The sequence below is a fragment of the Tasmannia lanceolata genome, unplaced genomic scaffold, assembly GCF_043159265.1.
Source record: "Tasmannia lanceolata isolate RefF3 unplaced genomic scaffold, GAP_Taslan_0.1 ptg000007l, whole genome shotgun sequence".
NCBI lineage: Eukaryota > Viridiplantae > Streptophyta > Magnoliopsida > Canellales > Winteraceae > Tasmannia > Tasmannia lanceolata.
In genome coordinates this window covers 20,668,881-20,729,597 of record NW_027518684.1, presented here as the reverse complement: position 1 = coordinate 20,729,597, position 60,717 = coordinate 20,668,881, and the positions used below count along the sequence as shown (strand labels likewise).

The 60,717-nt window shown below is 38.8% G+C and overlaps 4 protein-coding genes across 7 annotated transcripts; 2 read left to right on the top strand and 2 right to left on the bottom strand.

The window, feature by feature from the left end:
* Positions 1-5,917: 5,917 nt before the first annotated feature.
* Positions 5,918-10,016, bottom strand: LOC143881132 (large ribosomal subunit protein eL36x-like). The gene is made up of 4 exons (XM_077384128.1): positions 9,899-10,016; positions 7,170-7,274; positions 6,519-6,718; positions 5,918-6,120 (listed from the first exon to the last, which is right to left on the bottom strand). The coding sequence occupies exons 2-4, from the start codon at positions 7,269-7,271 to the stop codon at positions 6,081-6,083; spliced, it is 342 nt and encodes a 113-aa protein (XP_077240243.1). The 5' UTR covers positions 7,272-7,274; positions 9,899-10,016; the 3' UTR covers positions 5,918-6,080.
* A 2,116-nt stretch (positions 10,017-12,132) lies between these two features.
* Positions 12,133-21,932, top strand: LOC143882252 (uncharacterized). Its single transcript, XM_077385753.1, has 6 exons — positions 12,133-12,401; positions 13,602-14,491; positions 19,471-19,529; positions 19,870-19,998; positions 20,354-20,489; positions 21,423-21,932. Exons 2-6 carry the CDS (start codon positions 13,787-13,789, stop codon positions 21,744-21,746), a joined length of 1,353 nt encoding a protein of 450 aa, XP_077241868.1. The 5' UTR covers positions 12,133-12,401; positions 13,602-13,786; the 3' UTR covers positions 21,747-21,932.
* A 1,457-nt stretch (positions 21,933-23,389) lies between these two features.
* LOC143882251 (beta-amylase 2, chloroplastic-like) lies at positions 23,390-35,991 on the bottom strand. Of its 3 annotated transcripts, none has more exons than XM_077385749.1 (10): positions 34,597-35,990; positions 33,005-33,289; positions 30,723-30,800; positions 30,268-30,471; positions 29,693-29,887; positions 29,189-29,353; positions 28,482-28,742; positions 27,661-27,879; positions 24,774-24,993; positions 23,390-23,845 (listed from the first exon to the last, which is right to left on the bottom strand). In XM_077385749.1, the coding sequence occupies exons 1-10, from the start codon at positions 35,011-35,013 to the stop codon at positions 23,817-23,819; spliced, it is 2,073 nt and encodes a 690-aa protein (XP_077241864.1). In that variant the 5' UTR covers positions 35,014-35,990; the 3' UTR covers positions 23,390-23,816. The 3 variants fall into 3 exon arrangements, with proteins under 3 accessions (XP_077241864.1, XP_077241867.1, XP_077241866.1); XM_077385752.1 differs by lacking the exon at positions 34,597-35,990 and adding an exon at positions 33,540-33,720; XM_077385751.1 differs by lacking the exon at positions 30,723-30,800 and having other exon boundaries at positions 34,597-35,991.
* A 4,704-nt stretch (positions 35,992-40,695) lies between these two features.
* Positions 40,696-59,044, top strand: LOC143882250 (uncharacterized). Of its 2 annotated transcripts, XM_077385748.1 has the most exons (6): positions 40,696-41,007; positions 46,221-46,287; positions 50,985-51,033; positions 56,405-56,449; positions 58,585-58,678; positions 58,845-59,044. In XM_077385748.1, exons 1-5 carry the CDS (start codon positions 40,774-40,776, stop codon positions 58,649-58,651), a joined length of 462 nt encoding a protein of 153 aa, XP_077241863.1. In that variant the 5' UTR covers positions 40,696-40,773; the 3' UTR covers positions 58,652-58,678; positions 58,845-59,044. The 2 variants fall into 2 exon arrangements, with proteins under 2 accessions (XP_077241863.1, XP_077241862.1); XM_077385747.1 differs by lacking the exon at positions 58,845-59,044 and having other exon boundaries at positions 58,585-58,833.
* The last annotated feature ends 1,673 nt before the right edge of the window (positions 59,045-60,717 follow it).

Below are 60,717 nucleotides of genomic sequence, written 5' to 3'. Positions count from 1 at the left end.
TGTGATAGTTTTTTAGTGTGTATTTGAACTTATTCTAGCACTTCCTAAAATTTCATCTTAAATGTCAATCATTTGCAGATACCTCTATATTGTTATGTCATCATCCTCTTCATCCTTGGGCATATATTTACCCACATTGACTATATCTCACCCACATATAAGATCATTAAAGGGGATTTCAAGTGATCGCCACTGTTCTATTTCGAAGTGGAAGTGTGTTTGGCTGCAAAAACAATCATGTATTGCTTGGCGGTTTTGTTTGGCATTTGGTTGTCATGTCAACAAAACCCCTTGTTTAGCAATTTAGCAATGGCATCCCATGAGGGTGCAAAACCTTGTTTAGTAATATAGCATTGACGTACCATGAGACTACGCGCCATCCTTGTCCCCTCCCTCTGAAATCCAACCCAAAAAAGGTGGTGTCTTGATTGAATTTACTGGGAATGATACTTTTTCCCTCTCTCTCCTCTCTCTCTCTCTATATTGATAACGACACCCTCTGTTACGAATCCGAACGGTTCGTAACATGATTCGATCTTCTTAGAGGGAAGATCAGTCCTCCTTTGTGCAAAAAGACACAATTTCTAAGATGGTTTCTTCATTCCTTTCATTAACAATATCATGTGCTTATATAAAGCACTTATAGATAAAAATAGAACATGATAAGCATAGAAAGATCTTATGATAAGAATAGAAATAGCCAAATAAATATTATCATAATCTAAGTAGGTATCCTAATCTAGCATAACTAGATCTGGTAAGATCTGATATTATTCACTAAGATATCTAATTAATTTATTCCACCCTAAGTGGGACCCATCTAGGCACCTAACACCCCCATACCACTGCTCTGCAATGTTGACAACCAGACACTACTTACCTCTATTCTCAAGGTAGTTCGAAGCAATTCCTATGCTTGTCTCATCCCTGTTGACTACTTACACCTCTAATCTACGAGGTAAATACTTGCAACCAAACAGGTTTTGTTAATGAGTGGGCACTCTTTATGGTGATTGAAAATGTAAATCTACACATTGTTTGAGAAACAAAGACTCAAAGGCAATGTAAAACTCTTAATCCATATGTGAAGGGCGCTGATACCCCCCCCCCCCCGACGGCTAGCTAACATATTCCCACCATTTGAGCTCTCTCTCTCTCTCTCTCTCTCTCTCTCTCTCTCTCTCTCTCTCTCCACACACACACACAACAGGACAGTTGGTGGGCCCAACAGAAACCATTGGTGGAATGGTGGACCCATCTTTGAACAACGTAGGCCCCGCCCATACCACACCATAGGATAATCCAAACCGTCCATTTGATGGGCCATAAACGTAAATAGGTTGCGTCCCAAAATATTTTTCCATAGGCGGATCCTAGCCCTCCGATCTAAATAGAAACTACATCTTATGCAACCTCTATAGATTGTAGGGTTGTGATCATCCTACGGAAATGATTTTTGGAGCACAACCTATTTACATTGTGGCTCATCAAATGGACAGCTGGGATCATCCTATGGTATGGACAGTACACTTCATTTTCAAAAATAAGGGTGGGGCCTAAATTGGTACGAACCACACCATAGGATGATCCAAACCATGGACGGCTTGGATCATCCTATGTTGTGGACGGTATGCTTCAATTTGAAAAATATCGGTGGGGCCTACGATTGGGCCTTAATGTTAGTGTACGGCCAACTCCATAGATGTTAGTGTACGGCCAACTCCATAGGATTATCCAATTGGGCCTTAATGTTAGTGTACGGCCAACTCCATAGGATTATCCAAACCATGGACGGCTTGGATCGTCCTATGTTGTGGACGGGCCTTAATATTACTTTACGACCAACTCCATAGAATGATCCAAACCATTCATTTGATGGGCCACAATGTAAATAGGTTGTGCCCCAAAATCATATCCATAGGATGATCACAACCCTACAATCTATAGAGGTCGCATAAGATGTAGTTTCTATTTAGATCGGAGGGCTAGGATCAGACCCAAGTCATTTATGCTTAGCCCATCATAAAGACGGTCCAAATCATCAATGTCCAGGGATCTAAAGATCCAAACATCAGATTCAAATGTGAAAAAAAATAAATCAGATATGATTGATACTGCTCACAAATCCTTTGCATTTTAAAGAAAATCACATGGCCAATAAAGCCCAATCAGTGAGTTCCTTCTAAGGATTCATCATAGCAAACTCAGAACCCAAAAAAAAAAACCCTAAACCAAACCCTAAATTCAAAAGTCTATGTGTTTTCTGTTTAAAACCCCTGATAAATAAAACCCATAGATAAACTCCTAATACAGAGTAAACCCTAAAAAGAAATACCCTCAAAACCTAATAACCTCCTCGTTAAGGGCTCATTCATGAAAACGATTTGGGTGTTAACAAGCTTTAATATGCCACAAAGAAGAGAGAAAACCCCTAGTTCTTTAGTCTAACAAGAACAAGACAGATTATAACGAAGAAAGCTGAAGAACAACATAGAAACCCTAAAAAGTGAAGACTAGAGTGAGATGTGGAGATGAAATTAACCATGTGTTTGGTGGGCCCAAAATCATAGGGTTATAATAATGAATCATTTGGCGAGGGGAAGTGATATATTCGCCCCCTTTTCTTCTCCTGGCCAACCCCATCCATGGGTTGGGTACATAGTTAGCAAAACTCTGTTTTATTTTTTTTAGAACGCGTTTTATTGTCGTGCCGTTTAAAACTTTCACAACGAATAAAACTCCATTTTTTGAGGCAAACATTTTAAACACGGTTAAAATGCTTTTAAATGTTTTTTTTGGGCCAACTTTCCAATTTTACCCCGCAATATTTTGTAAATGACAAAAGTCTTAACTCATTTTCTTGTGTTTCCGTTTTTTTTACTACGTTTTTTTTTAGTAGTACCGTATTAATTAAACTCGAATATTTGTCGTCCCATTTTTTTTTGGCAAATCTCATTTTGCTAACTATGGTTGGGTAGGGGTGTTCATTATTCGGTTATAACCGAATAACCGAACCGAACCGAATTGGTTCGGTCGGTTCGGTTTCGGTTTTTTTTTTTTGGAAATTCGGTTATTCAGTTTCGGTTTCGGTTATCTCAACAACAAAAAAATCGGTTAACCGAAATTATGATAAAAACAATTATTTTTTTTAAAAAAAGTGCTATATGGGCACTCCGTAGGATGATCAAAACCGTCCATTTGATTGATCACAACTTAATTAGGGTGTGCTCAAAAAATCATTTCGATTGGATGATCCTAGCCCTCCGATCGAAACCGACATTTTGTTTTTTCCCTCTTTTTCTCACACTATTCGGTTAACCGAAATAACCGAATTTTTTATCGATTCGGTTTTGGTTCGGTTTTTAAAAATTTCAGTTCGGTTTCGGTTACTGAAATTTGATAACCGAAATTATTTCGGTTATCAAATTTCGGTTATTTCGGTTCGGTTATAACCGAATAACCACCCCTAGGTTGGGTGGACTGTGGAGGGAGTAAAAGTGGAGAAATGCTATATTCATTTTCACCCCTTTCTCATCCAAGTTACATTAACATGTCACGAAAGTGCATTTATAATCATATTTAATAGAGAATTAGGCTTGTTTGATTTGGATTTTGAGAACCGATTGTGAGTGCATAACTGATTATTGGACAGAATTATAATCGTTTGTAGGTTGTTGTACGTGTAGATCTCTTCGAACAGACAAGTGCCATGGGAAAACAGTTCAGGACACAACCGGTATTAAAATCCAAACTTACCTCGTCTCGTTACGTCTTGAGAAGTCGTATTTTTCAACACCTTTGGTTGCCACTGGTGGTTGAGGGGGTTGGTTGCCCAAACTCTATAGGGAGAGTTGGCCTTGTGACCTGTTGACTCCTCCCCCGATAGGCCCAGCAGGTGTGGGTAGGAACCTTGGCGCTTTGCTCATGGGTTGCAAGAGGACTTGCTTGTGCATAGACGCACACAACAGGAAATCATACTTCAACTTGTAGGTGTGCCCTAAGGGAGCTTTGGGTGCGGACTGCGAGCTATCCACAGGGATGCTCTAGTTTCTTTGGTCGAGGATGGGGGGCCAAAGACAGTGCATGTTGGGTTGGGTTCCCACATGCATTACGCGTACGGACCGATGGAATGGGCTAGCTATACTATTTGCCTCATGCACCGCGGTACGTCTTGTGGGCAGGCCAATCTCTGGGCCTTCCATGAGTTCGTGCCGAGGCAACCTTGGTTGCCCTCGCGAGGTATACACATTGCGGATCAGTCCATGGGGCATTTTGCTCCTTGGGTCACCAAGCCCCAGCGCTTGGCTTGTACTCCATGGACTTTGCATTGGGCCCCGAGGCCTTACATTCGATGTACTCGTGATGCAGGTTGATCATGAGTGTAGGTATCTAGAAGCGCATGTCAAGATCTGAGCTAAGTAGCCTGTTGAACAGCTTAGAGTTTGTGTGCACATTCGAAGCATCAAGGGGTGTTGGCGTGTAGGGCCTTTAAAGCCTTGCACGATTGAAGGCTTGCCCTAGCATTCGTGCATGTTGGGGCGCGGCACGGGTTATTCCGCTGGTCAAACATTTGTCCCGTGACACAAGGATCTATTACTCACAAGTCTTTCGCATAAGTAGCTAGGGTTGCAAGTTGGATCAGGCTCAACCTGAACCAGACCAGTTCAACCCAGTTTTTACTTGGGTTGGGTCGGGTTAGGGCTGAGGTCTTGCACAACGTAACCCGAACCCAACCTCCACCACCCCTGATTTTACAGTGATTTCTTAGGGTTATTTTTATTTTTATTTATTTATTTGTTTATTTATTTTGTAATTTTCTGTTCGGCCCTAGGTTAACATGAAACCAACCCGACTCAATCCGACCCAATTTGGAAAACCAACAGGTTAGATGGGCTGAGTTAGAGTTGATAAATTTGGAGGCAGGTTAGGTTAGAGATGAGCATCCTCGAACAAAGGCTCAGGTTGGGTCTGATTAGGGTCGAGGAAATGCTATCTCAGGTTGGGCTAGGGTTAAAAAATATTTCATGCACACAACGTACAGGCCTTGTGTAGTACAGTACTAGTACCAAACAATGGAGCACAACACAAGATGGATGACATGGCAACTCTCCGCCCCATTAAGGCCCTATTCCTCTGGGATTTTGAGAGTTGTTTTGGATCCATTAGTGCTTATTGGACTCAAAATAGGGCTTAGTTTCAGTCCAAATAATCAGTTTTGGACAAAATCAATTTTCAAAATCCAAAATGAAGAGTGGCTAAGGTCATCTTTAAGTGACACTTATTGCAATGATGCTGTTTAGGGCGTGTTTGGCAACCATCTAAAAATCGGGTTTTTCCCGATTTTGTAGGCATGTGAAAATGAGTAAAGCCATAAAAATCATTATAATCTTATTCAGAAGCCATGGCCGGTAGTGATCCGTTTCTAAAATTCTCATTTTTAAGTGAGATTTTGCGGCGATTCAGAGTCACTCCACAAATCTCATCAATCCGCTTCTACCCCGCTTCATTTAGCGAGAATGAGAAGCCTTCCCGAACACGCCCGTAGCCCATGTTTGGCTGCCATGGAATATAGGTTTATCCAGGGGGTTGGAGAGGATGAAAACTAAGGCATGAGTGAGGAGGGTAATATTACCGTTATAAAGGGATTTGCTAAGCAGCCTTGCAGAAAGCAATTCGAGGATAGACTGTTGCATGTGAGTAGCCCCCATGAATTAAATGAATAAGACAATCTGAGCCTGTGTGGCTGCTCTCACATGCAACAGTTCATCCCCATTATATACTAGATTTAAAATAGGCTACTGATGTTGGCATTACCAAGTTTTATTTTAATAATTTCAAAAAGTCATCTAGTCTTTTTCTATTTAATTGGCTTCCTATATCTTTTCCAACAATCTGGGTAGAACAAGATGAATCAAGGTAAGAGCAAAATGATGACGGATAATATCATCAATTTTTGTTATATGAAACGATGAAAGATAATAAGAGGTTGGGGGGGGGAATAATTCTAACACACACAGTTAAAAATGAAAAATCTCAACATCCTAGAGGGCATAGCAAGGTAAGAGTTCTGAGAGAATTAACTATAGCACTAACTTTTTCTTCTCTCCAACACCAGCAGACCTGAAAAAAGAAAAAGAAAAAAGAGCACCCAGTCAAAAACTCCATGACCAACAAATGAAAGCTCATACTTAATTTAATTTCTAATAAACAGTGAATGAGATGTTATCACATGAGCAGATCTCCATTAATTTTAGACTAAGTGATCATCTCCCATGATATTAGCACTCATTAAAACAAATTTTATGCCCATTTTTAAGTGGAAAATGGGCATAAAATTTGCAAAATATGGGCACAAAAAATGTTTTACGCCTACGTACATCATACACCATGCATACATAAGCCATGAAAAAAGTGAACTGTTCTGCGTGCATTTGAGTTATCAACTCAACTCAACAAAGCCTTTGTCCCAGATAAATTTGCGTTATCACTGTTAGAAAGAAAAAAAAAAGTTGAATTACCTCATCTTTCTGAGGACATTTGACATCTCCTCACGCTTCTTTTTGGCCCTCTTGTGGGTTCCCAGCTTTCGTTTTGCCACTTTCAATGCTCGCTTGTCTTTTCCGACTTTGAGAAGCTCAGTAATCCTCTTCTCATATGGAGCGAAACCAGCAACTTCTCTGATCAGGTTTCTAACAAAATGAGTCCTCTTACTGGTTTTCTGAATGAACAAAGAAAATCTTTATTAATATATTAACAATACAAATTAAGTATGGGAGTAAGAAACTGAGGTTAAGATCAAGTAATGTTGATATATTCACTAGTGCCCGAGTTTAAAGCTTAATTTATAGCAACACAACAAATTAAATATGTTCACAATCAATTTACCTATAAAAAAGTATGTTCACAATCAAATTACCTACACAGAAGTTGCTAATAAATATTTTACATAGTAATGCAATATTCTATAAGACTCTAAAGCTGATTGTTTAATTTAACCCGTCTGAATATATACACACACGCATGCATGCACACATTCACAGATAGATATCATAGTTACTGCGATAACAATCCTCTGCCATAGCCATCACACTCTTAAAATACATAGTAAAGACATAATAACAACATACGAAACAGAAATATAAGGGAATATCCATGCTACATGAACTTACCCCTTTCTTGTCAGAGGGGCGAGGAGCCAATTCTTTCTTTGTTACAATGTGGCCTTTGTTTAACCCCACAAAGAGGCCAGATTTTGGCTGTGATGGAGCCATTGCCTGCTCCAGTCAATTCAAATCAAATAAGTTGATGTGTGCATGAATACTAACAGAACTGTCAAAATTAATACTAACAGAAGTGTCAAAAGCATTGCTCTGAATATGTCACAGAAATATGTCTCTCTCAAACGCATCAGAAAACTAATAAGAATATAGCAAAAGATAACTTATATAACAAGCACTTACCAACCCTAAATTTCGTCTGATAGAACTAACTCCTAAAAGTCTCACAGCTTAACAAATAGAAGTCATCTAAATATTCTATTTTCAACTAACCCAAAAAACTGGAAAAGAAAAACCATGGAATTTGTCCATGCTCAATTGAAATAAAACTCCCAAGGAAAGGAAGATACATATATCAATTTGATAGATAAAGCTAAGGCCATTCTTTAACCTACACTGGTCGATGTGTATGCTCGGAACAGGCAGTGCACACTCAACTCAACTCAACAAAGCCTTTGTCCCAAACTAGTTGGGATCGGCTAATGAATCCTTTAGAAAATTTTCATGAAGAAGGTGAAAGGATCTACCAGGCTCAAATTCACTAAGTCTAATCCTGACACTAGTTGGGTTCGTCTACATGGATCATTTTCTTCCATTCTATCCTATCCAAGGTCATGTTCCTAGCCCTCAAGTCTTTCCTCACTGTTTCTACCCAAGTTGTATTCGGTCTGCCCCTACCTCTTTTTACTCCATCAACTTGGCACGAGTCACTTCTTCTCACTGGAGCATCCAAAGGCCTATGTTGGATATGCCCAAACCATCTTAAGCGGTGCACACTCAATTTTATCAATTTTTTAAAGGCCGGTGCATCTTATTGTGAAAGAGATCTCATCTGAAGTTCGTAAACATCTAAATATAGATATCACAATCTCTCATTCCAAACGAAAAACAGAAAACTAGATAATAAGAATACTAACATTTAAGCCTCAGGAAATATCAGAATCATGAAGAACTCAATAGATTATAAGAAAAACAAAGCCATTATGATCCAGGTGGATCGTGGCTAAGAGCAGGCCTTGATTGGAGGTGCCACACGCAGATAAAAAAAACGTAAGGACAGGTGCCTTTTTTGGCCACGGCTGACGTCGTGGGTTTTTGACACACTGAACGGTGACTAAGAAGTTGGCAAGCTGGGAGACTCAGCATGTTACCTGGACTAAGGTATAGCAGTCCCCACACGTGTGGGCTGTAGGAGGTGGTTCGATGCCAAGCAAAATCGTATTCAGGTGAGATTCCTAAATGGTAACTTCACATGAAGTTGAAAAGCACCGGAGAGAGGAAAAACAACCAAGTTGCTTTTGGTTCTTTGACTTCAATAATGGGGATTGTGTTCAATTAAAAGAAGGATCCTAAGGAATACTTCATTTGTGAATTTGCAATTCAGTTTGCAAGATTCATGTGTTAGTTTGCAATTCAGTTTGCAAGACTTCATGTGTGAATTTGCAATCGGTTTACAAAGATTTTGTTCGAAGGAAGACTTAATGTGTGAGCTTGCAAGAATCAAAAAGCAAAGACGTAATGAAATTCGGTTACCTGAAAATTAGGAGATAGGAAGAGTTTTATTTAGAATATGATTAGGAAATGTAGGATCTATTTTTCTATTCAAAGTTCAGATGTAGGATCGGTTTTGTTATTCTTGAAACCATGGGGTTTTTATAAATTGAAAGCCTTGTGCTGCTTTGGGATCTCCAACCGAAAGTTACCTCCAAAACTAAGATTGTAGGCTGTGTCGATTCAACAAAAGTGTTTGAAAATGCAAATGTGAGTTAAAAAGAGGTTAAAGCAAATCCTAGTCGACTCAGTGTGACACGGTCAAGTACTTAGTTGACACAGCTGAGTAATCTGTTGACGCAGCATAACTTAGGAGAATCAAAGGGAGCTTTGATTGATTTCATAGGGCAACACGGTCTCAGACAAGAACACGTCCAACGTAAAAAGGAGTCTACTCAGGGGAGTCCACGATGATGCTGGGAGTTTTAAAAGTATGCTACAAAAACCCAATATTGTTTGATTCCTATAAGCCATTGATGCGTAAGAAGGATCTGCTTCATTGAATCATGGATCAAGTGCTATCAAAGCCACTGGATTTTTCAGCACCTAAACGCAGTTTGGATTACATTACATCTCCGAGAACCTCACAAATAGAACAATAGCTTATATATAAAAAATCCATATAACATCTTAACATCTTAATAGAAAAAAGATCTAAAAACATAAGTACTCTAACACAAACCAGAGAAGTTCGTAAATCTCATGAAATTAGGAAAGAAAAGCAATAACAAATCAAAAAATTATGCCCAAATCAAAGTCATTACATCTCTAAGAGCTTTGCAAATAAAAAACACAGATAAAAAGTCTAATTACAACAGATCGAGCAATGAATCTATTATTTCAACATATTGAACGATAGATAACGATCTAAGAGGGGGGAAATTCCATATTAAATCTCAAACGAGTAAGAAAAATCACACAAAAATACGAAAACAGAACCAGATTTCACGCCGGTAGGGTAAAATCAATACATTCCGACAAGATTAGAAGCACCTCTATTAGAAAATGAACAAAAAATACAACGGGAATGGAAAATCAATGAGAATAAAGTTAGGGTTTTGGTTTTTTACCTTGCAAAGAGGAGACCAAACAGAGGCTGAAGAATAATGCTAGGGTTTTGGGCTTCCACTCAATTTATATGAAAACAATATGCGGAATATTAAAAAAAGAAGAAGGGTATTTTCGTCTTTTTTGCTTTGTCTTTAACGTGGAGGAAATACGAGCGGGCCTGTTTGATGATCCACACCGTTCATTTGTTGGGGAAGGAAGAATTCACAGATTGAGGGGTTAGGATCGTCTGATAAGGGAGATTTTTGGGACAAGAACCAATCTCTGATGGGGCCCACCAAATAACTGGCTTATATATTAACAAGTGGGCCCCTTCTCCTTTTGCCAACTAATATTTTCCAAAGGAAAACTAGGCCACTGTCCCACCACATGGCCTTAGAATAATATAGACCCTTGTATATGGTGAAGTCAAGTATTTTTTCAAAAAGTATGGTGGGACCCATTTCATTGGACGATCCAAACCGTTCATTGTTGGGCTACAATATGAATTGGTTGTACTCTGAAAATCATTTCCGTATGATTATCCTAACCTGTTAAAGGGGTAATCTTGCTAGATTAGGAAGCTAGATTAAATTAGTAATTATGTTAGATTAGAATATTCTACCAATATCTCTTTCCATGTTTACTATGATCTTCTTTCTATGTTTATCATCTAAGTGCTCAATATAAGCACTACTTGATTCTCTTGTAATCACATCCCTCCGATCTGTAGAGGTTTCTATAATGTGCAACCTAATGCGAGTTCAGAACTAATTATTGGACTCAAGATTAAATGCAAATTTAATCTTGAGTGGGTCTGGGTCACGCCCTGGTACCCGTGGGCATGGTTTTAAATTTCGACCGAAATCAGAAATTTCGGATTTCGGTGGAGACCGACACCGAAACCACTAAAAATCGAAATGGTCATTTATTTCGGTCGAAATTTAGGTTTTTCCGAAATTTGACCCAAAAAAATCTATTTTTTAAAAATTAATTTAATATTTCACTGAAATTTCGACCGAAATTTAATATTGAATAAAATATTGATTTCGACTTTTGTACCAGATTTCAACCGAAATCTTGAAATTTAAGGGTCCGAAACTGGTACCGAAACCGAAACTAGGGTTAGGTTTTTTTTTTTTTTTTTTTCTTTTTTTTGGGGGGGGAGGGGTTCAATGTTCATGTGATAACTGATGAAAATTTTGGCCACCCTGATAGCTTCAATCATGGCCTTTGTATTGTTGGACACCCTCAATTCAGTTTTGCTACATGCTGAATTTCAAGCTCTCATCTCTATTGTTCTGTGTATTTCTTACTCTAGCCGTGCTATTGGTCATTTTCTTTTAAGATGCTTCTATTTCTCTCAAAAAACGGTTGGGTAATAAGGTTGGACAAAGAATTTTGAATCCTTCAGTCACTCCGGAGGGGGAGGGACTGTTGCCAGGTCAGTTGGCACGTGATACTAGAATGTGTTTATGGAATTTTTAGCAAAACTGGTTTCTTTATAATCGCTGCCCTTGCCTGTAGTTCGTAGCACTGCCTGAAATTACTGAATTAATCGCTGCACTTGCCTGCATTTTCTATGGGATTATAATCCATAGAAAATGAAACGCCGTTGCCGCAAAAGTTTTTCTTTTTTAAATTAAAAATATATTTGTTGGGTTATCTTGGGTCTGGGTTAGTAAAAAGCCTACCCGAAGAACTGCGGGTATTTTTTTTACCCGTACCCGCTGGGTGCCTACGCTCGTGGGCGCCCTATCCGTTTGCTGGGTCTACTTTACGTCAGTCTTTACCTCGCTCATAAGTTCATAACAGAAAGAAAAGAAAAGAAACACCGTTACTAACTGAGAATTGTTAATACGCTCCTGATATTGGCACTACCAACTTTTGATAATTGCACTAACTTACCTTGTCCTTTTTTTAATTAATCGGCTACCTAGGGCTTTTTGTGAATTGCCCGGCAAATCCCTTGTAAGTAAACCTTTGACAGCTGGTTATGAGAAGACAAGACAAGTTAGTGCAATTATCAAAACAGGGTAGTGCGAATATCAAATCAATAACTTGAAATGACAGAATTACCCTTTAATGGCATGGAAATTACAGAAATAGGATTTTTTCCCTCTGTGGTAATAATGTTTGAAAGCGTCTAGAATCTAGGAATGTAGTCGATTTTGCAGGATGGATTTGTCTATTTACCCTCTGTTGAATTTTTGACTTGTAGGTTTGTCTTTGTTTCTTTCTTTTAGTTGAGAGTAAGAGGTTGAAAAAGCCAAAAATAAAAGAAAAAAAAGAAAATACTTTTCACAATCACACATACTATTCAAATTTCTATAAACAAATCCAACTAACTCGCAGTTTTATAAATTCTCAATTTGATAAGAAACCCAACACTCTCCATAGAAAGGGATTCACAATTTTCCTCAGTTTTGTTCAAACCCACAAAACCCTACTTGCTGGTTTGGATTTCTGAGCGTGTTGCCAAAGCATCAGTTGGGCAAACTGCAAATTTCCATTGATTTTTACTCAGTAAGATCTCTCACATACAAAACCCAATTTTTGTTTTTCAGTATAACCCTTTTTTTCTTTTTCAGTTCCAACTTCAAAACTCACACTCTTCTTCCATTTTAGAATCCCTTTACTTCATTCTTGAAATACCCTTATGTTCTGATCCCTAGTTGAATTCTTCTTCATAACTTCAATACCCATCTCATATATTGCAATACCCATCTCTCCTTTTTATCCCAAAACCATATCCCCACATTTTTCTATAGAAGAACCCTTTTCTGAAACTTAAAATTCTACCATTCCCCTCACCAAAAACCCACCTCCAATTTTCACCACCATGCACCCACATTTTCTATAGAGGAACCCTTTTTCTGAAGCTCCAAAATTTTACCATTCCACCAGCTCCCACCCCCCGTCCCTCTTCCCCAACAAACACCACCACACTCTCACACACGCGCCCGCGCACACACTATAGTTTCAAAACTCATTGTTGACTCCCCCACTACCACACTCTCACACATGCGGGTGCACGCACACTATAGTTTCAAAACTCATGGTTGACTCCTCCAAGTCAACTCCTCTTGGCCGCGTTCTCTCTGAATCCACATTTTACCCTACAAAGTCAATCAAAACTCCTTTGTATCAGCCCATTACTCGGACGTGTCGTACCGAGTCGACTAGGATTTGCTTTGGCCGCATTTTGACACACACACACACCAAAAATCCACCTCCAATTTCCACCACCATACCCCCACATTTTCTACAGAAGAAACCTTTCCTGAAACTCCAAAATTCTACCATTCCAAACTCAATGTTATGCGTCTCCTTCTAGCATAAATGCAGCAAACATTACCTTCTGCTCATCTGTACAACCCATGGCTTCAAAGATCTTCTTTTTTTTCTTTTGACAACATAGGGTACCCCACCCCAATTTTTAGGAAGGGACTATTCCCTACGGATGCGCGCGATGCGCGCAATCACCCGTAAACCACGCTCATCGGGTAAGCCCGGGGGGATTTGAACTCGCGTCAATGGGGAGCATACCCATGACTTTAAGCCAAAGAGCCAGACCCGTACTGGTTTGGCTTCAAAGATCTTCTCTACTTGCATAATCCACCTTTCTGCCTCTAGGGCTCTAGGCAGACCCTTAAAAGATGGTGGATTTAACTTCTTGAATTTCTCTATAGCTCTGATCATGTCTATCTTATTTTACATGTGCAGGAATATTTTGTTCTGCTTGTGGATGCATAATTTCAGCTCTATCACCCAAAGCTCAAAAGCCCCACACCCACACCCAAAACTCACCTTCAATTTCCACCACCATACCCCCATATTTTTATATGGAGGACATCCACCACCAAAGCCCACCTCCAATTTCCACCACCATGCTTGATTAGTATCCCCCCATGTCCCTCGCTTGTGGCATCCCTCTCCTTGAATGCTTCTACTGCCTGGCATGTACACGCTGGGCATGGAAGCGATGTCTCCACACGGCAGGCCATGAAAGTGAGAACTGGGGCCTTGCATCGGCCGAAGAATTCGAACCCGTCCCCCGACTCTGCCGCCTAATCCTCTCTGTCTATGAAGACGACCTCCGCAACCCCCTATGGGCTCCCCCTGGTGGATATGGCATCAATCCCGATTGGGTAATTCATCGAAAAACCTACGAAGACACCCAAGGCCGAGCCCCTCCTTACATAATCTACCTTGATCACAAAAATGCTGATATAGTCCTTGCCATAAGAGGCTTTAATATGGTGAAGGAAGGCGATTATGCGGTTTTATTGGATAACAAGCTTGGGCAGAGGAAATTCGATGGTGGATATGTTCATAACGGGCTCTTGAAGGCTGCGGGTTGTGTTTTGGATGCAGAGTGTGAGGTTTTAAGGGAATTGGTGGAGAATCATCTGAATTTTACTCTGACACTTACTGGGCATTCACTAGGGGCTGGGGTGGCAGCACTGTTGGCAATGGTGGTTTTGCAAAACCGCGACCGGTTGGGGAATATAAATAGGAAGAGGATAAGGTGTTTTGCTATTGCACCTGCAAGGTGTATGTCACTGAATTTGGCTGTGAGATATGCTGATGGGATCAATTCCGTTGTGCTCCAGGCAAGTTCATGTGGTTTGTAGTTTCTTTCATTGTAGGTTTTTTTTGTTACTCTAGGTGTCTGGATGGATTAGGAGGAAGCTTGCAATAAAACCAGGTTAGTTGTTGTGAAAAAACAAATTACTCGAAAAGCGTAAGTTGTTAGAGCTGGCACTATTGAATTACTTATACTTCAACACTCTCCCTCACATGTGGCCCCTCTTTTTTGGGCTGGCCTTACACGTGGCACCTCTTTTGGGTTGGCCGTACATGTGGATTTTTAATGTCATTGAGCTGTTGGGTTTTAAACCCAGGACCTTCCGTGAGGCAATAGCTCTGATACCATGGGAAAAAACCAATTATTCCAAAAGCTTAAGTTGTTAGAGTTGGCATTATTTAATCATTTATACTTCAACAATCCTAAAAATTATGATTGGACCTTGATCTCATTTTCATGTTCCATTGGAAGTTAAATTGTGTTTGCATTTGTTTGGCAATGAAACTAAGAAAGTTTCGATGCTTTGGTTTTCTTTGCTGTTATCCCATTAATGTTACTGGCACTTGTTATCCTGTTCATGTTACTAGTACAATGTACTATTATTGTGGTTGTTACTGAATTTTGAACTAATTTGAACAAATCCTACTCTTTATAGATTACTTAATGATAGCATTAAATTATGCTCTCTGAAATGATCTTCCTATATGTGTCTATAAACTTCAAACTGCTTGTATTCTACCTGAAATCCCAAGTGTATACTTTTGAACTTTAGTATACACCCCACATTTATCTTAGCCTAAGGGCATGTTTGGCAACCACGAAAAATATCCCACGGAATATTCTTGGGCTCAGTCATGAGAGATGGGCAGGAAAGGGAGAGACTTGAGAGGGTGGGAATGAGGGGAGGGCGAAAAGCCCTGAAAACAAGGGGAAAATCTCTGAAAACAAGGGGAAAATCTATTTTAAGTAGGGACTTTTTGCTCACTGTTTTTAGGGATTTCTTATGATCTCTCAATGCTTTCTCCACCACCGCTCTCAAGCCACCTCTCCCTCCTCCACTCATCTCTCACACCTGAGCCCTCGAATATTCCATGGAATAAATTTTCAATGTTGCTAAACACGCCCCCAAGTATTTATGAAATGTATTGAAGTGTTAATTTGATCCAATCCTACTCTCTCTAGGTCACTTATGGGTAAACAGTGCCTATTTAGCTAAGAGATCTTACTAGATATGAATGTAGACTTGTGCAATTTCTATTTTTCTTTTTAACTAAGAATTACTGTTGAATTAATTTACATCGGAAACTTATCTTAATCTAAGTATTTATTTAATTTTATACAAGTGATCATGTTTAATCTGAAATTATTGAAAGTGGTTTTGTAGCTCATCTCAATGTAAAATTCTTTGGCGTAACTAGAGTTTATTGAATTAGTCAACTTGTAGAGACCGTCTGCCTGAGATCTCTAAACCAAAGGGTATAAAGCTTTCTGTTGCTAATATAAGTGCACGTCTTTGTTAGAATGTTATTAGTTACTAAACTACTTGTTCATTTCATATACTGTATGAATCACCATTATCTGCCCCCGCCTTCCCCTACAATAATAGCAGTATCATTGTTATTAATTGATATTAAGGAGAAGCACCCTTCACCCCAAAGTGCTTCTATAATAAACTGATAATCTCTATGCTCCATCAAACTTGAGCAGTTGGATAACATATTCTTTCACCACAATTAGCTAGGAGGATCATGGTGGCTTATATAATACATATACTTGCTTGGTTCCAGCATTCCCTTGCAATGATCATGTGCAATAGAATCTCCTGTAAAGTAGAAAAAAACTATATTTCTAAAAAAATATATTACATGTGCATGTTCGCTTCAATTTTTTTTTTATCTGTGAGTTATTCTTGCTCAGTCTACTGATTAAAGAAGTCAGATTTTTTTCATTTTAAAAATTAACTATTTTATTTATTTTTCCTTTAAATTTCCATGATTATATTGTACTCCGTTATATTGTACATTCTTCATGAAATTAATGAATTCAGTGACTTTTGCCCTACATTTTGTGTTTATTTGAAGCATATGTATATGCGGCTGTATGTATTTTCAGTTTAAAATGGATCTTATTGTTCCAGACATGTGTGATAACACATGTTAAACCTTATTGATAGTCATCTTGCTTATGTGATGGTTTCTAAGCATACATTTGTGCTTATTGTACCATTTTCTAAAGTTTCATCTTAAATTTTCATCATTTGTATGCATTTCCATAAATTTCTGTTATTTAGACGATTTCTACCGAAACCGGTATGTTTCCATTTCTGTGGCGACCAAAATACATGCCGAAATCAACATTTAAAACCTTTGTTTCTATTGTTACATTTTGTTTAAAAAATTTATTAGTTGATATTAGCTCGGGTGTTTATAATGAAAGGTGAACTCCATAGTCATGCGATGTGTTCTGTGGGCTAACATAATTATACGATTCAATCAAAATGCCATTATGGGAGAATATATCATTACAGAAAAGAGTCATTGAAATCCTGTCATGTGCGCCCATCAATAAGCAGTCTACCAAGAATCAATATTACTTAGGCACCATTCACACGATAAAAAACTTGAGGTTAAATTATCAGTGCATCATTGTAACATGGTTTTAGTGCTTTTATTATTTTCATATGTTTAAAAATTCAGACTTAGCCATGGACTCACCAAGCAGCCTGGTTGAGGTGAACAAGTCTCTCTTGGGCCATGTGGAGTTTTCCAAGTTTTTTATTGACTCTGTAGGGATAAAAGCAACTCACCTGAATCAATAATTTACAAAGTGAATCTTAGAATCGAGCTTTCTTTGAAAAACCTAACCCGTCAATTATCATATGAATGTATTACATGTGTGTATTTTTCTATCTTGCAAATAATATTTAACAGATAACAGTTGTATATATTTCATATACATATCTTTTACTTCACAAGTCACATACTTTATGTTGTACGCATATTATCGGTTTATTATGTGCATGTACTTTATATAAAAAAAATTGTTATGACATTCTTATCTATGAATGCTATTGTGTTATAAAAATTATATTATCTACTAAATTAAATAACATTTTTTTGTGGTTAATTTGTAATTAGAGTTTCCTTTACTTTCCCTATGCTTTTGTAGCAAGGACATGCCAGCGTAGTCCCGATTGTTTTAACTCGGTGATTGCAACTCACCAAAACATGTCAAACGCTAACACCCATAGCTCTATCTGTTTAACACTCTCAAGAATGATGTGAAACACCAATTTTTGGCCTGATAAAAAGTTTAAGAAAAGTGAGTCTAGGTATACATCTGTAAGACAAACAGTACCATCAAATGATTCCATAGTCCATACTCATGAAATGGGTATTGATTATGACATGCTTTGTTTGTTCATAGATACTTGAGTTCTGAGCCATCTTAATCATTTATAGGGGAGTAGTCAGACGAAATTCAAGCTTAGAAAGTAATTAACAGCGGCAGATATCAACCGGTAAACATCGTTTGTTGTTAAATTGATTTTGGAATTGGGAAAATTTTCTGGTTTCTAACATTTCCTAGCTCCTTGAGACATGATTATTTTGTTGTTTTGTAACTTTTGTTGTGTATCAGTGGCATCATTGTGATGGGAGATGAATTTGGTTCCCTTATCGTGTAAAGTTCATTGCAGCAAATTTAAAAATGATCTTGGTCTATTCAAAATTCCAAATGCTTCTCTGAGCTGAATATAGCTTTCTCTGAAAGGGCATATGATTATGCCTGTGTGTATTATACGGATATCATCAAGCTTTCATCTGCATCTATAAATGCTAAGGAGGAATTCATTCTCCGTAGCACTCTTATTGGACCAGAGTCGAAAGCACGCGTGATGTGTTGTCGCCCAGTTTAGCTTCCAAAAGGCATAACTTGGGCTATGGTTGCCAGAATGGGTCTTATAATATACTCTTGGAAAGTGGACGGCGAGCCCCGCAGGAGTGCCAACATTGGCAGTTCAGAAGCCTCACAAAAGGAGATCGTTTTGAGGTTCAAATTTGAGTCTGAAGTCAACACTTACTAATTTTAGCAAGTTTTCATTTTGCGTGTTGGGTATCCCAATAGGTTGGATTTACTTTAATTGTTGATTTAAGTTTTAGATGGGGTTGAATTTTACTATTTTTAGAAAGTTGTGTGTTACTATTTTTGGAAAGTTAACTATTTTTAATTAGTGTGAAAATTGGATTAAGTTTGGAGTTGGTTGGATTAGGAGTCTTTTCTGCTTATGCAAGTCATGTGAACTACTTTGATTATTATCAATGAAATTTCATCTTTTTAGGGAATTTTGTTTCTCAGCTCCTTTTGGATTTAAAGATCTCTTTTCAAGGTTGGAGGCAGTGATCTTCACCTTCTTTTCTACTATGTCCACCTTTTCATATATGCAATGGCTATCAAAGTTCACTTAAATGCTGCATGTAACACCATTCTTGTGAGAGGATTGGGGATGACCTATACTGACGTGGACTGTGCTGTTAACACTTAACACTCCCTTAGATCGCTGTTCAATTGCAGCTAGATCGACATTATCTGAATTTCGAAGGGCTCATGCAAATAAGTGAAGTTGTTCAGCATAGCGAGTCTATATGCTTTCAATATTAGAAAGAATAAGTATGATAAAAATCTCATATTTCCATGCCTCTGTTTCTCTGGACAGGTTCATTTTTCTTATTGATACAATAAATGTTCAAAAACTTACTGATCCTCTTCGACCTTGTCTGATCCATTCAGGCTTCAAGTTCTTAGTCTCAACCTAGGATTAGTAAGACTGTCCTGGGTCCATCGTCAACTTGTCTGAGTTGGACTTTTCTAAAGACCAATTTCCGAGCGAGTCTGCATTTTTTAACATTGGATAGTCATGCTAAATGACATGTTAAATTGTTTATTATTCTGATTTCCTTGTTGCTATATGTGCTTTGAGTGCTGATCATAATTACTGTGACACAGGATGATTTCTTACCTCGGACCGCTACTCCCTTGGAAGACATGTTCAAGTCAGTTTTCTGGTAAATGGTGACCTGCAACTTATTTTACAGTTAGGGTGTCTTTGCAATTTCTCATTGATATAAGAACCCTCATTGATGTTAAGAATTAACAAGAGAAAAATGCAGCTAACATGACTAATCCGAATTCAACTCTTGCTGCCTAAAAATTACTCTAATATTGAATCCGATTTTTTTTGGAATGTGCTTGTTGGTAATTGTTCAGAGTGAGATTTTTGAAAATGATGCTTTGTTACAAAGAATTTAATTATGCTGCCTTAAACAATGGGTATTCCCTTATAGTTTGAAAATTTATCTTGAGTGTTTACATATGTGAGAGGTTGATGGGTTTTCTTTTGTACAGCTTACCATGCATATTATGCCTGAGATGTATGAAAGATACGTGCATACCAGATGAGATGATGCTCAAGGATCCAAGGAGGTTATACGCACCTGGTCGACTCTATCACATTGTCGAGAGAAAACCATTCAGGTAATCAATAATGAACATGCGCTTCTGCACCAGGGGAGGTGGTGTTTGGCTACTTAGAATTAGCAAGTTTCAAAAAGCTATTTCTTAAGTAAAGTCAATTGATAAATTCCCATCATTATCGTGAGAAAATAATGATTAAAAAGTTTATGTATTCTTGAGAGTTGAGGATCATTTATGGTTAGTAGGAGAATCTTGCATAATCCAAGATCTCAAAATTATGATTCAGATGTTTATTTATTCTTGAGCATCATTTATTATTCTCAATATGATTAGTGGGAGAATCTTGCTTAACCCCAAATCTCAAAATTATGATTCGGATGTTTATGTATTCTTGGCTTTCATTTATGGGTTGCAGGTGTGGAAGATTTCCCCCTGTCGTTAGAACGGCAGTGCCGGTGGATGGGAGGTTTGAGCACATTGTTCTTTCTTGCAATGCTACTGCTGACCATGCCATTATTTGGATAGAGAGAGAAGCCCAAAGGGCCCTAGATGTAAGTCTTGACTTTTTCCAATGAGCTCATAGTTATTCTTTCATTTCTATAATGGATGCTTCTCAAGTCTGGTGAGAAATTGATAAGAAACCATGGTGCAAACTTCCAAGGCAATATTTTATGGGCAATGATGCTGTGACACCTAAATGAGACACAACCATGTGACATGACATGATCTGGGCTGCTTATCCAGTGGGCCGCACTGGAGATTCCATTGACTAAAAGCCCCGTCTTGGTGGACAATCCTAACCATCCGATCAAATCCAGTCACAGGACTTGAATGTGCACTGTTTTTGAACTTGTTAACCATCCATTTGCAAGTCACCTATCTTGACTCTTGCTCGTCCCATGAGTGCGGTTTCTAGGCTATATCATATCCACATTTGGATCCATTGGATGAATGTTCCAAATCATGTGGACGGAGTGAACGGGCACATCTCATGAGTTATCTTATATAGGTGCATCTTATAGTATCATTCCCAATTTTGGATTGCAGGGCAACATACCAAAACCTTCATTTTTCATCTATTTGACCACTGCCCACCCTATTTTCCTCCAGTTGGATGAGGTTTTATAGCTTGAAATTCTAGGATGACCCAAGTCTGATATGACAAACAACTTGGTCAAGTTCTCTATCACATCTTTTGAGTTTTAAAATTCCATGATTTAGTCTGATTTTTCAAGTACTCAAAGAGAGGCTTTTTTGGGCTATGAGTAAACTGAGTTACTCCAACTCAACCCAAGTCAATTAAGTTGAGGCAGCTCAATGAACTTTTTAATTACATGACAGGGATCCTTAACCATATTTCCATGGCACCCTCAAAATTACCATGTTTAGTGAAATACAGAAGGCAGCTGTGTTACACACTTCTTATAGCTCTCAAAACTCAAGTAATTTCGTCTTCTGATGAAACTGAAATGTTCTTAACTTAGTTGATGATGGAGAAGGAGCGTATTATGGAGATTCCAGCAAAGCAAAGAGTGGAACTACAGGAGTATCTTGCAAGAGAACACAGCAAGGAATACAAAGAAGCACTCCGGCGAGCAGTGACATTGTCCGTCCCACATGCTTACTCGCCTTCGTATGGGACTTTCGATGAAACCGGCAGCGAGAAATCCAGTAGCATGGGAGAGGGCTCAATGGGTTCATCTTTGAAGGGCCCACAAAGGGAGAGCTGGGATGAATTGATCGAGCGTCTATTCGAGAAGGACGAATCGGGACACATGGTGTTCAAGCAATCCCCATCAGAAAGATGATGTAAGAAATACATACATTCATTTATTATTTTTGATTTGATTGTGTTTAAATAAAAATGATAAAAGGTGATTGTGTATGAAAATCTTCCTATTCCTTGTCCAATTCAAAATTGTCTTGGAATTGACCATTGGGATTTCAAATCTCTGCTAGTTTGGGAAGATTTTGGATATGGTTACTGTGGCTAATATTTTCTGTTGCTGAGGTCAAATGGGGTCCATTTTGCCTATTGAATGCTGGTCTTTCAGTTGATTTTTGCCATCCATTTGAAGGCCATTGATCAGAGGATCTGTGGCTCCTTGGTCAATCTAGAGCCACCAGATGGATGGTCAGGATCATCTGAGAACCAAGATTGCTTAAATCATAAGACCCTGAGGTTTCACATTGAGCAAATAGAAGACCGGTTTCAAGTACCATACACATGCTTCATGTAAGGCAATAGTTTCTGCTAGACTACCTGAATTGATTATGTGAGGACAATCCTCCTTTTCCTATCCATGATATTTGCTTAGAGAGGAACCTAACTCCCATGATATTTTAGCCTGAGTTATTCAATCGCTTCTCATTCATTCTTTTTTGAAAAGATTCGCTTCTCATTCATCTTTTTCTGGAAGGGGCTGAAACAGGTGGAACGGAATCACACGGACTCGGCTTTGTTTCCATAGAAAAATAGGGGTGCAACTCAGGTCGGGTTGGATCGGGTTGAGGCTAAACCTAGCCCAACCTGAGTTAGCATTCCCTCAACCCTAACACGACCCGTGTTAGCATTCCCATAACCCTAACCTGAGCCAACCCGATGAGATGGTCAACCCTAAGACAACCCGCCTCTAAATCTCTCAACCCTAACCCAACCCATCTTACCCGAAATCAGGTTGGGTGGGGTTTGGGCTCACCTAGGGCAAAACAAAAAAATATAAGAAAAAAACATAACCCAAAGAAAATCATGATAAAATTAGAGTACAGGAGGGTTTCGGCCGAAAATTGGAAAAGAATAAAATAATACTTTTTTTGTTACAGGATTCAGTTTTCGGCCAAGGCCAAAATTGGTACCGGAACCGAAATTTAAAACCATGCTTTTATTTTCCTTGTTTCCTAGCACATTACATGCTAGACTCACTTGTCAACCCCTCAAATCTCTCTTTCTCTGCTGCCTCTTTGCTCATCTATCACACTAGGCAAATCCAGATTCCATGATTTTTTTTCATGGCTGGGCTTGTTTAGCAGCCATTAATTTTTTTTTCCCTGCATTTTGCTTTCCTTGAAAATTGATTTTGCCAAGGTTTGCTACCCTTTTTAAAGCAAAATATTAATTTCAGGAAAGTATTCTCATGGTTGCCAAAATGCCATTAAGGGGCTGTTTGGAACATGAAGGTTACAAAAAGAGGGGTTTGTCAATTATCATTTTCTACCAAAGGAAAGTTAAATGCAATGCAGTTCATTATACGCTGGGAAATTTTGTATGGTGTCTACACCAATACACCACTTTTTTTGAAAATGAATATGCATGACTTTAAAAAAAAAAAATTCAATGGGCCCACTCCATCAGATGATCCAAACCATTCAATTGTTGGGCTCCAATGTAAATCGGCCATGCCCCGAAAATCATCTCCGTAGGATGATCCAAACCCTCCAATTTGTAGAGGTATAACACATAATAGAAAACTTTATAGACCAGAGAATCTTGACCATTCAAGCCAACGCCCGATCGACTGAGATAACATGATGTATGGTTTTCAGGTTATGCATCTCCATGACGGGCCCACTAAAACATGCTGATGTCATATGGGTGTGCTCATATCAGATTCTCATGTGCTTCTCACAGTAAAAATATGATGATATGAGTTTCACTTTTGACAGACATTCTTCTTTGTTATGAGAACAATAGGATATGAGAATTGACAACTTTATAGGAATTTCTTTACAGAGGGGAAGGGTTTTGTGTCTACAGACAAGTAACAAGGACAATTTTTTCCTTACACCTGCAAAGAAGCACATCAATTTTAAGGGGAGAAGAGATTAACAATAACATTACCCAAAAGTAAGGATTGAAACCCTCCTCCCCTCCTCTTCTTCTATGATTGGAGATCAAGAACTGCTTCCCCTGCCAATGGAAATGATTAAAATGTCAAATACCAATAAAAATCTCCCAACTTTCTCATCAATGTTATCCATATTAGTAAGAGATGAAGTTCTAAATAACATGATTTGGACTACAAATATGGTATCAACATATTATTAGCAAGCAATCCATGAAAATTTGCCACATTTAAGGCCCTCCTCGTTTTGGATTTTGAGAACCGATTGGGAGTCCAAAACTGATTATTGGGCTCAAAATTAAGGCCCTATTTGTTTTGGACTCGCATTCGGTTCTCAAACTTCAAAACAAACAGGGCCTAAACATAATTTTGTGAGCTATATTAAGCATTCAGTCAAGAATAATTAAATTCTACCATTATAACATCTATCTATATGGTTGCATAATGCAAAAGAAAAGTTAATTGAGCTATGCTAAGAAAATAAAAATGTTATTGCAGAATTGGAAAGTCAAGGTAATTTTAATGGGGAGATCTCCCTCATTTTGATAATGGCAATCCTGCTTTAATTACGCTTTCTAGTCATATAGGGCATGTTTTGCAACCACGAAAAAAAGATACATGAAATTTTTTTCCTTGGGAAACAATTTTTTCTGCTAATGCCTTTTCATGTAAAAAAATTTTCACCTAAAATTTTTCCAATAAAAAACTAATGGAGTTATACCTGAAATAATTTTTACCTATTGGAAAAGTCGATTTCCAAATATATTTTTTCATTGTTACAAAACATATGCCCTTGGAGGCTGTTAAAATTTCCAAAACGCAAGCAATAGCAGATTTGAGAAGTGTAAAATACAGAAACAAGTGCCATGGTCAAAACAAGGGAGAGTGTGGATATCATTTTCCTTTTTTAATAACTACCACCTAATTAAATCAATAGATTTGCTAAAAGAGTCATGAAATAAACAAATGAAGGATAAAGTACCCATTGTTTACCATGCATTCTCTTGACAAAACGTTCGAACTCTAAGAAGTTGTGTCTCTCCATAAGCACTGGGCTGAGCCTTAGGTAGGTAAATGCAGATAAGTGCCTCCCATCTGGATCATTCATAGGCTTGGCATTTTCCAATATCTTGTTATAGCCTTCTCTATCATAGCATGGAAGAGCATTCTCACTAGCCACAGGTATACAAACATCCCATGCGGCATTCAACACCTGACAATGGAAACACAAATTAAATAAAGGCTACAACATTTTCCAAAATATTTCAGTCATAAAGCTTCTATTGATCTTCTGATAGAATTTTGACACAATCACATTCCATGCCATCCCCCAAAAGACAATCTTTTATTCCCCAAACTTCATTTTGAGCAAGGTTCAAAAGATTGATATAGTCAGCCTATCGATCAGAAGCCAAAAGGGTATGGATTGGCCCTCTAAACAAATACATGTTGGTTGTATCAGCAATACATCTATGAATCGGATGACATAGAATCTCATGGTCCCAAAAACATAGTGATATGCTTGACCACATTTTTGTGCACCTTTATTTTCAATGATTTTTGGCATTTGCTTCAACTAAAAATTTTGATGTGATAATTTTAACTTGATTTATTAGATTTATACTTCTTGTCTCTTAACAGGTCTCAAGGTTAAAACTAGTCAAATTTATTTTTTTTAAAAATAGTAAAATAAACAAGAATAACCCTACACACTTATGTCTGAGCAAAAATTTCGAAGAAAATCAAACATAAAAGAGTTAATTATTAGAAAGTTAAAAATTGGAAAAAGAAAAAGAAAAAGAAAAAGAAAAAATGGTTCATTAAAAATGAACAAATACATTTATATATACATGGATCATGCTCTTAACAGGCATATCTAGCTCTATAACATTTAAAAAATAACATAAATAGAATGGCAGATACAACTTAAAATAAATTAATAATAAAATGAAGAAGAAACTATAGATCTAGATATATAAAACAACAAAACAATACATTCCGCAAGTAGATTTATCATTAAAAGATGAAACATTATGAAAAAAAGTAGAAATAAACAGAGAATAATATCCACATATATAACATCCAAACAATGAAAACAATACATTGCATGTTTTTGATGTACTACAACTAATCTGTAAAGAGAGAGAGAGAGAGAGAGAGAGAGGGAGAGAGAGAGAGGGAGAGGGAGAGCATGATCATAATTTCATCATTCATTTCCAAAATAATATACAAAAAAACCTCTTTTAAGAGAATGTGAAAGACAGGTAAGTAACACATGGTAAAGAGAGACGAGTATAACTACTTGGGCGACACATGACAAGAGAAGAGGATAACTACTTGGGTACAACGACCTGAGTGACACGTGGCAAGAGAAGTGGAGAGATGCGTAAAACTACTTGGGTGACACATGATAAGATAAGAGAATAGATGGGTATAACTACACAGGTGACACATGTCAAGAGAAGTAGAGAGATGAGTATAAATATTTGGTGTTGGTGACACATAGCAAGAGAGGAGGATAGATAGGTATAACTACCTGGGTGACACATGGCAAATGAAGAGGAGAGATAAGTATAACTACCTGGGTGACACATGACAAGAGAAGAGAGATGGTGCTCCCATTTAATAAGAAATATACACATGGCACCATCTAACTATTACAACACATTAATACAAGCTTACAATACACAAGATAAAATAAAAGTAAAAAGGTCACTTTGAATAGATAGATGTTCTCTTGGCCGCCCTCTTGATGTGGTTGGTTCTCCATCACCAATATACCCTAGTGTCTCGACTTTCAGGCCTTGGCAGTCTTTTTTTTTTTTTTTTTTTCGAATGATGAATGATGAGGCAGATACACTGGCTAAAGAGGGAGTCTTTGCGACTGAAACAACTGTATATTTTTGTAATTTATTGGACCCAACATAGGCTTATAATCTATATTGGATGTACTGGCTTATCATGCCCACCTCTAACTTTCGTGGTTGTATTGGGACATCTTGTCCCGCTCTTTTGATATAATTAATAATCAGTCAACTTTCAAAAAAAAATGATGAAGATTTCAATAAAAGAATGGAGACCGAGACGGTCAATACAACAAGATATAGAGATACACAAGGAAAGAAAAGGAATAAAAACCCAAGAAAGAGGGCAGAGAACAAGCATTAAGGAGGGAGAGAATAATAAAGATCCAAATCCTCTTTGAAACCCCCCTTCTCTAGCTAACCTGTCGGCAACATCATTAGCCGATCTCCTAACATGACAGAAAGAAGGGGAAGATTCGGCCACCTGATCTAAATTCTCCTCAAAAAAGCTAGCGAACCTCCGAGGATACGGATGGGCACCACTAAGCCATTTTATGACATTGAAAGAGTCTCCTTACACAATGACCTTGTCCAAAATCTCATTTTCAGCCTTGGCAATCTTGATATGGATAAATGTGTTCTATCAAAGACAAGGATGCATCTGTCATCTGACTCATTCAACAACGTTCAGTAGACACAGATTGCTTGGTTTCAAACAGATGAAACTAATCACTATTTTTTATATGTCCAACATACCTATTTTAGAACAAGTACATATACAAATATTTTGATACTTAAAATTTTAAAAATCGATCGAACACCCTTCATTTTTTAAGCATGGCCAAATAAATTTGAGCTTTTAGATGCCACAAATTGTCTCTCTTTTATCTAAATATTTTTTGAAATGCAACGATGTATTGATAAAATGAGGCAAATCCCCTCCTGATGGAACTAGCGAAGTCTAAACCTTTCTTATAGGCTCTGATTTCTTAGCACTCCAGATTTTCACTCAAGAAACACATGCAGAGATCAATTCAAAAGAATGAAGGAGAACTGCAAAATTAAACAAGTTTTACCTGCCAGACAAGACCCTCTGGATCTGCCAAAGCCTCTGGGAAGTCCTCATGTTGGTCCAAAGTACGCAACTCAACACATGTAAAGTTTAAAGCAGTGCCATGCTTCTTTAACATCGTAGCGATTGAAGCATAGCCATCACGGTTGCATGGGTTGTAAAATCCAGTGGTCAGTTCAGCCGCATGGCTGGCTGTCTTGTACCACCAATGTATTCCAGAGAGCTGTTAATCAAAGAAAAGTGCAGATAAAAGATTAAGGTCATCAATAGTATTCGTTCGATTAACTAGGAATATAAGATAACCATAAATTTAATCAACAAGAGCAAAGAAAGGATCAAATCAAACTACAGCTGGAGAAAATAATTAACCTACTCATGAAATAGAACTAAGTAATTCAAATTTGTTTTACAGGACGAAACGCCACTAGATCTCTCTACTTCAAGTACTGATCTCAAGAAGAAGAAGCAAATCCAGTTTCAGATGAACTTTCATAATCATCATTGATATAGATAAGTAAATTATGTTCCAAAAGGTGAGGAAACTCTATTTTGACTAGATTCCAATCATTAAGTACAAAACCAATTGATCTGTTGATTTTAACAGAAAAGACAATTAACCATGGTTTCAAATTTCGGCCGAAATACTGAAATTTTGGCCAGGGTTGACACCGAAAGTACATGAATTCAGTGTCAAAATTTCGGCCATTTCTTAAAAAATTCTGAAAATTTGGCAGAAATTTTGGAACATGAAGGGATTTTTTTATTACCAAATTTCGGCCGAAACCAACACCGAAACCGAAATTTTAAACCTTGCGATTAACACACCTTTGAAGCAATGCAGGTGCCTTCAAAAGCCAGCTTGGCCAGAGATAGTACCCGATCAGCATGGTCAACCAAAACCTGAGAGTACCAACCAAGAAAGAATCTGCCATAATAGCTGTCATAATCCCCTCCATCACAAAAGAATCCAGTTTCATGTGGCTGAGAATTATAAGTGCCTGCATTATCTGGTCCTCTAGCCCAAAAGGAGTGCCCTCTCACTTCCGCTGCCTTTCTTAGACTCTTCATTAGATATTGGTCGTAACACTTGAAAAGGAAAACAATTTCAATAAATGAAAGACATACTAGCACAGAAAATTATTACAAGATATAGCCATATAGTGAGAACATTTGAAACCAACTGGATTACGAAGTAAGCAACGCAATGATTGAGAACATTTACTACACCATATTAGCAAACTACATCATAGAATTTCCCTTATAGCACATTAGCTTTTGCTCCATTTCTATAAATCAGGCATTAATAGTAGAAACATGTGGGTTCTTGAAGAGAGAGAGGGGGGGGGGGGGGGGGGGGGGGGGAGCACATGTGTTTTGGGGACATGAGTAGATATGGTAAATGCATTAATCACCCATATTAATGTGTGCTATACATATGGATAGTCCAAACCGAAAAGGAGAAACATAGGAAGGGAGAAATTTTCTACCAAGATTGGAATTTCAAGGAAGCAAAGAACTTGATAAAATGTTACCTGGAACTCGCCAACGCCAGGATATCTCCAACCATGCTTTACAGGATAGGATGGATACCGAAGCTCTCCACATGGACCTAATCCGACCTCAATCTCAGAGATAATCCCATCCTCAAAGAATTCATCAAATTCTACTCGAAAGCTTCTCATATAGTCAAAGTACACCTACATGGAATTTATTAGAAGGCAATAAAAGGAAAGACGAGGTATTCTGCACATGAAATGATGAAATCCTTAATAACATGTAGTTATTCAAACATTTCATTGTCCGGAGAAAATGTTATTGTCAATCATTCTAAAAACTTTACGAAAATCCCATAGGCTGTGGCGGGGGTATATTTATAAATGTAGATAGTGATATCTAATTTCAGATGCTGTTAAAAAATAACATAAAACAGGACAAAAAGACAAAAGATGGCACTACTACAGTGGATAACATGCGTACTAGTGTTTATAAGAAAAGGGAAAGAAAATATGAAGTAGTTGGATATCAGACCCAAATACCTCAAGTGCAGTTCGGCCTCTTAAAACCCTTTCCTTATCAATTCCCCATGAGAGACATTCAGGGTTGCGTCTTCCCTCTCTATCTGTGAAAAATATGTCTGGTTTGCTACGGCCAATTTCTACTACCCAATGAGGCAGGGGAATACATACATCATCACCAACATTGCCTCCACATTCATGAAATGACATCACCACCTGTGGCAGTTAATAAGTCAATAATCCGAAAACAGTTGGTCTGAAAGGATTCTTCTGCAAAAATTGCAGAAAAACAACACATTCATATTAGGGGGCAAAACAGTTGTTCATCCGTGCAACAAGTAATGTCAACCTACCAAGTATTTTAGAATGTAGATACAAACACTTTCACAGACTGATAACAGACTTTAATATCAAGAATGATTTACTATGAATTTAAGGGTCGCCAGAAAGCCCTTATAGTCTTAAAAGTTTGTGACAGTGTTTGCCATCTGTTTGTTGCCAATTAAGGAAATTTGATTGCCAATATTTGTGCTACAAAAAATAAATCATTTATCTCCAAAATCTGTGCCTAAATATCATATAGCAATAAAACCCACCTGCAGCTTTAGCTTGAGTTCACGTACAATCTGGAAGAGTCGCTTATATCCATTCCAGTTGTACTCTTGTGGAGCATGCGCCTCTACTATTCCCCACCAGCAATCAACCATTACACCATCAACATTAACTGATTTTAAAATTCTTAGCTGCTTTAGTAGACCATCCGGATCAACTAGCTCACACTTCATATTGATGACACCCAGCTAGCATCCCATCAAAGAGATAAATTAGTTTCCCAGTCCCATAACCAATCGTGGAGAGATTAAAATTCACTCACCGCATGCATAAGATGCAAATATGTTAAAAAGTGACATGCATCAAATTAGCTATGAAAATGGTAATTAAAATGTGAACAAGAGAAGAGGAAAGAAAAGTAAACAATGCATTTAACAACAAGAAGAAAGAGACCGCAGAGAAAACGTGATAGAGGTGAAACATGAAGCCTTCAACTTACCGGTAGCATCACATAAACTGGAACATAAGGAGTGCCGGCAAAATTGCGCTCCTGGAACTTTGGAGGTATGTCCATTATCTAAACATATTAAGAAAAAAAAATGACAAGAAGCGAGGGAAGAATCATTTGTGCATATGATCAATTCAAAATTGAAGCAAAAGCCATAAAAGCTACATAAAGTAAAAAAATTACAGTGCAATGGAACTCCTTTACAATAGTGGCAACTCAAAGCTCCAAAAATGACTTGGTATCGAATATGGAATGGTAGGGTTAGGCAATCCTAAAGATTAATTTAGGATTAATTTTGGGCAATCCCTGTGGACCTCCTAAAGATTAATTTTGACGGTTCTAGCTTGGGCAATCCGGGGCTGGCTGGTATTGGAGGGCTTTGTAGGGATGCTTCTGGAATGGTCTTATGGTCCTTTTCTGGCCCTATTGGAGTTGGGGATTCCTCTGAGGCGGAGGTTAAAGCGGTGTATCAAGGAATTAAAAAATTGATTAGGAATCTTCTGAGCAAGACAAAAGTGAAGGGGGATTCTAAAAATGTGGTGAGGTGGCTGTCGGGTTCAACGGCTCCCCCTTGGAGGTTTTTGTCTTTTTTTTATGAAATCGCAGTTCTATTGTCTTTAGACATGTAAGGAGATCTGCTAATTCTGATGCAGACTCTCTAGCGAGGGATGGGGTGACTAGGGTGGGTTTGGAATGGTTTGATTTCCTCCCTCCCAGAGTCCGTGCTTTTTCCTTTGTATTCTTTTTTTTATCCTTGTATGCTCCTTTAAGGAATTTCTCGGTTCTCCTTTTAATGAATTATTTTACCATCTCAAAAAAAAAAGATACAAAAAAAAAAAAAAAAAAAAAACGCTAATACCCAGATGTACATGAAATTATTGTGCAAGTCAATTAGACTGATGTGGTGTATAATGTCTGTGGTCAGTTCCTGCACGCTATTTGGAAAATGTATATAGCCCATCAATCTTAGTATGTATACCGTGTCCAAGTGTCACAGACTTATGTCTACATCCCATTCATTGTCTATTGGATTCTTCAGCGGGGAAAGTCTTACTAGGTCATTCCTGAAGATAGAAATCCGTGTTCAAAGAGCTCACATTTAAAGGGATAGAAACTCCATCTGACTTTGGTTGGCAACAAGCAGGTCAGATCCACAGTTCCACTCCAGATTTCATATAACTCTAGTAACAGTAAGCTCATTCTGAGTATATATAAGAAAAAAAAAAAAAAAACACCATGCAGCAAAAGAAAGTGTCTGCAATAATACCAACATCAAATGAGAAAGCAACAAATTTCAATTAGAATAATGTCATTTATAATGTCTGCGGTTAGTTCCTGCACCCTCTATGGAAAATGTATACAGCCTATCAATTTTAGTATGAATATCCATGTCCTAGTGTCACAAGCTTAGGTCTACAACTCTACAAGCAAACACCCCATTCATTTTCTATTGGATTCTTCAGGAGGGAAAGTATTAATAGGTCATTCCTAAATATAGAAATCCGTTTTCAAAGAGCTCAAATTTATAGGGATAGAAACTAGTGTTGCAGCCCGCATCAACCCCACGCAAAAAAGACATGGGTCAGGTTCAAAATGGGCGGGTTTTGGGCTGAGTCGGGTTCAAGTTTTTAAAACCCGAGTCATTCTCAGGTCGGGTCGGGTTAAAAGAGAAAAAACCCGACCCGCATTACTTACCCATTTTTTTTTATATATAAATGCTATAAATTATAAGAGGGAAAGTAGAAAACAAAAGGTCGAAAACTGTTTCAGCTGAAAACCCAAACTGCCCGACCCAAGTTGCAACCCTAATAGAAACTCCATTGGGCTCTGGTTGGCAACAAGCAGGTCAGATCTACTGTTCCACTCCAGGTTTCATACAACTGTAGTAACAGTAAGCTCATCATGGGTATATATAAGCAAAATAATAATAATAATAATAATAAAACACCATGCAGCAGAAGAAAGTGCCTCCAATAATATCAAAATCAAATGAGAAAGCAACAAATTTCACCACTAAATTCTCAAATCGATCCCATCAGTTGCTACCAGAAAAAAAACCATGTGAAAACAAAACCAAAAACCAGTGAAGGGAGATGTGAATATTATGATAAAATCAAGAGAAATGCAACAATCTTGCTTGAATTACAATAGCCTAGTTGCTTAATCTAGCACCTTTTTTTTTTTTTTGAAAATTAAACTAGCGCCTTAATCAAATCTTATCTCACAAATCTAACATATCAAAACAAGAATCAAGATAAAGTAGTCAGTTATACCTGTTTATCATCGAGAGTGTCCATACAGCTACCAATAAGGGGAGAATTATCAGCCCTCTCTCCTCTGTCTCCCAACATAGCAGCAGTCCTAGACCGAGACCCATCATAAGCAGAGGCAGAATTTGGTACAAAAACTCCCTTTAGACGACATGGTTGGTACTCTACCAAACTTCGAAATCCAGAAGAAACCCCCCTCAGTGTAGCAGGTGGAGTCTGTGCTGGTGCCATATGTGATGACGGCGAGGTAATGGCGGAGTTAGAAGGCGCGCCCGCGGGCCTTGCGGCCTGTAAAATGGAAGCAGAGATAAACCCCATTTTGGGTTTTTTTTTTTACATAAGGGTTAGAATATTGGATATCAAAGACTCTGGAAAATGGAAACAGAGAACAACCCCATTTTGGGTTTTTCCCAGACAGGTTATAACTTGATATCACAGACTCCAGAGAGGATTTTCAGTCAAGAAAACAGAGAGAGACCCGTGATGTTAGCAACAAAAAGAAAAAAGGAAACTGGAAAGGTATAAGAATTAATGATACCTTGGGGCAAGCGAGAAAACTGTATCGTAATATCATCGAGAAATGTTTGAAAATTCCATAGCGTAAAACAGAAAAAAGCTCACTACACAATAGAGCTAAAAAAACCCAGAGTTCGATTCTCCCACGTGAAAGGGAGATGAGCGCTAGTTAAAAATGCCTCCCCAGCTCTCACGTTAGGAAGATGTGGGTTGAAATCGAGACCCTTAATTTTGGGCATGTTCACTGTCTTAGGTATAGGACAAAGTGCCAGGGGGTTTCATGCTTAATTTTAGGGGTGTATGACAATCCCCAAAAAGAAAACTCATCAGCTTAGCTTGTCTAACTGATGTTTGGCACTACCATTTTTTGATAAGTACACTAACTTAGCTTGTTTTTTATTATTTAAACAGCTTTCAATGGTTATTACACTTCCCAAAAAGCTTTTGGAAGCCATTTAAAAAGGAAAAGACAAGATGATTTTGTGAGACGTCTGCAAAAGGCCAAGAAAGAGCATACGTGAGTAGTGCCCAATCTGCCTTTCAAATAATATGACCAAAATACCCATAGTAAATTTTCGAATGCATATCCACATGAGGCCCAACTGGGACAAGTTCAAAAGGCCAAGTAGGGCGGTAGTGTGTGGTGCATAGTGTTACGGTCGGGCTACCTAGGTATGGGACTGGGTGAGACCCAACCTGGTATGAGACAAGCTCAAAAAGCCTAGTCAGCTCCAAGTTTAAAGGGCCTAGCCTAATGTGTTCCGAGACACATTAGCCTAGACCTTTTAAACCTGCTTCATACCAAGATGGGTCCCCCAAGTCCCTTACCTAGCCCAATACAGGGCCCCCGCGCCAAGACCCCCCACAAAAATTGCATTTTATTTCGCGCTTTAAAAAAAGAAAAGAAGGAAAAGTCAGTTTTCAGCCCCCCTAGTTTTTTTTAATGATTACTCTATCACACTAAAAGGGGCTGTCCCAAGTAAAGAAAGCAAGAAATATATCATTTATCCCCCCCAGTCCAAGATAAAAAGAAAGAAATATTTAGTTTTTGTTGTTGTTGAATACCTCATACCTCATACCTGAGATCTAGAAGGGAAGGTAGTGCCATCAGGAAGAACAACCCAACCAGCTTCTCTAGCCAAAGCAGCAATAACATCATTAATATCAGCCCTAACCCTAAGATTATAATTCCCATGCCTTCTCAACCCTGCCAATATCCTCGCTGTTATAGCCCTCCGATGTCTTTCCCTCAGCTTCGTTCTCTCCTTCTCTTCCTTCGGCCTACACCTCCTAACCCCTGACATCTGCCCTTCTCCCCTGTAAAACCGATCTCCACCGCTCATCTCTTTATCTCCTTCTACTCCAACAATCATAGCCGTTGATTTATTCTCTTCTTCATCCTCATCTTCATCTTCCTCTTCTTTTACGTCCATTTCCATCTCCTCTTCATCTTCTTCCTCGCTCGTTCCCCCCAGTTTCTCCCTCTCCTGCGCCATCTAAAACCCTAACCCTAGCTCATCTCTTTAGAGCATTGGAGAAATTCAGATCTCAAATTCTAACCCTAGCTCAATTCGTGAGTAGAGAACTTAGCAGATCTAAAGCACAGAGATCTCAAATTCTAACCCTAGCTTATCTCTGTAATCCAATTTTGCTCCAGATTTTAAGCATTTGTGAAAATAGGATCTCAAATTCGTGCGAAGAGAACTTGCAGATCTGAAGCAGAGTAACAAATTAACTGAATCGTCTTTGTCTGAAATCTCGCTGGTTGAATAATGACTATGATTAATCTCAGCTTGCTTACGATGAAATCAGAACCTGGCCTGAATTCGTGCGAAGATGAATTGCGGATTTTAGGCAGAGAGAGAAATCGAACCGAATCTTCTCTGAAATTTCACTTCAAGCTTTTCCAAATCTTCTCTGTTGAAAGCTTGTTTTTTTTTTTTTTTTCGGATTATACCGATTCCTCAACGGAATCTCTTCTTCTCACGCCATTGTTCAAATAGATCTCGATCTTGGAACCCTGAACCGAAGAAATCGTGTTCATACGCCATGAGATCTAAACTAAGCAATTTTCCGGCGAGATTTGTAGCTCCTTCGAATCAAAATTCAACAAATGCACTGAAATCTGTTCTTTAAGACAAGATTTCGTGACCAGAACCAGATTTTTCTTTCCAATAACCTACCTTTCCAGCTTTTCTCGAACCTAAAACCTCTAAATCTCTCTATCCGAGCTCTTCCGCCGAAGATTCCGAACCAGATCGCAATCTTCCGGCTAAAACCGGATTTCCGGCGAGACGTCCGGCGACGTCCTATGGACAGATCCGGCGACTTTCCGTCTAAATCGAGCTGCTCCGGCGAACTCCGGTGTTCGGAATCGAGATTCCCGGCGATTTTCCGGCGGTCTCCGAGAGGGAGGAGTTTTTCGGGGGAGGCTGCGGTTTCTAGGGTTTCGCTCGTGTGTGTTCGCGTGTTTGGGTTTATGTTTAACACGAACGAAGCTGGGAAGCAATCGGACGGTCGTGTGGGAGACACGTGTCGCACGTGTAGGTAGTGTGAATCACGCGCGCGGGCTGGAGTCGCCTAGGGCACGCTATCAAGATTCGTGTTAATCTGCTTGTGCCGGACTTTTATATTTTTTAATAATTTGAGGGGACTGATATCCGCACTACCATATTTTGATCATACCACTACTCACTTAGATTTTATACTTTTCTAAACTAGTCTCTTTATTACTGTAACAACAACTTAAAAAAAAGTAAAACAAAGTAAGTAGTGCCATTACACGAAGAGCATTAAAAAGTTAAAAAACAATGTATGTGGTGCCACTATCAGCCTCCTATTTTAAATGCTAGAAAATATAATTAAAACAAAGTTTATGATGTAATTTATTAGGATAATTTATGAAAAATATTGCATTCTATTAATGAAATGATAGGTGGATGTAGTTTTATTTGATTTCGTTTCGGTCTCAAGTCATTGAAGAAAAAGATGAAAATGCCATATTTTTCATCTTCATGACCGCTGAGCTTCGTTGCAACTCAGAAGAGGAAGAGCATGAAGAAGAGGGAGAATAAAAAGGAAGAGGAAGAAAAAAAGGAAAGAGAAGAATTGCTCTCGAAAAATTAGGAGGCGTTGAAAATAGAGACAAGGAAAGATTTGTTAAAATAATAGGTTAGATCAGCAAAAATCGACATAAATTGGGGTCAAATTGGTAAAAATCGGATTTAATTGCAAAAAATCGAGTCGACTTAGTAAAGTTGGGGTCGACGCAGTAAAAGCTGGGGTCACTCAATAAAAGTTCAAGTTGAATAGGTAAAAATTGGGGTTGACTCGGTAAAGGAAAGTGTAGACCTCCAAAATAACATCAATTTTCTTATGAACACTCTATTTCAGCGGCTTCTTTTCTTTCTTAGATCAATTCGGCAGCACCAGAATTGGTGATACTAGAAGCTCATGATCCCTGTGACTTGCCTGGAGTAGAAAATATTTAGGATTGGATGAGAATCGGAGTGGCGGAATAATTTCTTCTTCCCCCTTCAATTGTTGTTATGGGGTTACTTTCACTACAAGTAACATTTTTATTTCTGGAATGTATTAAGCCCACCCCAAGATGAGTGCTCTCCTATTCCAACTTCCCCAGAGCCTCCTGTAGCACAGCCGGGACAACGACAGGTTATCTGCCTCTACGGGGATGGAGCGACAGAAGTCTTGAGAATCTAAGAGACCTCCACGAAAAGCTTCCATTTTGAAATTTATTGGCGTTCATCACATCCATGAATATTGTTTCACTCATGCGAACAAATTACTTAGTTTTTAGTATTTCTACAAGTTTATGAATACACGAGAGACGGGCGTAAATTTTATGAACACCTCATGCTGAGATGAGAAATTAAATATCTAAAACTAAAATATATTTCAGAACATTGAAAAGAGCATGATTATTCTAAATTATTTTTGAAAACCTATAGCTTTTTGCAATCGATCTCAATTTCACCTGTGGAGCCCCTCCTCGTGCTAGGGTCCCATATAAAACTTATTAGCCCGGTGAGGAAAAGTTCAACTTACCAACCAGTCAACCACCCAATGGCTCCACCTCTAGGACAATAGTAAATTTCTCCGTTGTTTTGGAGTAACAGTGATGAAATAAACGTTAGAGCTAATGCAACAGTTGCAGTCGATGTTGTGGGATCACTAGAGTTTAACATTTTCTGGTAGCAGGAAGCTGTTATTACATGACTAATTACGGGTTCCTTCAATAAGGAATATGTTTATGTTTCAAGACTACTTTACTCTAGATATTTAGTAGTTTTGATAAAGATGTTTTTATTAAACATGGAAATTTATCGATTGCAAAAAGGACCTTGGTAGATGGTCTATATATTATAAATGCTAGCTTGAATAATGTTAACTACATTAAGGGGTCGTTTGGATACGCGGATTTTAGAATCCAGGATTTCCTCAAAATCGTAGTTGGGAGACGAGAGAAAAAGGAGACCACTTGCTTCACTTCTCTTTAGAATCATGGATTTTAAGTAAGAAATCCAGGTTTTAGAAATCTCTCCCACATCCTGAGATTTTTAAAACCTGGAGAGATTTCTAAAACCTGGAAACACAGGATGACCTCCTGCTCTCTTGCTGACGAAAAGAAGGGCGAGAAAACAGAAAACGATGGCTAGTCTCTTGTCTCCCAACTACAATTTGGAGGAAATCCAAGATTCTAAAATCTGCATATCCAAATGGCCCCTAAGAGTGTAGCATCTAATAGTGTCGTACCTCGGAAAAGGGTGAGAGACGTAAATATGACTTATCTCCGGCACCTTTGATTATATCATATTAATTTAGAGTAGATCACTAGATTGGTCAAGGATGATCCATTGGATTCGATCAAGCATAACACTTTCTAACACATGAGTCGTGCCTTCAGTGCAAAATGACTAGGATTCCCTTTGAGGGCAAGGGTACAAGGGCTGAGGATTTGTTAGATTTGATTCAAAATATCGTGTGTGGACTTCTTTCTCATCTGACTAGATGTGTGTTCATCTACTCCACTGCACTTACATATGATTATTCCATGTATGATTATCTATAGATGATGTGACACAACCCGCAATCCCTTGGAAATCCAAGAATTCATGAATGAAGTATAGAATGAAGGCGGTGAAAAGATTAAGACTTTTCATTGTTATAGAGAAAGAGAAGATATCTCAAATGAGAAATCGAACTCTATTAGGTATAGTTCAATCAATAATGAGCTTTGCTGACGTACCTGTATTTTTATGATGCAACATCATATAAACAACGCTCTATATTCTCAATCAAGTCTCAACTAAATCAGTGCCAAAGACTCCATATAAGATATGGACGGGATAGAAAACATGCACAGTTTAGGGGTGTCAAGCCCGGTTAAAAAAATAAGTGTTGAAAAGTTGGAGACAAGAACCGAGAAATGTATCTTTATTAGATACCCAAAGGAAAGATGGATATATTGGCTTGGGCCCACAAATATTTGGTTTGGGTCCCACAATCCACTATCACAATCTAAAATGAACACGGCCTTAAAAGTTTTGATAATCACCATTGAGACTGATCCTAATGATCAATTTTTGGACTCCACAGAGAAACATGTAGACAACATTTAGCAACAATGAAAAAAAATATTCCACTGAATATCATTGGGGTCAATTGTGAGCTGTGGGCATAGAAGAAGAAGAGACTTACAAGGGTTGGAGTGAGGGGAGCATGAAAAGGCTTTACAAAACATGAAAAACAAAAGGTGATGATATTTTCACTCCTGCATTACTTGCACGCTCCCCCTTATAACGTGATTTGACATTAAGTTGCCCACTTTTCACGTCAAATCAGGTTATAAGGGGAGCGTGCACCTAATGCAGGAAAGTGAAAATATAATCTCCGAAAACAAAACCTAATTTGAAGTGGTTTTTTTTTATTTGGGTATTTCTCGTGTTATCACTACACACCCTCTTTAGACTCTTCCCTCCCTTCTTAGCTCCTCTTTTACAATTGGGCCATAAATCTTTCACAAAATTATTTTTTCTGTCTCCAAACATGCTTATATATGCAATCAATATATTTGAGCCCGTGGGATGTCTTGAGCATGGAATTTATGTGTGACTGTGAAGTCTAGCATTTTTCAAATGTACAGTGGGGCGCCCAGGATGATCCATCCCATTCATTTGTTGGGCCACAATGTAAATAGACCGTACCGTATATCATCTCTACAGGATGACCCAAACCGTTCATTTTGTTGGGCCAACTTCAAAGGATGATCCAAATCGTTCATTCGTTGGCCCACAAATGTAATATTTCTAAGATTTTATATGGTGTGTGGCCCTTTAGTCCAGTATTTTTTCAAAAAGTACTGTATGATCCACTCCACGCAACCATTTGTTGATCCAGAGCGTAAATATATTGTGCCTTGGAAATCATTTTCATAGGATGATCATAACCCTTCGATGTATAGGGGGACTCTGCATTATTAAAACCTCCATAGATCAAACTTGTAGTAACATCCTAGGTAAATGATTTCTGGGGCACAACCTATTTACGTTGTGGCCAAATAAATGGACGGTTTGGATCATCCTGTTCTGTGGTCCCTACAGTACTTTTTAAAAAATACGGGACTATAAGGGCTTACACTATATAAAAACTAGGGTATGTCCTATATTTTTCAGAAAATACTGTACGGCCCATTCCATGGGAGGATCTAAACCGTCCATGGGTCACAATTTTAAATAGGTTGTGCCTAGGATAATCCTAGCCCTCCGATCCATAGAGGAACTTCATATTATGGAAACATATATGGATCGGAGGGCTAGGATCATCCTATCGAAATAATATTTGAGGAACAACCTATTTACGTTGTGTCCCATCACATCACATGGACAGTTTGGATCATCCTATGATGTGGTCCGTGCAGCACTTTGTGAAAAATAAGGGAACTATAAGGGCATACACCATATAAGATCTAGGACTTAGCCCCATATAAAAACTCCAACAAATGAACGGTTTGGATCATCCAATGAAGTGGCCCCCACAGTATTTTAATACGGGACTCCACATGCACATAGCATACTAACTATCATGTTATGATAACTGCACTAACTCATCTTGTCTTTTATTAAAACATGGTAGTGCTAGCCCATATAAAATCTCACTTTTTACCTCAGAAAAACTCGACTGACAGATAAATTCATAACAATTCCCGGGTTAGAGGTCGGGAAGATCAAAGAGGGAGAATGGAAGAAAGCCCATATGATTCTTCAACGAACTCAGAAACCCTAATTCAAGATCCCGATCGAGACATTATCTCTACGAATCCATCAGATTCTCAAAACATTCCCTTTGATTCGAGACCTTCTTTGGGCCAACGGGATATTTTCAGAGCCCTAGAAGTGGTGGAAAGAGATTCCACAGCCATTGCTGAAAGCTTCAATTCCCTCTTCTCATCTCTTCGATTGGCCCTATCCGAAGTGAGTTTCTCATCATTGTATGAATTCTAGGTTAAAGAAAGGCTACTGATGTCTGCACAACCATTTTTTAATAGTTGCACAAACTCAGCTTGTCGTTTCCTTTTTAAACAGCTGTCAAAGGTTTTTACAGTCATTTACAATGTAGTATTATTGGAGCTTCAATTGTTATGCTGCTTGCCTCCTTTCTTCTGTGCTTCAGACCCTCTCCTCTTTGCTAAGTAATGATGCCAAAATCCGAATCTGAGCGTCGGGCGAGCGGTATTGGCAAAACCAGCAGCTTAGGTTGTTAGAGCTCCTATTCATGGGTGGGTGCGTGCGCCCATAGAAAACAACGTTAGAAGGGCCCCGGAGTGGGGACTCGGGGGCACCATCGGACGCTCAAGTCAGGTATTGGTATCACATATATCTAAGGAGATAAACATGCTTACGAGGGGAAGAAGTGTGCGTTTTACCATTGAGCAAGAGGGTGCCTTTTATAGCTTGAGTTCTTACACCATGTTTTGGTCTATAAGCCATGTGTCCCTGTGCATGCCATGTTTTAGCATGTTTGCCACTTGTCGGTGAGCATGCCATGCATTAGCATGTATGCCATGTGTCTAATATAAAAGGGGGTGCCAATTTCCCCCCAACATTACTCCCCCACTTCCTTGAGCCGTTTTTGGGTCAAGGAAGTAGCTCTAGGCTTTGGAGATCTTTTTTCGGGTATGAAGTTTGGATACTTGCTTCTGAGCTTCTTTCCTTTGCTTACTTAAGAATGGGCAAGGTGAAGCTTGTTTGGAGAATTTTGGAGATGTAGCCATGCTTTGAGACTTTTAACTTTAAGAGGTTTAGTCTGAGCTGCTTCTCTTATTGAATTCTCGAATATCCTGTTTCCTCGACTTACTTAAGAGTAAGAAGGGCGGATGTCTTTTGGAGAATACAGAGATAAATTCCTCATGTTGTTCTTTTGGTGGCGAAGTTCCAGCCACAAAACTTTTTAGTTTATGTATGAATGCTCGTCCGTATGTTTCATTATCAATTTTTGAGGAACCGTGCATTGGCCTTTCCTGGTGTGGAGAACGTCGAGCCCATCTCTAGATGGTTATAGGAGAGAAAGCCTCTACCACGCCGTCGTGGGTGCGGTGTTTGGGTATTCCTTTTATATGACGATCACCTTTCTCTCGAGTGATCAGCTCGGAGTCGGTAGATCCGCCTGTCCTTTGTAGGGACAAGCCTTTTACATGGGAAGCGTTTTGGGTGTTTTCAAGAGGATCATTCCCAGTTTCACCTCTTCACTTCTTGTGCCCTTCCAGGCCAGCGCATGGCTTGGACCGGAGGGTGGAGATCCATATTGACTCTTTCGTAGAGATGTAGAGAAAACCTCATTTCATTAATCTTTAACGTGATTGTAGAGTGACGCTGAATCTGCCAAAAGGAAACAAAAACACAAAATATATTGTATTTCATAAACAATTTTACCTATTCCTTCTACGGATAAAACTTCCGCAAATTTTCCATGTTGAATGTGCAGAGAACTGTGGGTCCATCAAGTCTTAAGTTGGTGGGTGCCTGGTTGGAGGACTTAGGTGACTTCGTATGGCCCATTCCTTGCTCGATTGGTTAGGGTGATGCACAATTGGAGGATTCCTCGGATGGACTGTTATCCGGCTCTTCGACCTTAAAATGTTCGAGCCAAGCTCATTTTATGTGGCGATTTTGGCTTAATGGAGAGGAGTGTAGCGTCTACTGGCCTTTAAAAGATCATGGGCATTCCCCCTAACTCAAGTCTTCCCGAAGTATGGAGATGGTCAGAGAGTGCTTCCTTGCTTGGCAACGGAGCTTGGTAGTGGGAATTCTTAGCACATCCTAAGAAGTGGAATATCTTTTCCCGGAATTTGGAGAATATGGATCAGCAAGCTAAAAAATCGCAATCCTAACTAATTTTGCCAATTTTGATGGGTGAGTTATTGAGATTTTATTTGGCTCGGCTGAATTATGTCGGCGAATATTGGTCCAAAGCATTTCAACTTGTACTCGACGGAGCTTTGAAGCTCGGCATATAGCTTGACAAAACTTTTAAGCTCGGCCTACAACTTTCTCGTCCATCCTTGGCGGAACTTTGAAGCTTGGCGTAGAGCTCTTTGTGTAAAAATCAAAATATTTTTGTGGTGATAACACTTCTCTTATTGAGAATCACAACTCCTTAGTTTGCAAAGAATTTCATCAAGGCCTTTAAGATAGAAGCTGGAGCCAAATTCAGTGTGTATAGGTATGGCAGGTGATCCGACCCGTTAATGTCATGCCTTGGTACCCGACTAGAGGATCCGTGGTCCTTTGATGTCTTCCGCGGTATCTCCGACCGTATAAGGTGGGATCCGGGTTCCGTTGATACCGTCCGTGGTATCTCCGACCGTATAAGGTGGGATCCGGGTTCTGTTGATGCGGTCCGCGGTATCTCCGACCATATAAGGTGGGATCCGGGTTCCTTTGATGCCGTCCGCGGTATCTCAGACCGTATAAGGTGGGATCCGGGTTCCGTTGATGCGGTCCGCGGTGTCTCCGATCGTATAAGGTGGGATCCAGGTTCCTTTGATGCTGTCCGCGGTATCTCTGACCGTATAAGGTGCGATCCGGGTTTCGTTGATGCCGTCCGCGGTATCTCCGACCGTATAAAGTGGGATCCGTGTTCCTTTGATGCCGTCCGCGGTATCTCCGACCGTATAAGGTGGGATCCGAGTTCTGTTGATGTCGTGCCTCGGAGGGGTCTTTTGGCGATGCTTGGCCTCGAAGAGGGCTTTTGATCTCGGCCTAGAACTTTATAGCCCATCCTTGGCGGAACTTTTAAGCTCGGCCTAGAGGAAGAACGTCAACACAAATGTTAATCTTGCAAATGGCATTTCAAAAGCAAACATAGAATTTCAACAAGATAAAACTGTGACCAAGATAGTTTGAGGAGAACATAGCTTTACGTATGGTTTAGAGACCTCAATAGTGATCATTTACTTGGTGACTTGAATACGTCTGTTGTTTACCATGATTTTAACCGCAGATGGTTAGTATGTAGCATTTCCATATAAGCGCCTATTAAATAAATGGCCCGGATTTTTCAAGCCATTCAAATAACTTATTAGAAAAATTTGAGTATTAATTATTACTTTGAGTGGCGAGTCCTGAAACTTGTTCCAAGGTTATAAAGCTTTCAGGGGCCCACCATTTCTGGCCACACGCTGGTGTTATTTTTCAAATTCGAGAGATCCAAACACTGGCCCATCCAAGAATGGTTCGAATCAATTTAAGGTGCCACCCACTTTTTGTAGCAAGCTTGCCATGGATAGAAAGAGAAATATAATAAACAATTTAACCTTGGGTTCCAGATGTAATCCGTCATAGCTAGGGACTTTCATGGGTGCATGTTTATCTTTCTCAAAAGAAGAAGTACACCTAGCTGTGAACTATGTTTTACTCTAAGATAGGGTTTTCATTTACCGAAAAAAAGAGGAGTGTGATTTAAAATATTTTCAAACTATCATCGCTTATAAAATAAAGAGAAAGTTTTGCCCCTTATTCTTCCCAAGGTACAAACACCTTTCTTCCAAGTTCCAACACAAGTAGTGGGAAAAGACAAGATATGACATAAAGGAGGGATATTTTCCGTTCCCTAGGCTAATCTTTGCCTTTCTTTTTATTTGTAAAAGATCTCAAACGACAATGGCGACAGAGTTTTAAGACCAACTTTTTCTAATATATAGTATTATATTAGATACTTTCCCACTCTTGTTTTATCATATCTATTTCTTTTTCCAAAAGAATAAAGAAAAAATGCCTTGTCTGCCCTTCATCCCAATGCACTGATGAGACAAGATTCCTCTCTCTTTTCTTTTATTTATTTGTTTTTATTTATTTACTCTAGTAGAGTTTTATTTTATTTTCCCAGGACTCTACTTTTACTGTCAAACTCACCTCTTTTCCTCTTCTAATATGCCAAAGCAAACAGAGGGGGGGTTAGAGATGACCTTTGGCGAAGTCTATTGGCCGATGGTTTTGGGTTGCCGGTGGAGACAAATATATCCGGCATATCCATTGTGGCCCCATTCATGTTGGGTCGAACCACTTTTGGGCTTACGTACGACTCACCTGATCTTCACGTCCATTGTCCGATGCTTCGGCATCTTCGAGAAGTCCAGCATCTACCATCTGACTCAGTGTGAAGCACATAGGTGGCGTAGGGCGAGTCCATAAGCTTCAGGATCTCCACTTCACGGAAGATCTGACCGCGGGAAGAGTTTTACCTTGCTAACTCCGATTGATTTCAGAATCAGAACCACATTTTCCGGCGAGGGGAGATTGTCCGCGATCAGGCCGTAGTTGATTCTGACCGGAGTAGATGATGCTGGAACGAGAGAATCCGACATATTAAGAAGAATAACGAGTACATAAGAGAAGTAGCAACTGTTGAATGTCATAGCTTCGTTCTAAAACGATAAATCAATCACTCTCAACTCTTGCCCCCAGCACGCCCTCCGTCGTTATGCTTAGATTTATTTCTTCGAGTCCCACGGATGACGCCAATCTGATGATGCCAAAATCCATATCTGCGCGTCGGGCGAGCGTTAGTGGCAAAACCAATAGCTTAGGTTGGTAGAGCTCCTATTCATGGGTGCGTGCGCTCATAGAAAACAACGTTAGAAGGGCCCCGGAGTGGGGACTCGGGGGCACCCTTCGACGCTCAAGTCAGGTATTGGTATCACAGATATCTAAGCAAGACTAATTGAGATAAACATGCTTATGGGGGGAAGAAGAGTGTGTTTTACCATTGAGCAAGAGGGTGCCTTTTATAGGCTTAGAGTTCTTACACCATGTTTTGGTGTATAAGCCATGTGTCCCTGTGCATGCCATGTTTTAGCATGTTTGCCACTTGTCGATGTGCATGCCATGCATGTATGCCATGTGTCTAATATAAAAGGGGGTGCCAATTTTTCCCCCAACACTAAGCCTTACCAACTTTTTCTGCATTATGTTTTAGCTATATCTAAAGGTTTTTTGTGCAATCATAGAAATGTTGAGCACTTTATGACTCACATAGAATGAAAATTGATCTATACCTGATTGTGTCATTGATTTTTTTTGAATGGTCTGACTGTGTCATTGATCTGAATAGGGAATCCCAACTGCTTTCATTTTATATTGTTCCATTGATTATTAGTGCCTCTAATGGAATGAAAAATATCCTATAGGTCACTGGAACTTCGGTTGAGCACATGCGTTGCTTCAATGATGCTGCAGGTCGCATGCAAGAATCTGGTAAGCTAAAAGTGCACTTGAATCATGAATCATACTAATTTATGTTTATATTTTCTATGCGATCTAAAAAAACTGCATTAGAAACTTTGGAATATTTGCTATGTCTCTCTCTCTCTCCCCTTGATTTTTTGTCATCTTGTTTCTCCTTCAGATTTTTCTGTTTTGTACTTGACCATCTCGGTCCTTTTCAATATAATGGCTACCATTAAAAAAAAGAAGAAGAGACTTTGGAATATTATAAAATCATAATTAATTCCAAATTTTATGCAGTGCATACCTATTCATTTAGCTAATTTATATGTTTTCAAACAGTCCATCCCGTTGATTATGGATGAACATTTATCTCCCCCCTGATCCTGCTTGTCGTCACCAATCAAGTGTCCAACACTTGGGTCAAGGAGTTCCATCAGTCTTCCAAATCTCCACAGCGATTAGACTTGAAGAAACCAAAGGCCATACCTGTAATCCCCTATCCAATCCTTTCCCCAAGATCGATCCCTACACTTTCTACCACTAGCATTGTCTCCAAATGTGGCTTAGCCTGAAACAAATGGATCAAAGCAAAACTCCGACCTAGAATACACATTCACACACGATCCCCTAGACCTTGGCTGGCAGTTTCTATCCCAACTCGACCAGATTTTGTTGCATCTTCAACGCTACCCTCCTGAAGTTAAGAATTTTATACTAGAGCAAAACCAATCACCCACGTCCCGAAACCTTCTCTTTAGTCGCTTTGGCCGTCTTTGATCAAATCTGTTCCTCCTGATATCCCAACGGAAAGAAACACTACTCTGACCATCCATTTATGACTCAAATCATTTTGAGACCTTCAACAATCCTGCTAATGTGCTGTTGTTTAGCAGCTCCTTTTTGGCAAATTATGGATCTCTCGCTTCTTGACATTGCTTCTTTTTCACCATGTCTTGTTAATGCCCTAATGAAGATGTTCCAGCTAAGTGCTCTTCAGAGCTTCGACCATAAACCAAGATATCATCGAAATATACTACTATAAAATGACCGATCAAAGGATCTGCTTACATGAAAGTACTAGGAGCATCATATAGCCTGAACGACATTACAAGCCACTCATACAAATTGCCCTTGGTCTTGAATGCTATCTTCCATCCGCCATCGGGCTGAACTGATTTGATGGTACTTGCTAAGAAGATCAATCTTCAAAAAGACAATTGAACCATCTAGTTCATCAACTCATCAAGCATGTTGTCGGGTTGAGGAATGGTGAAGTGATACTTGTTGATTTTGTCTATAGCCCAACTGTCTATGCACATCCGCCAAGTCATGGCCTCAATAAGGCAGGGACAACACATGGCCTCCTACTCTTACGAATAAGCCCTTTGGACAACAACTCATCCACTTGTCTCTTGAGTTCTGTGTGCTTCGATGGATTCATACAATAATGGGCCAAACTAGGGATGGAGCTTAACTTTGATGGTTTTATTCTTGGCATTCCCGTCCTGGTTGGAGTTAAAGGACTTCTTAGAGATGAGGAAGGATCAACTCGATGGGCTTTTTTAGGACCCATTCGGAAAAAGGAGTCGAATGAGACGGAAGTGAGAGCGGTTCTGTAGTGTATCTGAACCACTGACAATAGTGATTTGGACACACTTGTCATGGAGAGAGACTCCCTCAACAGCATTAGATGGTTGGATGGAAGCCAGTCTCACCTGTGGAGTTCGTGGGAATGATAGACGAGATTTGTGATCGTGGTGTGGGGTTCAAGGCTTGTTTTCCATCATGTTTCCAGATCACCCAATAGCGTGTCTGACCGACTTGCCATATCGGGAGTTCATAGAGTGGAGGCCTAGAGACCCTTGATTTTCTTCTCCCTTGACTCCTATTGTATATATTATTTCTCTTTTGCTTTTTAGTTTTTTCTTTGTATCTTTGACCATCTTGGTCTTGGGATTTTTCTCCCTTTCTCCTTTCTAATAATATTTGCGCCATTTCAAAAAGAGGGCCAAATTAGGTCATTGCACTAGTGATTTAAATCAATCCGATACTGGACATTTTGCATGGGGGTTAGGCCATGGAGAAGTTCTTTTGGAACTAAATCTTCAAAATCAGGCAGCAACTCTTGGACCTGGGGTGCTGAAATCTCAGTTACAATAGTATCCTTCTTTCACTTCCAACATATAAACTTGTCATGTCGCTTCACTTTCTTCAACAAATCTTCGAGTAGTCAAGATATTTGATACTTTCACATTTTTCTGTGATACATCATCTCCGTTAGGGGATTAAGAATAATCTTTTCTCCGTCCTTGCGAAACGCTAACTGTTAGCTTGGATATAATGGATACAATCTTTATCCCATAGCCAAGGTCTCCTTAGAGGTACCTGACGAGCATCCATGGTTGTGACATCAAACCAAACAAAATCTGATTTTTTGTCTCCCATTGGAAACTTATCAAGCAGCGTAATGTGACAGGGAATTCAGATCCTTTCTTGAACCATGCCACCTTATAGGGGTTCCAATGCTTCTTAGTTGTCAGTTTTAGTTTCTCAACTATTTTTTTGTGGATACAATATTTTCATTTTTCAATACTACCCCATCTTCAATCATCATGCACGCTTTTCAGTCGGTCTTAGACTCCTGGGATACCATCACACTCTTCACGAACAATAATTCCCCTTCTATCTTGTCAATCATCACGTCCTCTTCCCTTCGATGAAGGGCTTAAACCCATATTTCTGGTCACGTTCCCCATCGATGGCTGCTGTAAATTTAGCTAAATTAGTTTACCCCATGTTCCTTGTTTTGGGCACTCAAATGAGAGAGGACGTTGGTTCCTACGGGTAAAACAACGCGCAATGCACACCAGATGATCCTCAAAGAGTTCATGATGAAGATTCACCTCGGTCACAATATGAAATAGAGCCTGCAGCCCTCTTTACATGTGAAGAGGTTGTACAATTAGGAGTTTGAGATGTTCGATTGTGTTGGGTGTCACGAACAATGCCTACAGTTCTACTCCCACTAATTATTCCTTAACTCTACTCAGTCCTGCTCTTGGGTGTTCTTCCCATAGTTACCGAAAACTTCCCAATTGGATGGGAAGTTCGCTTCCCCAACAGCTTGCTTCAAAAGCTAAGTTCTTCTATGCTTCCCACATGTTTTTACGTGGTTCACACATTTCTTATGCGTTTCTTTTAGATTAAGCGTACAAGTCCTATTTAGGTGATTATTTTTTCCTAAAAGAGTGTTTTCTCCTCTGGGTGATGCCGAATGAGCATATTTAAAAAATAATGTATTTACCAAATACCTAATCTTAAATCTATATGAATAAAACATGTGAAACTATAAATCCCTTAAACTTGCGACTATAATCGGTCGCAAAGTCTTTTTTATTACTCATAATCCTTACCTACATTAACCTAAACCTACTATAACCCTACTCTTTTTTGTGCACTTTTTTTTTTTTTGGCTTCAAATGAGGCTTATTACATGCTTCATTTTGATTTCGTTGTTGCTTCCCTCATGTTTCCTCTTATTTCTTTCTTTAGAGATTTTCGCTTACCACATTTTCTCTTTTATAAACCTCTCGCTTACCGCATCTGCTTCCCGTATCGTTTTGTCCCACTGTCTTCCCACTGGCAATTACCCACTCCCTCTTCAACAGTAGCTAATACACTTTCAGCAATTAGAGTACCAAGTGTTCTCTGACTTTTAAATTCGGACCTGATAAATAAATCTAAGTAATGATCTCCTCCGATTCAGCTAGCCCATTACACATTGCCAAGTTGTAGAATTCGTCTGTATACTCCTCAACAAACTGTCTTTCTGGCGTAGCATTTGATTACATTCAAACATGTCTTGTTTTTAATCTATGGGAAATAAATACTCTTTTAACTTTACCTTCATATGATCCCATGTCTGAATGTATTTCTTACCACTAGTCTCCGCTACCAAATTGCGACATCCCCTTTTTACTTGGTTTTCTCAAAGATAATCTTCCGCTTTTCCAGCCCTCACCATGATGATCTGATAAGATAAGGAATCACAACCTGGCTCTAATACCAAAACTTTATGTAGAAAAACACAGACGGGAACAAAATTCCTGCAAATAATAGGCAATTTTTTTGTTCGAATCTGCGTAAATAAACAACCAGCATAGCAATGAAAACTCAGCAAAGGGTTCTTACGAACAGTAATCTCAGAACTCCAATCTTCCTGCGGTCATGCCTATAAAACCCTGTCTCGTCTTAATAGTCCCTCCCTAAATTCTTTTATCACAAAATGCCTTACGCTACTAAATATTTTCAAACAAAAAAAAGAAAATAACAGCATTGGCTTAACTGTCCTCCTAACCATTAAAAAAAAAACAAAAACAAAAAGGAAGCTTAACTGTCCTCCTATCTGAGACCGAAATAAAAACATGGATTCATTCCTAAGGATCAGAACCTTTAGGCCTATGCTGATACATTTGCTTGAAAAACTTATATCTTGCTCCTGCATCACCATCAAAGATAGTTTTTGGGGGTTAGGAACCAATTTGCCAACACAATGCAGATTGGATTGGGGCCTCTGTCCTTGTAGTTTATGAAGGTTTAACTGCATTTGCTTTTTTTTTTTACCTTTTTGTATTTCTAATTTTTTGAGTTCATACTTCATACTTAAACTACAAAAGAAAATCCTGTGTAACCTTCTTCCTTGTATTTTCTTCTTTATTTTGCAGCACTTGATGCAGCAACCAAGGGAAACCGTTATATAAATTCTTGTCTAAGGTTCTACTTTCATTCTATCCTCAATATTCCATCATTATATTATTGACAGTTTTTAGTAACAGTAAAACAATAGCAGCTTCTAGCCTTCTTGGGGTGCTCGAAAGTGATCACTGTTACTAATATCATGATACTTCTAGGTCTTCAGGCTTCATGAATTGGAAATGCTTGTTGTAAGGAATGTCGATGAAAGTGTTATGAAATTAATGTTTTGAACCAAAATTTCTAGAATATATTTGCTTCAAAGGTTCAAAATTTCTAGAATATGTGCTTCAACAATGATATCTGTGTATCTTGTTATCTCATAAAAGAAATTTAAAACCAGTGTTTAAAAACGCAGATGCGATGCGGAACACGTTCGAAAAAAACTCTAGTTGACTTGGGCACGACGCGATCGAGTACTCGGTTGACGTGGTCATGATTAGGGAGAGTCAAAGGAGTTTTATTGGCTTTGTAGGGCAAAATGCGGAATGCGGCCAAGGTGAAAGGGAGTCGACTCGAGGGAGTCCACGATGACATGGGGGAGTTTTAAAACAATGCTTAAAACCATACTGGGTCCATTTTTGAGATGAGACCAAGGACTAGCAACTGTCACATATTTTGTTTCTGAAAATATATCTACATCTGCTAATCATGCACATGATACCTAAAATCTCTCTTTTAGGAACACACCAACAAATCAACTGGCAACACAAGAATTTTTTGGAGTTTTTCAGGCAGAAGAAATCAACGAAGCCTGAAGCCCATGGTGCAAGATGACACCCGGTCAACCAATTCCAAAAGCATAAGAATGGAAAAAGAAGTTTTAAAAACCCTATTCATTAATAAACAAAGCTTACAATTATGGCTCTCATAGCATGGTAACCGAATAGAAATAACAAATAGAAGAAAGTAAAAGGTTAAAGTATTCTTGGCTACTCTCGAGAGGAAGAGCACCTAGGTCCGACTATAGCTACATCTCTAGAAGAGACTTGTAGTATTACATGAGAGACCTTTTAGTTTGAGGAAAGGCTCGGAATATATACAATCGACTCTAAGTTTCATGTTAAAAAAGTGAAGGGTGCGTTCGGCAACCATTCTTTAGCCGGATTTTTTGGGTGCGGAGGATGAGAATACCGAACAATCTGAAAAATATCGTTTGTTTTCAATTACTAAAATGCGTTATTTTAGAGATCAGATATCTTAAAACCCGATTTTAGGAAGCGGCTATTTGCGGCTTCTGAAAATCTCTTAAATGAGTTCATCGGGTTAAGCAATAATATCGGGTTAAGCAATACTATCTCTCTAAGCAATACTATCTTCTGATTGACCCACGGACGCTACAGGAACGACGAAGCAAATCTCTCTCTCTCTCCATCAACATTAGGGTTTCAATAGCCCTATTAAACTGCCATTTCTTTTTGCAGATAGTGAAGGAGAATCTCCAAAAAGAGACGGCTCGAGAAAAGAAACTGTTGTATTCACCTGCAAAAAAGTTGTTTTGGACTTCTCGAAGCTTTATGATACATAGCTAAGGCAATATGTGACGTTAGGGTTTTGGAAATGGTATTACATTGGTGAAATTGTGGTTTGTAAAATGGATCCCCTGCTTTATTTTAGGCCTGTCTTGACTGATTCCTTTAATGGTGTCAGGAAGCTAGAACACAACCCACCTCAGAAAACGCAGTGAACAGAACCAATTATGATCTCTTGATGAGGAGATTTTTATCAATTTAACGTCGATCTGCTAAAAAACTAAAATAATTCATTCTTGGATGCGAGTTTGCCGAACTTGATTCTACTGAAAAAAGAATAATTCATTCTTGGGCAGGAGTTTGCCGAACTCAATTCTGCTACAATAAGCACTAAACAAAAATTCCTTCTGATTCTTGATTCCATAATGTGAATCAATGAATGGTTGCCGAACGCAGCGAGGATTTTGTTGATATTCGACAGTTCGATAGAAATAGAAACCCTGACAAAAATCAACTCCGCGTGTAACCGAAATCAAAGTTTAAAACCTTCTCTTTCCTCTCAGAGTTGTTGTTGAAGCTTGTGAAATTTTCGCATTTGATGTTCATGCTCAAGCTAATATAATAGTTTTTTTTCTTTTTTAGCACGATTTTGATTGAATTCTAATCCCTCATACAATTAAAACACATTATTTGATAAATTGTCAAATTTTATATTATCTAATATTTTATACAAAATGTGTCCACTTTGGGTGTAAATTATTGGAGTATCAACCATAAACTAGCCAGTGTCGGACTTGTAGTGTGGACAACTATTAGCTTGAGCAATTGGCGAACACTTTTGCATGTGGCAAGTTGTAGTTTTCTATTTCTTATCTGGGCCTCCCTCTTGGTTCTAGTATCCCTTTCAGTCTCCTGGTGTAATTCTATCGTGGAGAGAATGGGTAGGAAATTGGTGGTTTAGAAAGAACTTATCTTTAGGGGGGCATTCTACTCCTATAAAGGTGGTTGTATCGAATCTTCGAGGGAACTCTATGTCTTTGTTTAAGATTCTTAAGGCCATAGTCAATCTAGTAGAGTTGATTTCCTCATGGGAAGGTAAGGAGGAAAAGAAAAAGCTCTAACACTTGGTTGGGTAAGAAACTATGTGCTTATCGAAGATGGATGGGGTGTTGGTTTTGGCAAAGCTCTCTTTTCATTTTGGTCCTCCTTGAAAAATGGCTATGGAGATTTGGTGAGCATGGCTTTAAATTTCCATCGAAACCAACACGAAACGATCGAAAATTTTCTATTTCCATCCCCACTGAAACACATACCGAACCGAAACACATCGAAACCAAAATTGTAAATGTATTATTGGTATACTATATCAATATGTATTGCGTAATTATATTTATATGAGTTGGTAAACATGGTACATATTTCTCCTCTTTGGATTCTCTGACGAATGAAGTGGCAATCTACTTCAATGTGTTTGGTTCACTCATGGAAGACCGGGTTGGTGGCGATATGAATGGCAGATTTACTGTCACAATACAACCGTGCTGGCCCTAAAGACGGAAAACCAAATTCTGATAGAAAAGACCGCAACCAATCAGTTCTCCACTCGTATATGACTTCGCCCTGTAGTTTTTTTTTTGAAATGGTATGACTTCGCCCTGTATTCTGCTTCCACACTTGATTTAGACACAATGCCTTGCTTTTTACTTCTCCAAGACACCATATTACCTCTGACAAAGGTACAATAACTTGTTGTGGACCTCCTATTTGCTGGAGATCCCACCCAATTTGCATCAGTGAATCCCTCTATTCTCTCATGACCATTTTTCTTAAAACATTAGCCTTTCCCTGGTGTACCCTTCAAGTATCTGACAATCTGAATCATTGCTGCCCAATGGGATGTACGAGGAGAATACATAAACTGACTAACTACCCCTACAACGAATGGGATATCAGGATGAGTAACAGTCAAATAAATCAGCTTTCCAACTAACCTCCTGTATCGTCCTGAATCATCTAACAAGTCTCCTTGATCTGGAAGGAGTTTGACATTCGGATCCATAGGTGTGGATTCTGGTTTTACGCCCATATGACCTGTCTCCTCTAATATGTCTAAAGTATATTTTCTCTGTGACAAGGAAAGTCCATAATGAGAACGAACTACCTCGATGCCAATGAAATATTTGAGGAATCCCAAGTCTTTAGTGGAAAACTCTCCCTGGAGGAAACTCTTTAATCTTCGTATGCCAACTTGGTCATCTCTTGTGATCACAATATCATCCACGTATACTATCAAGAAGATATAACTAAGAGTGGACTGATAGCTGAAAACAGAGTGATCAACATCGCACTGTTTCATGCTAAATCGCAGAATTGCATCACTGAACTTCCCAAACAATGCCCTCAGAGATTTTTTTAAGGCGACAAAGGGGGAGAGAGGGGCGGTTAAGAGGAGGACGGTCTAGGGTTGGGGCCGAGTGAAAAATTACATTCCGGGCTAGTAGGGTTAGGGTTTGAGTTGAAATAAAGCTAGGGTTTGAGGTTAGAGATGAAAGAAGAGAGTGAGGCAAGGGGAGAGGGGCGGTTAAAGTCTGGGTTAGGGTTAGAGGTGGAGATTTAGAGTTTTGGGGATGGAAGAGGGGATCTGGGTGGAGAGTTCCTCCAAATGGGATGTGGCTGGAGGTGTAGGGAATAGGATTTGGGAAATAGGGTTTAGCGATTTGGGGTTCTAGATGGAGATTAAGGGTTAGGATTCTATTGAAAAACCCAAAACAAAGGTAATACTTTTAAGGAGGGAGGATCACTTCCACCTAGGGGAAGTTTGGCCCTGTGAGCCTGGACCCGCCCCGAGCCTGTACAAGGTCTGGTATGGATTTTCCAACCTTGAGGGTTGAGGGCGGACTTGGGCTCACTTTGTAGGCCAGAGCCAGGGTAGGGTCGAGTCGGGCTCAGGGGTGATACCCCGGGCCAACTCGACATGGCCTAGCCCGACCTTATGCCATATTTTGATATTTACACCAACCCGTCTTGTCTTTTAGTACTTGAAAAACTTATTACATTTTCCAAAATGCTCTTACAAAGTTACAAGCCAATTAAAGAAGAAAAGACAGCTTGGTTTGTGTTGTTATAAAAACTTGGCTGTGCTGATAACATTTCCTTTGAGTGAATCGATCTTGGCCATTGAGGTTCACCTCAAATGGATGGCCAAGTTCTATTTTGAATAGATATATATTCACTAGGGTCAATCAGGGCCAGTTCGGCCTGGCCCGGCCCAATCAGGGCGAGCCTAGTAGGGCGTGCTTGGGTTGAGGTTTCTTAGGCCCTGACTCAAGGTTAGAGCGGGCCAGGGCTAAGATAATGGGATCCAGGGTTGGGCTGGGCATTTCGAATGCCCAGCCCAACCCGACCCTGTTGCAGCCCTACTTCCACCTTTAGCTCTGATACCATGTTAGATTGCTACATGAAGAGAGAGAGAGAGAGAGAGAGAGAGAGAGAGAGAGAGTGGCGTGAAGGGAGAAGAACAAAATTACGTTCTCTTCCCCCCCCTCCCCCCCGATTTCATATATTAGTGAAATCTAATACAAAATGGCCAAACTGCCCTTAATGGGCATGAATACATCCAACAATACCAATCCATATGATAATTGTGTTCTTAGAAGGGGATTTTCTTACATTCTCTTATGATGGTACAGGAATATATCCTTTCCAATTGTGTTTAATTGCTATTTTACTGTCTTAACTATGGTTTCAGCATGGGGTTTTGATGGGACCCAATGCCATCTATTGTTGTAGCACTAAACTTGAGATTCTCTTTGATCCTTTACTGTCTTAATTGTGGTTTCGGCGTGGGTATTTGATGGGACCCAGTGCCATCTATTATTGTAGCATTTCATTTGAGATTCTCTTTGCAATGTTTGCTGCAGATTGAATCAAGAAATGAAGGACATCGAAAATCTTGCCTTGCAATTGTATCCTTTTCTTTTATTTTTTTCTTTCAAGAAATCATTTTATTTCCCATGAATGCATTTTGACACACTATCATTTGAATAGCTATTGCAGTACTAAGCTTAGCAATACTGGGTTATAATATTAATTGATATAAAATATGGCTGATTGCTGTATCCATTTGTGTAAATCATAGACAATAAGCTATGATTTAGCCAACACTTCGAATTTTTTGGTGACACAATTTTTGGGAGAACCCTCTAGAGAAGGGTATTTTGTCAAAAAGGGATATTTTTGTAGGGTTTTGGAATCCTCTAGAACCTTTTTTTTCTATATATATAAGTAGTCCTTAGGGATATCCCCTTTTCACACATGTTATGTTAATGAAAAAGAGAGCTTTTGCTTCCAACTTGAAGAATTCTTCTTCCCATTAGATCTTGAAGTGATTTCTCAATCCTGTGGGTGTGACTCCTCTCTTCCACTTATGTGAGACCATTGAATCCTATGCCGTCTCCTTCTCTACATCTTTTATGGTAAGATTTTCACCATTACTTACAACAAGCCTTCTGAAATTTTGGATATTGAATTTTAAAGTTTATGTGGATAGTTCGGTTGGTTATTAAGAGGAACAATATGAACGAATCTGATTTGAGATCGGACAACTGGTTTGAGTCAATATCCACTGTTGAATTTCTAGATTGTGTTGATCTTGAGATCCAATGGTCAGATCAACTTGATTTTGACTATGGGATCAACTAGGTTAACAGTACTTGTAAATTTTAAACTAGATCTGAGGGGGTGAATCTGTGCTATTTTTGAAAGTGTGTGAAACCCTGATTTGACTTCATGTTTGGGCATTTTACATAAACTAAAGATTGTTGTGGACTTCCTCTATTAATCTTACACCTGTTGGTGACTAGATTGTGTGAGTAGCCTAGGCTTTCTCAAGCACTATCTGGTAAAAACATTTAGCATATAGGGAGTTTATTTTGTGTGGAAGATGTGGTTGCAGTTATTTTGCCTTGAGCTGTTGGGTGGGTGCGTTTCGTTCTCTCATTGGAGGTAGAAAACTATATGTGGTCTTCAATGTTGAAAAAAGGCAGTCCTAGGATTTGATTTGGAGGACATGAAACTTAGCCAAAAATGTAGCTTTCAAACTTAGTTTATGCTAATTTATATTTATGTTTTGGTGTAAATATGTCAATTAACTTTATGTTTAATTGCTTTAGTAGGATCGGGTCCATCATTAATTGGGTCGTTAATGTCATTTTATGTAAGTAGTGAACTTTACAAATGGTCATGGAGTTGGATTTAAAATATCCACACCTCCCGCGAATTCTCTCCTATCTTTATTTCTTCTCCCCCCCGCCCCGCCCTGGTCCTCTTTTTGCTTCTTTCATACGGAGTGCTTGTGGATGGATTATTTCAAAGTTCCAACATATTTCAAAATAGAAGCCGTTTACCCTTTTTTGTCGTATTTTGGTACGGACAAATAGGGATGAAATGACCTGGTATGGAACGAAATTCTGACCGCACGTCACTCGTTTCGTCGTATTTCAGTATGCACAAATCGGGATGAAACTGCTTGGTACTGAACAAAAGAGGGTGTGCATATAAGTTTGTTAGTCATGGGGCATGTGTGTTCCTTTTCCATTTTTTTTTCTTGTTCTCCTTAGTATTCCCTTGTCGTTCAATGAGGGGGAAAAGAAGAAAAAAAATATGTTTTAGATGTTCATACACTCTTAGCCAAGGTTTGCCATTTACATTGTGGTAACAATTTCTTAACTGTGTTCTTTTGTTTGTGTTGATATATTTGACCTTTGTGATTATTTTATTGTTCTTTCTCCTAATTATATCGCATCTTGTTTTAGTCTCTATGCTTCGGCTAGTGGCTCTTCACCCATTTGCTGATTATATATACTTGGTTGTCATCATATTAACTCCATTTAGATTGTAATAATCATGTTATCTGTCAAATCTTCTCTCCTAGAAATACCTTGATTTCTTGAACAGTAGTGTTTTTTTTTTTTAAACTGGCTTTCTTGAACACTAGTTATCTTGTGTTCTTCTAGGAATGTTAAAAAAAATGACCTTTCCTTCAGAAAATCTTGAATAATAGAGATGAAATTATTTGTTTGACTTCTTAATGCTTGTGAAGAAAGGTCTTGAGGAGGCATGTAGATGCTCTAGACTCATCTGTGAACAAACTCATCAGATATCCATGAACTGGAGACATCTCATATTTTCCACAGGTGATTATTCTTGAGAAGTTCCTTTGTATTTGTTGAGTACTATGCTTGTAAATTGTTGGCATTTTCTCGCTTTAATCATATAGAGAACAATGATATTTAGAGTATTTTTGGCATTAAAAGTTATAGAAAATGTGGGTGATCTTTAATTTTCCCAATTTATGGGCAGGTACTCGTAAATCTTTGTAAACCTAATCATTTGGCCTCTCTGATCTCAACAAATTGCATGCCTACTCAACCTCTTCATGTTCTTCACCAAAAGTATTTGAATTATGACAGAACATCTCATAGTAGAGTACATAATGACTTTGAAACTGTTTTTTTTTTACATTACATTAATGGGAGCATTTGGTCAAAAGGTAAGTCTCATCCTTTTGTCTCCTCTCTTACAAAAGATCTTCAATGTCACAATATCCTTTGGGAAGTGATATTTTACCCCCCTTTTCTTAACCAGGCCACCTTCTCTGGTCTCTTTATGACCCCCCCTTTTACTGTTTAGACTACAATGGGTGGCTCAGGGAAGAAAAGGGGGCGAATATATCATTTTCCTATCCTTTTTTTTTTATGAATTGTGGAAATATTATTAAACTAGAAAAGAAGACTCTGATGCCTATGATTGCAAGAGCAAAGAAAACCCCCAATGGGGGAGATGATAAATTTTTTATAATACATCTCTATCAATTCTAAATCGAGTAAGCTGGTCAGCTTCACCATTGCCTCTGTGCCTTGTGACCCTCAAATCTTATTTATAATTTTCTCAATCTCTTTTACCCATCTAATAACATTAAAGGAATCGCCCTCAATAATCAGATACTCCATCTGATTTTGTTCAAGCAAATGATTAGCATTAAAAAGCTCAAGAACCTCAGCCTCATTGGAATCCTTCTCGCGTACTAGACCTTGAAATCCTAGCTCATGACTCGGGAGAAAACCTCCAATCCCTACCAGGCCCGAGTTACCGAGGCTCAATGTGTCGAAATTCAGTTTTCAAAGCCCAAGAGAGGGAGGGCTCCATGTAGGATGCAAATGGTCTCTATTGCACCTGTTAATTTGAATTTTCTCCCAAGATCTGTGCATGAAAGTCTCAGCAATCTGTTGCCCAATGAACCACCTTGGAGAAGATTTGCCTATGGAAAATCTCAGTTGATGCCCGATGAACTTCCATTGAAAAGATTTGCCTATGGATGATGTGAATATCTTTGGATGCGCCTTTAAAGACATTCCTTCTTTCCTTCCGGGTACTAGAAAATAGAATTTTTCCATGTACTGTACAGAGAGAAATTGTCCCCACTTAAAATAGTAACCCAAACTAAAATAGGGGCAGTGATGAATCCACCCCCCCATATATCTTAAATCGACCCCCATATAGGGCAGTGCATAGAGAGACAGAGCGAGCGAGAGATGGGGGTGGATTTAAGATAGTAGGGGGTCAATTTATCACTGCCGTAAAATAGTCCTCACTGAATATAGCAACCGAAATTAATGAGAAATTAAGGAGCAAAAGTAACTGAAATTAAAAGAGTCTCTCTCACTAGTCGTTTTCTGCCTCCTGAATTTACGAGGCAAAAGCAAAGGTTACTTAGAAAAGGATTTATTGGGATTTTCAAAGCAAAAATCTATCTATTTTTTCTTTGTTTGGTTTGAAATTTATTGAAGGGAAAAATACATTTACACCCCCTCTAGTTTCTAAGACATTCAACTCTAATCCTGACTTTCAAAACGTGACAAGTACACCTCTTGAAGTTTTTTTAACGTGACGGAGTACACGGTGAGGCGGAAATGACCAAAATGCCCTCGTCTTCTCCAACTGAAAATTAGGTTTTGATTCAAACCCTAGTTTATTTATCAACATAAACCCTCGATTTAGGAGTTTTATTTGTCTTCATTCACACCATTATCATGATTTGCACATAAACCCTAACATTTTAGGGTTTTTTCTTGTTTTTATCAATGTTTTTTTCTTGAAATGTGGGTTTGATATAGCCATGGGGTGGAGTTTCATTGTCTGTGGTGGAGGTGACGATGGTGGCCGGAGATGGCGA

Bases quoted from the DNA above. Each gene is read 5' to 3' on its own strand.
- LOC143882250 (XM_077385748.1), top strand. From the start codon at position 40,774: ATGGAAGAAAGCCCATATGATTCTTCAACGAACTCAGAAACCCTAATT. The intron at 41,008-46,220 runs GTGAGTTTCTCA...AATATCCTATAG, and splicing joins TTCGATTGGCCCTATCCGAA to GTCACTGGAACTTCGGTTGA. The intron at 46,288-50,984 runs GTAAGCTAAAAG...TTTATTTTGCAG, and splicing joins AGGTCGCATGCAAGAATCTG to CACTTGATGCAGCAACCAAG.
- LOC143882251 (XM_077385749.1), bottom strand. From the start codon at position 35,013: ATGGCGCAGGAGAGGGAGAAACTGGGGGGAACGAGCGAGGAAGAAGAT. The intron at 29,888-30,267 runs GTGGGTTTTATT...TAACTGCCACAG, and splicing joins AACTCAAGCTAAAGCTGCAG to GTGGTGATGTCATTTCATGA. The intron at 28,743-29,188 runs GTAACATTTTAT...TTCCTTTTCAAG, and splicing joins CTGGCGTTGGCGAGTTCCAG to TGTTACGACCAATATCTAAT.
- LOC143882252 (XM_077385753.1), top strand. From the start codon at position 13,787: ATGTCCCTCGCTTGTGGCATCCCTCTCCTTGAATGCTTCTACTGCCTG. The intron at 14,492-19,470 runs GCAAGTTCATGT...ACTGTGACACAG, and splicing joins TCAATTCCGTTGTGCTCCAG to GATGATTTCTTACCTCGGAC. The intron at 19,999-20,353 runs GTAATCAATAAT...TATGGGTTGCAG, and splicing joins GTCGAGAGAAAACCATTCAG to GTGTGGAAGATTTCCCCCTG.
- LOC143881132 (XM_077384128.1), bottom strand. From the start codon at position 7,271: ATGGCTCCATCACAGCCAAAATCTGGCCTCTTTGTGGGGTTAAACAAA. The intron at 6,719-7,169 runs GTAAGTTCATGT...TTGTTCATTCAG, and splicing joins GCCCCTCTGACAAGAAAGGG to AAAACCAGTAAGAGGACTCA. The intron at 6,121-6,518 runs GTAATTCAACTT...TTCTTTTTTCAG, and splicing joins AATGTCCTCAGAAAGATGAG to GTCTGCTGGTGTTGGAGAGA.